Genomic DNA, 72,089 nt, shown 5'->3' with positions numbered 1-72,089 from the left:
TCAGTATCTAACATCCAGAGCATAAAAGGTGTGATAAAAAATACGAATTGTGAACGTTTGAAATTTGAATTGCGCAGAATATCACACAGCAACCCACAGAAAGCCTTGGGGCAGAAGATGTTAGTTCACATAGCTGTCGCCATCTTTACTAACAATATATAAAATACATATCTCTCTCAGTAAATATTTCATAACTTTCAGATTCACCTCTGAAACACAATGTTTTAAAAGCTATAATCATGGTCTTCGAATACATAAACAGAGAAAACATTCCTTAAGTCCTGCTTTTTGCTTATGCAGTGTAGCTAGTTAAAAATAATCTTTGTAAAATAGCTGAAAAAAGTAAACCTAAACCATATGTTAACAAAAATTCATAGTTTCGTTTTATAGGGTATTCATTTTCTGAACTCTCACTACCATGTGATGTATTGAGTTGACAACCTCCAACTGCAATGAATATTAGTATTTGTGATACAACAAAATGACTATAAATGAATGAATTGGTTCTTGACAAAACATTATGGCTAGAAAAATAAAGAGCGATTTAATCATAAGCTTTGAAAAATTATAATTCAGTGAAAATGAAAAGTGTTGTGTGTTTTCTTACAGCAAAACACACATCGGGCTGTCTACTGAGCACACCGAGGGGAATCGAACCCCTGATTTTAGCATTGTAAATCTGTAGACTTCCTGCTGTACTTGCAGGGGGTATAATAAAAGGAAAGAGATGGTAAGAGAAAAGAAAATCTAGTTTTTTTAACTACTCGCTAAAGACAGAGCTTTCCATGGGAACGATTTACCGAACCAAATTTTCAAATAATAATAATATATATATATATAAAACACTTCCGCAAACAAGTTTTTTTTAAAACATGCAAGCTCGCGAAACTTGAATGATTTAAGGAAAAATAAGTAACCTAAACTATCACCAAACAATCTAATTAATGACGACAGAATCACGAAACATGTATATGTATGATACTGGCCGAGCCTTACCTAATGGTCGATTTGCCGGATAACGAATTGCAGGATTGAAGGTTCGAGACGTGATGCTCTACACTTTTATATGCAAACGTATCAGATTCGTCACACTTCTTTTGGATCGATCCCGCCATTCGCACGTTCCTGGAGCTTCCTTTTTACTTCAAACGTTATACAGATTTCTCATAATATCTAAAAGTAAGCCAGAAATCCTCAGAAAGCTAGAGTCTTCATTTGGGAGATTGAAATGAAGACGAACTGTCACTAAACAAATACTCAACTACAGTTTAGAGGAATGTATATTAGTGCACGTTTGATGACAAGGTAAAGTAGGTTTATTTGTAGTTAAGCACAAAGGTTCACAATGGGCTATGTGTGTTCTCCTACTATGGGTATCGAAACCCGGTTTCTAGCATTGTAAGTCCACAGACTAACCGCTGTGCCACTGGAGGCGGGTAGAGTAGAAAAAAATACTTACATTTTTAATCGGTCTTTTTGGGCTGGTTTGGTTTCTTTGTTTTGAATTTCGATCAAAGCTACACGAGGGCTATCTGCTCTAGCCTTCCCTAATTTAGCAGTGTGAGACTAGAGAGAAAGTAGCTAGTCATCACCACCAACCGCCAACTCTTGGGCAATTCTTTTACCAACAAATAGTGGGATTGACCGTAACATTATAACGCTCCCACGGTTAAAAGAGCGAGCATGTTTGGTGTGACAGGGAGCCTTATTGGGCTGATTAGGTTATTATTGTTTATTTTGTTCTTTTTCTATTCTAGTCGAACTAGGGCCAACTAAACGACGCGAATTTCTTATTCTAATATAAATAAATAGAAGGTTCAGTTTCCAGTCTTCGGACTTGCAACGCTAAAAGCAGAGTACAGATACCCCATTGTGTAGCTTTGTACTTTAAAACAACCAAACAATGGATCAGCATAGCTGCCATTCGGACTAAAGAAACAAAATTACGATATAAATTTACTTTTAGCAAATTAATAAAAATCCACAAAACCAAGGAATATATGTTAAATAAATAAAGAGTTTTTATCTTAACTTTATGATTTTTATAGTTTCCTATTCTGAAATTGTGAAATAAACAATTTAAGATAGAAAATGTGAAGTTAATTTATTTATTTTTATAGAGGGCGTTAATTTTTCATTGTTTTTGTGTTTATAGCAAAGCTACTAAGTTTGTCTCTCGACATCCTTAATTTTGAACTACTCGGCAGAGAGAAAGCAGTCAGTCAACAGAACATTATTATAGACCACACACGTTATGGATTGATTGTCACTCTTATAACGCACTCGTAGCTTAAATATTTTTTTAAATACTTTGTTAAAAACACGTAAGTTCAAGAACTTAAGTTAACACAAAAATACGATTTTCTAAAACCTGAATAATTTCAAAATATGGACCTTCCTTCTTTTGGTTCACCTTTCGAAACCACTCGAACTATATGGTATCATATCTTTGTGCTACAATATTTTGTAATATTACAAGGATTCGAACCGTTCTCCGAAACCACAGAGTCGACCCCTTTTAAGCGTTAATTATAACATGATAATGTTTAAAGTAAAATGTTACTATACGGGTTATTACATCTGTTTGCTAATATATAAGTGTGACATGCTTATACCATAGAGATATCTTTCTGCATCTTTAGACCAGACATATCATTAAACTTGCCTATTTTCGTTTGCTTTAATTTTAAAAGAAATTCCTTTATGAAGCACGTGCCAACCTAACCCTCGACTTAGCTTTTCATTAACTACAGCCAGTCATAAGTGTCTCTTTCTTCCTTCTCGTTAGTCTCTTGGTCTTTAGTGACCATCAGGTTGACCTGCTAGGTTATCGACCCGACAGTCACGTGAGAAGATAGAGTTCTTGGAGTCCAGGTGACTGACTCGACGACCAGCACATGATGCGTTTTAAATCGGTCTAATCGTTTGTCGTCGTGTTTTTTTATCCCCTGTTTAAAATTAACCAACATGACCTGGAATCAGTTTCTGAACCTTTTTACTTTTATCGTTTCCCACTTTCTTATCTCTAACTCGACGTGCGGGCAGACTTAATCATATTGAAACTGTTAATTTGGAAGATGGTTTCAGTTACTCTTAGTTACAATTTATTCTTTTATTAAATATATTTAATTTATTGTCATCCGTTAGCTCAGCACTAAGTCTGTGAGCTTGAAATGCTAAAATGTCGGGTTTAGAACTCACAGAGGCAGCCCATGGTGTAGCTTTGTATTTATTTAATAGACACAAAATTAAGCGTTTTTACTTTTTTTCATGTTTTATTTAGAGTAGTCCCCAAGTTGCTTAGACTTAAGCCAGTAGGTTTACAATGCCAGAAAAAATTAGGTTTTGACACCCTTGGTAGGGACAGCTAAAATGGCCCATTGTACTTAACAAGAAACAAACATATCGCGTAACGAAAAAGCTATCGTTTGTGTTCATTCTTGTTCTGTCTGCGGCTCCCCTTTCTTTACAGGTCATCACATTAATGTCCACGAGTTAAATCTATGTAACCAGTTGTTTTTGATTATCAGTACACCTTAATTAATAACACCTAGTCAGGGACACCACATGAGAGCAATTTCAATTTTGTGTAATTCACATGACTGTATTTAACATCTTAATTTGAATTGTATCTCAGAACGGCTGATACGGGTATTAGTACTTTTATTGATAAGGAGAGAACAACGTTTCGACCTTCCTAGGTCATCTTTAGGTTAAGAATGAGTTTGAAAGTGACCGTTGACGGACACATGTCTTATGGACGAGAGTATAAACAGGTACGAGATTGTATGGAACGTTGCAGATGGATGTTAGATTATTAATTAGTATAAAGGTGATCCTATATATTGATTTAACTTTCGTTTTAGTTGCTGTATAAATGTTAATACCCATACCAGCCGTTCTGAGATACATTTTTATTTCAAGTGGGTTTCTCGTTTTCAAGAATTAATTTGATTTGTATGTAACAAGCTCAGGTACCTGTTCTTTGTCTGGGTTACGAACTTAAAATAATCCGTGGGTGGATGCTGTTATAAATAATAAAAAAAATCCAAACTTCCACACAGTTTATTTATAATATAACCTATTATTACCTCACCAAAAATTTTGTATAACTTTTAAGAACTTAGTACGCATATACATGTTTGTTTGTTTGCAATTAAGTATAAAGCTATACAATGGGCTATCTGTGCTCTGCCCACCACCAATATCAAAACCCTGTTTCTAGCGTTGCAAGTCTGCAGACATACTACAGTGTTACTGATGAGACGTGGTATACACGGTGTGTGGTGGTCCGAGTGACTCTGTAGGAAAATGTAACGAACAAAGGTACGGAGATAAGAGTGTTTTCTCTTAATGTCTCACCACAATGTTTCACGTGATTAATTAATTGACGGTTACTGACCGTAGGAGTGTCTTACGGACTGAAGTTAAAAGTTTATGGGTCAAAGCAACAAGTACTCATCGTATCAACCTTATGGTCGCTAATGGAGTTGAAAGTTGACCCGAGTTTATATATTATTGCAATACTGACGGCCATGTTTTCGTTGCATTTCTCTGTAGAGAGTGCTAGTACACTCTCTGAGATATATTTTAAAGGTTGCTCTCTCTACATTCTTTGCGTCCGTCGCGTTATAGAAAATTTATTTTTTTTGTGTTTGTAAGTACGTGGCGCCATCTATAAATTCAAATAACGTTAACTTACGTCAAAGATAATAGATGTTCAACAACATCAATAATGGGTATAGAAGGGGTGTGAATTCCAGTAACACGTCTCTTGTTTCAAACTATCATTCCATAACATTTGACTGACATTGGCGCAATGACGTAGACGTAGTTAGATATTAGACAGACAGACACACGTATTTTTTTTGTGTGCTTCATATACATGTACATTACGTTAATATTTCAGTTTATATTTTGTATGTTCTAAAGTTTATAATTATTAATATGTGTTAATTATGATTAGGAATATAAAACTTTACAGACTGATAACACTAACGTTTAGTGTTCAATCTCTGTGGTCAAAACAAGGGTGATAGGCCATTGTCCAGCTTTGCGCTTTAGAACAATCAATTAATGTTTATATTACAATGACCTACTGAGAATACCAGATCAAAAATCACCAGAAATAAACAGAATGAAGTGATTGTGACAAAATGAACTGTGTATTAAAGTAACTGAAATGTGGTAACACCAAAATAATGTGTATTATACCGATGAGAAGATATAACAAAATTGTCTGAAATAGACTGATTGAAAGAACTGTGTCAAAAGTATTTGTCATGTACTAACTGAGAGGATTGTAACAAAATCACCTGAAGACAAAAGAGGTAAAAATGTAAACAAAATTCATATTATACAATAAAGTTACATAATATATTAATATAAAACCTCATAGTGAACATTAAATAAAATCGTTTTTCACCCTGGTGCCATTATTAATAATCGTTTAAGTTTCCAACACAGTAAGATTTTGTTTGTTTGGAAATTTCGCACAAAGCTACTCGAGGGCTATCTGTGCTAGCCGTCCCTAATTTAGCAGTGTAAGACTAGAGGGAAGGCAGACTAGTCATCACCACCCACCGCTAACTCTTGGGCTACTCTTTTACCAACGCATAGTGGGATTGACCGTCACATTATACACCCCCACGGCTGGAAGGGCGAGCATGTTTAGCGCGACGCGAGCGCGAACCCGCGACCCTCGGATTACGAGTCGCACGCCTTACGCGCTAGGCCATGCCGGGCCCCACAGTAAGACAGTTAATGAATTGGAGAATGTGTGAATATTTCTTTGAATGAACCTACTTTACTGCAGTATAAATAGTACACATACACACAAACACTCACATCTTCGACAAATATGTAAAATAACCACTTGAATCATTCTTACATCAACTCTGTCATTTTTGGAAAATGAAGTAAAGCTTGTTTTGTTTGATTTTTATCATTACTTAAACTTGTTACAGTTGCAAGCATAGAGTAAATAGACATTGACCGTTGTCTCATTTTGAGACAAAGATATAAGTTTAGTTGGACTCAACTTTAAGAACAACAGTGAAGTTAATGTCTTCCGAGATATTTTGTGATGCGTTATCTAACTTCTAAAGTTACAAAGAAAGTATGGCCTGAAACATTGGTAACTGATTTTTCACTGTCATAAAGACGAGAAAAAACATCCTTAATGACACACTACGAAAGGAATCCAGAAAAAAAATCGTAGATAAAAATGGTACTTAATTCTGCGTCTTCTTCCCAATCTCATCTACTACATAGGACTTAAGCTTATCTAAGTAGTGGCTAAAACTAATCTAATCTGGCAATTATCCAGAGCTGCAAGCGATCCATTATTTATTCGCTGCATTTCTTCCTTGAATTTTAAGAAGTTAATGCATCAGTTTCAGTGAAATTGAACGTTACGTTGTTATTTGTGAAATTAAACATGTAAATGTCGCACAGAAAACAAGACGAATTTTCCAACAACAATGCCAAAATAAAATCTGGATTCCTTATGTAACGAGGAATACAAATTAAGTTTGTATTATTTATGTTCATAAGAAATCAGGCTATTAATAACCTCAAGCCACGTGCCCAATTTAATAAAACCCACGTATCACAAAAATAATCATTGTGGTGAAAAACCACAACAAATGGAAAAGAAAAACAGTCGTCAGTCTTGATAGTACACAAACTAATTTCGAAACGTTCGTGAGTTCTTGTCAGACTCACTTAACCTTCTGGCAGGAAAACTGCTCAACAACACTTACGTGCACTTTGAACTTTTACTTTCCTTAACGACACAGAAGGTCAAGAAGTTGTTTAGTTTAAAGTGACCTTGAAAGGTGTTGAAACAATACAGGCTTTTGATGCAAGTTTTTACTACAACAGTTCGTTTTGTGTAGTTATCCATTTTGTGTAAAACGTTTTGATTATTTCCAATGTATTTAATGACAAGAATCCCTAATAAAAAGAAAAAACATTCTACGTGTTTCTATGTTTATTGTTTTCGTGTGTTATTATTAGTAGTAATCATTTCCCTAGCTATGATGAATGTCATTATTTAATTAACATAATATGTTGATCAGTCATAAACAATGACTCTTTGTAAACAATAAAATAGCCAAAGTTATCAGTAGTTCACTTCTTCCTGAATATGTGTTTTCAAGTAGATTCATACTAAAAGCAAGATCTATTTTCAAATTTAAATACTTTTATTATTCTTAAAACAAAAATTCATCACAAAAAAATGATTACAACAACTTCTTCAGTATATTAAGTTATAATTTTTCAAACTATATAAATTTTTCTCAGTATTACGCTACAATAATGTTTAATTTTGATTTCGTAACTCATCTTTGGACTTTTCCTTTATTTGCCAAAACGTGTCATTTCAGTAGTGAAAAGAAAGGATCCTTGAACGATGTAGAGGCCTAATTCATATCTTTGTTATTGGCCCTCCTATATATTATAGTTTCACCGAAAGTGTTCTGTTTCAAGAGTAAATAAAACCAAAATTAAGAGTAACTTTTGTTTCTTGATTTTGAAATTCATTTGTCGTGCTGTATTGTAGTCTAGAGAGTACATAAATCTTCTTGTGAATCATGGCATACGCGAATCTTACTGACGTCAACCGTACAACTTGCAACTTTAAGCGTCCCTTGTGTGATGTAATTTTACTGTGTGCTGACCGACTAACAGAATACACACTACTGTAGAGAGGTTCGAGTGATTAAAACAGGTTATTCCTCCAGGCGGCCTTCGGCTTCCTTTGGGGGAAATTAGTGGTGAGTAAAACTTTACATCAAATCGTTTACATTCCACCACTATATGAAGCCTATTGTATTTGTTTGTTTGTGTGTGTTTTTTCTCAATAAAGCGTTACTAGGGAGATGCAATTTGACAAAATTATAGTCTAGCGCAGAGGAAGTAGCTAAACAAAGAATAGAATAGTGCTGTGCATCATTGACGAATTATTTCTTTGTATTAATTGTGTTGTAAGGTTGTTATTTCGTTGGTGGGTTCTTTTAATTTATCTGGTGAAAGTAATTCATCGTCCAGTCCACATAACGATAACAAATTAGCTTTACTTCCTCCTTATTATTGCGTCATGGGTTTATACACTTTGTAAGTCGTTGGAGACTTTTGGTTACAGTCATGTTTCCCGTACATAAGTACTAATGTAAAAATCAACTTATATTTCCAAAATAACTCATTTGCGATAGTTAACGTTAATGCACTGAATAGTTTGCTCTACCAACTAGAAAGCTCTTTATATTCTTGATGCTTAACAGTTTAACTGCAAATTAACTAAGCCAGTTGACTAGCTTACCAATATTTATCTCTAACTCTAGTTCTAAATATATATCGTAACGCTTATATAAATTTCCTTGGCGTTAATTTAAAACATTCTAGGCTTACTTTTACAAATTTGTTTGATCTTAACGTCATGCATTCTCTAGCTAATATCTAAGTTACAACATTAAAAATGATAGCTTATAAAAAGTGAAAAGAAATGGAAAATTCGTAAGCAAATTACAGTTTTGTACCTTGAATAATAATGAACAGTTGAATGTGATTCAAACAGCTAAAGTACCTAACGTTATTAATGATTGATTAAAGGCTAAATCTAATCCCACAAGTTTACTTTGCTACTACGTTTACATTTTGATAATGCACTAGATTAATTTAATACCAATAAAGTTTTGTTTTAATTTGCACCTTTCCAAAGGATTGGATTATTGTGCGACCATAAGATAATTTGACATCATGTGATGAGCACGTAATCTAACAAATTTAATATTTCTCCAAAGGTTAAAAATAATTTGAGCATTATACAATCTAACTAAAGTACGTTATTATTTATTTTTGACTCTACTAGTAAGTTCACTGAGTCTGAAGTACTTAGTTATTATTTGAATAGATTAGTTTGGAATATGAAGCGAAAAGTAACATGGCGTACGTTTTGTAATGTGCAAAAAAATAGCAAGTAAGTAAAGTTGTATTGACGTCAACTGTGAACTTAAAACCATCAGTAAACATTAATTAATTTTAGAACCAAAAGAGGAATACACAAAACTCTTTCATTCGTTACAATTAATATTTTACAATAAGGAACTTGATATAAATAAACTTATAGTAAAACTCAAATGTTTCTTTTTGCAATTATATCTGCACCAGTTTGTTCATTGTAGTTTTTCACTTTCAAAGATACATTTAAATTTCCTAGTGTCAACTTCTTCTATCCAAAACAGCAACAGGCCCGGCATGACCAAGTGGTTAAGGCACTCGATTTGTAATCTGAGGGTCACGGGTTCGAATACTCGTCCCATCAAACATGCTCGCCCTTTCAGCCATGGGGGCGTTATAATGTGACGGTCAATCCCACTATTTGTTCGTAAAATAGTAACCCAAGAGTTGGCGGTGGGTGGCGATGACTAGCTGCCTTCCCTCTAGTCCTACACTGCTAAATTAGAGACGGCTGGCGCAGGTAGATCTCGAATAGCTTTGCGCAAAATTCAAACAAACAAACAAAACAATAACAAAAATTAAATTAAAATGTATTTGTTTGTTATTAAGCACAAAAATGTGCAATGTTCTCACTATAGGAATCAAACTCCAAATATTATCGTGATAAGTTCCTGTGCTTAACGCTGAACCAAGGGTGTGAGAAGGGGGGAAAAAGTGAAAAAGTGAAAAATACTTAAGTGCCTTGTGTTCTATGTAAATTCAATACAAGTACCTTTATTAACCAGGTTCAGTTTAGTTACTGTTTTATCAAGACAATACAAGCAAACAAAAACCATGATCATGATGGATTATAACTCACATATTTATCAAATAATAGATTCATATTTTATAAACTATTAATCGTTTAAGATGAAAGAAGAAATAAACTTCCTGCCTCACAAGATTCACGTAAGGTACACTAGCCGATAAACAGTATTTACTGAGTAATGTATTATTGATTGAAAAGTTATATACTTTTAAATTTCATTTTGGTGTTCCAGATGGGTTATAAATGTATTTTACTGGAGGCTTCTATGTTTCGTGCTTCTTTCGCGTTGCTTCAGGCTACATAAAAAATAAAGTTGTTCTTTTCGTTGGTTTTACGATGAGCACCGTGTGCTTTATATTATTCCTCTTAACCCTTGTCTCAACAAATGATTTTGATATCATTTGTACGTTGTTTTTTTTTAAATTTCGAGCAAAGTTACACAAAGGCTATCTGCGCTAGCCTTCTCTAATTTAGTAGTGTAAGTCTAGAGGGAAGGCAGCTAGTCATCACCACCCACCGCCAACACTTGGGCTGCTCTCTTACCAATGAATAGTGGTATTGTCCGTCACATTATAACATCCTCATGGTTGAAAGAGCGAACATGTTGGGTGTGACCGGGCTTCGAACCCGCGACACTCAGATTACGAGTCGAGTGCCTTAGCCATCTGACCATGCCGGGCCTGAAAGAAGAGATACCCCAGTCTAAGAGAGTTTAACACCAGATACGTTTCTATAGCATTATCTTCCTTACTGTGTATGCACTGTGCACAAAAAAATTATATTTCACTGAGAAAATGAAGGAGGTTATATCCTCAAGGAATCATCTTCCCCCCCCCCAATGGAACTGTCCATCTTTGCATAGTCTATGTCACTATACAACTATTTTTCCTGCGTAAAAAGCTCGCATGACACAATAAAGCGATGACACAGAACATTAATTAGAGTGAAAAGCACTTGGCCACATTTCTTGACCATTGTATTGTTTAAAATATTTAAAACATCAAAACAAAATAGGAAATCGCTGACTTCTGGATTCAATGAAGCGCCCTTTGTACCAGATACGCAGTAGTAGAGAGATGGCTTCTTCTTGGTTACTGTGATGTTTCAACGGGTCAACGTGGCAACAAAAATTATAAAGTTCTTCAATCCTACAAGACGTTGAAGTTTAATTCTATTTTATGATAGGGCGTATTGTTTCCGAAAATCACGCGTAAAAACAGGCTATATTTCTATATAGTACAAAAATTATTCACAAGAAACATTTATTTATTGTAACTGGTTCTTTATTGGATAATCAATAGAGAGTTAATGAGTTCGTTCAAAGATCGATAAACCTATTTTAGAGTATATTTTGAAAGAAAGCTCTAATATAAGTGGAATACTCTTTTTGTTTTAAATTATTTTGGCACCACAAACTGTGTCATATTTTCAAAATGTCCCTAGAATATTACTTCAATGTATTCACATTTTAATAAGACAAGAAAAAATACGCTACATATATAGAATACTGGAATTATATAGAGTTGATATCACAGATAAAATGTGGTAAGCTAACAAGGGAAAAAAAGTAAATTGATTTGAGAGAAAAGAATAGAAAGCGTAAAAAGTGTAAAAATAGAAAAAACCCAACAATAATACATGTTTAAAGTTTTAAAGTGATGAGAAAAAATGGATAAAAAACATGGAAATACTTAGATTTGGACAATATTAAAGTGATAAATTAAAAATGAAAATGTAAGTAAACATGTGTGAAAATTTTGAGAGAAAATTGTCAACTTTTAAAATTTATTTTAGTAAATATGAAGAATTATATGGAATTACTAATATAAACGCTGTATATGTAAATTTTGATAAACCTTCTTCGAAAAACTGTGCTGTTATTATTAACAGTGATGTCTATATCTGTCTGTCGGTTTTTCAAAATTCTTTCAAAATCTGATCATAAGCATATCACAGACAAAAATTTTCATACAGCGAAAAGTAAAATAACTAGTTAATTAATATTATATTTATTTAAATGTAAAACTTTAAGTGATTAATACAAATAACAACAAGTATGATATATATATATACTCTTCAAAACAAGAAACGCAAAAGGGATATTTTTTTATTTTAAAGAGCAATATATGTAATAACGTTACAAGCTCAGAGTATGTGATGTTACACGTGTTAAGGCACTGATTATCAGACCAAAGTGACAATAAAAGTTGTGCACTTTGAAAACGGAGGAAAACATCGGATTTTTCGCCAAAACGCATTCGTGTCCAATAAATTTGTTTGAGAGATCTGCATGTTCTGCAAGTGCAACATTTGCAAAATCTCTATAAAAGTGACGGGTTCTCGGTTTCCATAGCTCAGTGTTAAGCCACCGACACGCAATACAGTTACGCCAAACACAACTGGAACACAACACAACAACGCCATTGGTCGCTTGGAAGCAGGCAAATCTCGATCAGATGTTGCCAGAGCTGTGAATGTCCACCCAAGCACCATCACGAGGCTATGGAATCGTCACCAACATGGATCAACTCGTGACCGTCCACGATCTGGCAGACCTCGTGTGACCACGCCCGCACAAGATCGGTTACGTCACCTTCGGGATAGGACCACCACTGCGACATGTACTGCCTCAACCATACCAGGGCTGCGTAGAATTTCCGATCAGACCGTACGCAACCGTCTACGAGATGCAGGAATCCGACCTCGACGTCCAGTCAGAGGCGTCATCCTCACCAAGCAACATCGTCAAGCACGGCTGCAGTGGACTCGGGCACATCGGGTATGGCCTCATCGACGATGGATGAAGGCATGTTTGGATGAATCACGTTTTATGCTTCGTAGGCAGAATGGAAGGACCCGTGTTTACCGTCGCCGAGGTTAACGTTTTGCAGCAAACTATGTGCAGGAAGTTGACAGATTTGGTGATGGCAGCGTCATGATGTGGGCTGCCATCGCCTACAATGCCAGAACAGACCTTTTGCACATTCGAGGAAATCTTACGGCTCAACGATACGTCGACGAGATTCTTAGGCTCCATGTGCAACCCATCATGGTGAACGTCAACGACGTTTTTCAACATGACAACGCCCGTCTTCACACAGCCCGACTCACCACTGTCTTCTTGAGACACCACAACATCAACGTTCTTCCCTGACCCTCCAGATCACCAGATTTAAACCCCATCGAACATCTTTGGGACGAGTTGGACCGAACAACCTCAACCACAGTCTCTACCTCAGCTTGCAGCAGCTTTGCAGGCTGAGTGGACAGCCATTCCACAGTATGTGATTCGTCATCTCATCGCTTCCATGGGCAGGAGATGCCAAGCAGTTATTGATGCTCACGGGGGCATACTCGTTATTGACGTTGAGTGACGTTAAACTTCAATTAGTGAGCGTGGACTTCGCCTTTGCATACTTTGGATGTTCAGCAGTGAATGTGCAAAGTTTCACACATGTCATACAGAACTACCCGGAATAAACTTGTTAACAATTTGTCTCAAATTTTGCCTTTTGCGTTTCTTTTTTGAAGAGTATATATATATACATGTACACAAATATTAGAAAAAATATCGTTAAATAAAAAAGATATGTAAGGATTTTGTTCTCCATGTAAAGTCGAGACAGATTGATCTATTATGTGATCATTAGTCAGACTAAGGAAGGATATGTCCGCTTTAATCCCCATCTTGTTTGGTTCCTTTTTCTTACTTTCAATAGCCGGTTCTACACAGATTTCATTTAGCAATATTTTTTCCAGTATTTTTGTTTACGTTTTTATAAAATGGCGTATGACGGTCAATCCTACTGAAGGTTGGTAAAAGAGTAGCCCAAGAATTGGCAGTGGGTGGTGATGACTAGTTGCCCTCCCTCTAGTCTTACACTGCTAAATTAGGGACGGCTAGCGCAGATCGTACTCGTGTAACTTTACGCGAAATTGTAAACAAACAATCCAAACCACGTAACGGTTCTTTAGGCTTAGTTATAATTCAACTTGTTGAGAGATTTTAAGCCAAAGTAAATACATTGTTTTAGTTAATTAATACAGTTTATAAACTAGATAATTGTCAAATTTAGGCTTAACAATGTTAACAAGAGGTTTCTGGTATTTAATCACGGTGTTGAGTGTTAATTTTAATTTTACAAATAATATAAGGGTTAAAACTAATTCGGGTTTAAGCGTTCCCAGTTTGTTAGGTGCAATATGTGTAATGAATGGATTTTACTTAGAACTCTAAACAATTATGCACTTTTAAGGAAGCTAGTGATAAGGATGTCCAAATTATATGTAGAGTTTACAGATTGGAGGAAAAGTTGGGAGCTATCCTAACTAAAGTTGAGGAAATATATCATTAGAAGTATAAACTGTGAAAAATAACAGCAGGACTTTAAGAATAGCTTAAGCTTTTACATGCAAGGAAGGCATCAGGTAAGATTAACAGTTACATTCAGGAAGTTAGAAAGGGTAAAGTTAGGGTTAAAAGTAATAAAGTTAATTGTAAAGATCCTATTCTACTGAGCAACAAGTTTCAGTCTTTGGCTTATGTGGACGAGGAACTATTGGATAGTGGAAAAAGGAACAGAGAAGTATGTGGATTATGATCTTAAATAGGTTATAGTTATAGGTGATTCCTTGACACAGCATGTGGATAGAATAATCTGTGGGATAAATAAGGAGAAAAGAGTTGGATTATGCTACCCTGTGACACAGGAGGAAGACATAACTGACAGAACAAGAGATATAATAAAGGGGACTGACAACAATGCAGTTTTTCTTATTCAGGTAGAAGCTAACGATATATGAAAGAGTAAGCCAGAGGAGCTGGTTAATAAGTACAAGGGGATCGTGAAAGCTAAATACTAGGCTGAAATTAATTTGTAAGGATGAGCAGATTAACTGTTTGGACTTGTGGGATCACGTAAGAGTGAGGAAGAAGCATTTCAGAATGGATGGTTTACACTTAAGTTCAAGGGCGGAAAATACTGGTACTGATGACAATCTGGGCGTTTAATCACTTGCTCTATCTCCCAGTCTAACATTCACCTATAATCTTAACAAGTATGAGCTTTTTATTTTCCTATCATTGTTTTAAAATGCATGTAGAAACAGAAAGGAAAAACCAAATTCTAACTTTTAGATGACTGAAATATATCTTACGATACCCATACATGCTAAACGTTTCTTAAGTGAATACTGTTTTGTTTTATTTTCCTCCATTGATTAATTACATTTTTCCATTTTCTTTGGCGTCCTTCTTTTATCTTTGTATTCTAGGGACCTATTTTTGGTTACTAATGGTTGGAAAGTATAATTCTTGTTATTTACTTTTCGTATATTGTATGTTACGTCTGTGTTATTTGTATTTTTCTGAAATCTTCACGTCTGAATGTAGTTTAAATATTTATTCTTTCTTAAATTTTATTACTGAGCAACTACCTTCCATAACTAGCAGCAAACAGTGAATGTGTTATGAGGTTAAAAAAATTATAGGTTCAAGCACCTGAACCTAGCTTTTAACAATCTCGTATTTGTTCATCTATTGTTACACAGCAGATTCTTAATTATGTCGATGTGCAATTGAAAAGGCGGACTATCTCCAATGCCTTTTGAATTAGTACACAGTTGTACACCACACATGACTTTATATAAGTTTTTAAAGTTTTATTTTATTTCTATATGTTTTATCATTGCAGATATTTGGATTAAATTTTAGAATATGATATCTATACATAAATATAGCTACTGTAATGCACTTCAGCAAAACATTATAGTAAAACTGTATTAAAGTAAATAACGATAACAGTAAGCACTGTGATATAACTTACAATTAAAATTGTTTATGGAAAGGGAAATTTTCTTTCTCTTCCTTAGTAGATATATTATTAAACTTGTATACATTTCTTTTTAAATGTACCACAAAAAGTCTATTTTCGAAAATTTTAAGAATTAAGAAATTGTTAATAAGTAGGTTAGCCCGGTGTTGCCTATTTTTATATTTCCTGCTATCACGTCGTTATTTAATAACATAGCATCATTATATCTTGAAAACATCTTATTTTACCCCAAAACAACCAATGCGTTTTCATTAAGGTAATACTGTCATAGCTGGACCATCTATTACTCTCGCCTTAAAATAACCAGCATAGAATTCTAAGAACATATGTCTTATTGTTTCTGACGCAAGTTAAGCAACTAACCGTTAACAAGAGAAGATCACATTAGTCGGTTTTAGAATAAGTGAGTGAAATATATATATTACAATATGATAATCATAGTATAACTGCCATATCTAATACCGACGAGACCATTCAACGAATACCTGCCCCCCTCCACGCACACACACACACATACACACAGTGACATAACAGCATGTCTGCAGACTGGCAACACAAGAAATTGGCGGGGAAGAGCAAAGATGGCCTATTGTGAACTAGATCAAAGTTGATGACGTATAATTTTTATCAATTTTATACAAGCCATTTACAAATCAAAATTGGGGCAAGGGTTAGTAATAAAATATAATTTACTTGTTGGCATTAATTGTTCATTATTACATGATCTAATTTTACTCATTATTCCGGAAAACTGGCGAGTCAGGAAGCTAGTTTGAATGTTCTTGATCTGGTTGAGTAATCACAGCGTTAACTGGAGAAGACTGCATTAGTGATTTTAAAATATCACGAGTAAAAATAAAGTAGAATATATAAAAATATATCAACTACACTATATATGATACTTTCAATTCCGATGAGACCTTTCGCCTATTGCAGGGTCATCAAGCTGATTAGGATACGACAGAAATAGTATTGGTTGAGACTCTGTTTATATTATGAAATTGCATGAACAACTTTTATAGTTTAGTTAGTTATATTCAGGCAATTTTCATACATTTTCGTATAGATTTTCCTCAGGTAATTATGGTGTTCTTATTAACTAGATGCTAAACACATGTTAATTATTTTTAATATAGGTTTGTTTGTTTGTTTTTGAATTTCGCACAAAGCTACTCGAGGGCTATCTGTGCTAGCCGTCCCTAATTTAGCAATGTAAGACTAGAGGGAAGGCAGCTAGTCATCACCACCCACCACAAACTCTTGGGCTACTCTTTTACCAACTAGTAGTGGGATTGACCGTGACATTATAACGCCCTCACGGCTGAAAGGGCGAGCATGTTTGGCGCCACCGGGATGCGAACTCGCGACCCTCGGATTATGAGTCGAACGCCTTAACACGCTTGGCCATGCCAGGCCCTTTAATATAGGTAAACGTTGCATGTGTACTGGTATTTATAGAAAATGTCATCACTTTGATGGTGGTGATATTTACCTCCTCAGGACCCGGCATGGCCAGGTGGTGAAGACGCTCTGCTCGTAACCTGAGGGTTCGCAGGTTTGAATCCCCGTCACACCAAACATGCTCGCCCTTTCAACCGTGGGAGCGTTATAATGTTACGATCAATCCCACTATTCGTTGGTAAAAGAGTAGCCCAAGAGTTGGCGATGGGTGTTGATGACTAGCTGCCTTTCCTCTAGTCTTACACTGCTAAACTAGGGACGGCTAGCGCAGATAGCCCTCATGTAGTTTTGCGCGAAATTCCAAAACAAACAATTATCTTCTCAGGGGTTTAATTCCCCTCGGTGGACTCAGCAGATAGCCCGATGTGGCTTTGTTATAAGAAAACACACACATACTTATCTCGTAAAATAAGTAAAAAGTTAATTCCTTACTTTTATTTCTGTACTTGGTGTTTGAAGAAGTTTTGGTTTGTTTTGAATTTGGCGCAAAGATACACCAGAGCTATCTACGCTAGCTGTCTCTAATTTTGCAGTGTAAGACTAGAGGGAGGACAGCTAGTCATCATCACCCACCGCCAACTCTTGGGCTACTCTTTTACCAATGAATAATGGGATTGGTTGTACCATCATAACGCCCCCACGGTTGAAAGGGCGAGCATGTTTTATGTGACGAGGATTCGAACCCGTGACCCTCAGATTACGAGTCGAACGTCTTAACCCACCTGGCTATGCAGGGCCCTGGGACTTGATGTCTAAAGAAGTTTTTTTTTATATTATTATTCCTTGCTTCGCCAATATATCTTTGTTTCAGGCACCCCTGTAAGAATATGACACTATTTCTAGTAGTTGTATTGAAAAATAATCATTCTACGCAAATTATTCAAGCCAAATAACTGCAAGTTATTTTGATATGTTTGTGTGTATGTATTCTTATAGCAAAGCCACATTGGACTCTCTGCTGAATCCACAGAGGGGTATCGAAACCATGATTTTGCCGTTGTAAATCCGTAGACAATTATTTTGATTCACAGTTAGTATCAGTGTTCTAGAAACTTTATGCAGCGAAATAAATTTGTATGTTTTCTTTTAGAAACACTTTACCATTTCTTCTGAAATGTAAAGTAATATTTTTCTACATTTTACTGTGTTAGTTAATAGTACTTTAATATTTACAGACTATACAAAAAAAAAGCGAAATTGAGTAAAGTATTCAAAACGAATACAAACAGAGAAAATGAAGAGGGCAGTGTTGTAGAGGGAGAACAGTTGAAGGAAATGATTATTACTGAGAATATTACGAAAAAGTTGGTAATGTTTTTTGATTTTATGGTGTGGAAATCTTATGCAATCTGCGTTTAGGAGGTTTTAGTATTGTGGATAATATTTTCATACTATACATTTGAAGTGTTGATGTTATATAAGGTAGGTGTTTGTTATCTTTAAGATAATCAGTGTAACTTCTATTTTTAAGTCTAGACATTTTTTAGAACAATAAATTACATTTTAATTCGTAAATTTGCTCTGCCATCAATGTTCTAACAGTAACAGTAGCATTACAAAACTAGTAGTACTAAAGGGTCCAATTATAATATTAACATTTAACATATTTTATCCTAAAACGTAGGCCACGATGAGTTTAGCTACAAATAGATTTTTAACAAATGTAATTAGTTGTTTGATCACACATTTTATGCAGTTTTAACTTATTTTAATTTTATCTTACGTACGCCCTGTCGTACAAGATACAAGTTCGTATAGTTACTATTAAATTTAAGCGCTTGGTGAAAACGTGAAAAATAAAATGTCCACAGCAGAATTGCTAGCGAGTTGTATTGTAATACTAAAATTAAAAATAAATCATAAGTTGTATTTCATCTTTGTAAAACACTGTTGGTAAGGATTTTGATTCAGGTGAAAAGCTGATTATGGGTTTAAGAGTGATAATATTTAAAAGTATTTGGTAGCTTCTGAGTCATTTTGATTATTTGATTTAGATTTATAAATTGTTACCATTGTATAAATTCACTAAAGTAAAATTAGGGATATACTGTGGCCTAAGGTTTATTTCTTGCAGAAAAAGGTTGCAAGTTAATGTGTTGAAAAATACTTCAATGACCTTTGTCCAACAGAATTTTTGAACTAACATAGTTTCATCAGATATTTATTATTTTGACTTTTGTAACCCTTGATTTGAATAGTTATGATCTAAAATTATTGTAAATTCACAAAAAAATATCAACAACATGCCAATTATGTTAATCTTGACTTTATCCTTCCTTAATCTGGATGGAAAAATCATAAAAGTAGTAAATCCTATATATAGCATCAACATTAAGTCTTGATATTAGAAACAAATGTTACTCTCAGTTTTTGTGAACAAAGAAAACTTGTCCTTTATCTATATTTCCAGTAACATGTATCAGAACAAAATGTTTTGAGTACTCAGTCATTTTGTAGTTTTTTTATTGAATACTCATAAAATATATTTTTTATACTTGTATTAATGTTTGTTTTAAAATGTAAGATAACTTAATGAGTTTTTTTCATATGATAGAGTAATGGTAGTATTATTGTGGTAAGAAAAATCCATTTTATGTATATATACAGATATTGAATTAACCTTTGGTATCAACCACATTCATCACTTGCTAGATATTCAATTCGGCCGAATGTTTGTACTTATTCAGCAACTGAATGGTTGAAATCTTCATATTTTCCAGAAACACAAAATCTATTATATGTATTAGGAATGTATAAATAGCAAAGGTTAGTCAGTTAATAACTATTAATTTAGCAAAAATAAGAAATTAAAAGTTTAGAGATGGTTTGACGAGGTACTGAAGAAAAACTGCTATAAATGTATGATAATCTTGTCAAAACATGGAACATGTATAATAGTTTTCTTCATTACCTGTTCAACTGTCTTCAGTTCTTTTATACTCTAAAAAGTGGATACTTTATCTCCAAGTTTAAAAACAACATTGAGTTAATTTCTTTTAGTAAACATTACAAGAAAAAAAGATTAAACATTTATTAGTGGCATATTTTGTGTTTGTGTATAAATCCATTACATTTTGATATTTTTCAAAGTGTGAACCCACTTTATGTCAAATAAACAAGTCATAATACATTCAAAATAAATTGAAATTTGTATTTTACTGAATATTATGATTTTTTAATTTTATTAGTAGCTCTATTTTACTTGTTCTTTTACTAAATAATCATTTGTTAGCAACCATAGTTTTTAATATAACTTAATATTTACCAAGAGTGTTTACTTAATACACTATTTTCTTATTATATATGAATATTAATAATCAGAGCACTGTTTTGCTGGAATAGTTTGTTTTTTTGTAAATCTAACCATATAAAAGGCATATTGCATGTTCACTTTTTCCCTAGTGTTTCCCAATCATATATAGGTTTTACTAGTTAAAGAGTCGAAGGTTGTTACATAAGGAAAATAATAGCTTTATTTTATAGGAACAGCTGGTTTTCCTTTGCTTCATAAATTTAAAAAACAGTCGTGATGCACATTGAGTTTTGAAGCTGATGACAATCTTTGCAATTACTGTAATAGAATTAATAAATTTTAGTTCAATTTCCACTTTAATAATATATTGTTGCTTTGAAAGTGGTAGATATAATTTCATCGGTGACAACATCTTTGTCATGACCTGTTTTGCCAATATCATAAATTCCTACTGATGTTTCACTGTACCAGTCTAAATCATGATTCTTCTGCCACTAAACTTTAATAAATGACAGTATGAAGGATGAAGAGTCATCTGTGTCTTCTGTTATCTATGTTCAGTTCTCTACGGATTCACAATGTTAAAATCAGAGGTTCAATTCCCCTCTGTGAACTCAGCAGATAGCCCAATGTGGCTTTGCTATACGAAAACTCGCACACACTTTCCTTTGTGATAAACATCTACAATAAATTAACGACTAAATTTATTAACTAAAAATAAAATCTGTGTTCAACTAGAATAACTAAAGTGAATATAGGTTGCTTTGTATTTTAGCACATCTAGTTTCAAGCTCTTTTTCTCAAGAATGGTGTTATTCTGTTGCTAAAGGGGCTTGTATTACCATTTGACTGATAGTAATTAAGAGTAGCTACAACTGAGATAACTTCTAAAATTGGGCCTGTGGAACAAATGTTTCTAATAATTCCTTCAAAGGGTTGCAGCAAGTTCAAACATGTCTTCAGTAGGGACCATTAATTATTATTGAGATGTTATTGTCAGGGGGCATAAAGGCTTATTACAATTTAGATGTTCTGAAAGTTTTTCTTAAGATAGGATGCTGAATTTTATCCTGTCCAAGTTTCTTTCAAGGCCTATTTATATATTTTTGTTTTTGTAGCTATTAATTTTGAATTTGCTAGATAATAGCTGTTGAAATGTGTAACATTCTTTCAACAGTAATGAGAGCAACCACAAGCTTGCTGGAATCTTAACACAATCAAAACTAGTACAATATGGAGGAAATATGATGTACATGACAGTTCAGCATTGGTAGTCATTTATGTAATTAGAAGATTAATATTTTCCTTTTCAGTGTCCCTTATATATTAGATATTTCCATATTCTCTCTACTGTGTCATCAGTAGGACTTCACTTCCAGGAAAGTATGTAATTTCCATTAAAAGCAGCCAGAATGTGTTAAGTCCATATCTTTGGTGATCTGTTTTCGTGTTAAACTAATAAAACTGTTAACTTCAGCAGTATGGTGTTGATCATATACACATATGATGTTCAAAACATAATGAACCATTCTCAAAACTAAAGCTATTAAGTAAACAAATTCATTTTCAAGAAAATCTTAAAGCCAACCATTATCATTTGTAGTTTTGGAGCTGTCTTTTAAACTTGCTAAAATTTACTGGTACATCATTCCTGAGGCCAGTCACAATGTTATATTTATGTCCTTTGATCATAGTATTATAGTTGCTAAATATGAAAACAGATGATGCATTGATATATAAAATCTATCAGCAGTTTTCAGTCTTGCATTCTTTATATATTATTTGTTAGGATAATTTACTTGGGAATTTCTATTGAGATTGTGCTTTCATTATCAAACAAATGCCTTCTCAGTAAAATTTGTATGTGGTTGGTTACAGAGTGTAACTCTAGAACTATGAACATTAATGTCCAATAGTTTCTTTTGTTTGAAAACACCCCTGCCTTTATTGTTATATTCAATAGGTGTTAAATGTTTGTTGCAGTTTCATGAATATACTTTATAGTAGAAGCTACTTCCCTTTTGACATCACTGAAGTTGATAAGCTTGGGAAGTTGTGCCTCACTTTTAAAAAATGCTGCATTAATCACGAAAAAAATGGATCATGGGTTATCATCGAGTCACTCTTAGCATTTATAAATGTCTCAACGATCAGTGTATGCACATACACTAAATGACAGGTGTAGGCTCATCTTGTGTACTGGCCTTTGTTAGGATAACACATGTTGACTTGTTACAACTTGCAACTTACTGTAGGCATACTATGGTTGAAATATAAATAAATATTTAATAAGACTAGTCAGTTTTTTAAGAAAATATTTCTGTGGAAACAAATATCAGTATTTGTACAGAGTGAACAACTACAATATGAGTATCTGTATCTTGTATTGAACTATTGTTGTTGCATTGTACTCACTCTCTAATCTTTTTTACCTTTTCACAAGATTTATCTACAATTATATTTATACAGGTTCTCTTGTTTCCAGTACCCTATGAAAGTAATGAAAATGTTTCATTTAATTATTAAGTATTTCAATTTTTCTGCAGCAAAATATTTGTTTATTTGGTCAAAGAAGTTGGTTGAATATTAAGTTTGCTACCTTTCATTCAATTATCAAAATTGATTTTTTCTTATTCCATGTAATAAAGTGTGGAATGCTTTTTTATGTTCTCAAGGATTCCATGTTTGGCTTTGTCATCCACTGCTAATGTAATGATTGATATTTTTTAGTATTTTTTCATTTGTTAGCTAGACATGACTCAAAGATCAATATAATAAAAAATAACACTGCGTGACAATTTTTTTGAAAAGTTTTGCTTCCTGTAAAGTTTTTGCTGATTGTGACAGGTACCTGGTGGGTATGCACAAATATAGTTTTGGTTTTGCTTCATCATGTAGGAATTCTGAGAAATAGACAGTTAACTGTTTACCAGCAATAACCTATATTTAATTGCGTTTATGTTTCTAATACGCTATTAAGTTCAACATAATTAAAAGTGGTTTGTTCCTGATTTTCGTTTGTATTCAATATCTGGTGCATCACACTGCAGTGTCCAACAGTAGTCAGCAAGCATTGACAGATTCCAGTTGCCCTGATATCGTTTTTCCATTATAGCAATGTCCTGGTGAAACTGAAGATTTGATGAAACAGTACGTGATTTTCGTGATCAGCAGCCAAAAATCTATAAGGAACACCCAACAGTGTTCAAGAAGCAAAAAGTTTATTGTGCAATGTAATAAATGTATATGTAAATACATAGTGTTATGAGACTTAAACTACTTAGACTAAATATTTGAATTTTAGTATTATAACATGTTGGCATTCTAGCATGAGAAAAAACATGATTTATATTTATTTTCCAAATTTTATGATGATTGCAAGATTTGTCAAGTGACAGATCACACATAGAGTATAGGAAATATAAAATATAAAGTGTTACTGAAAACACGTTTGAAATGCATTTAGGAGGTTCTGAAGGTTAGCAAATAATATTCAAGATTTTTGTGACAAAGAATAGTTTTTAATCATAACATAAAATCACTTTACACTGAGACTACTAACAAAAAAATTTATTTTCACAAACAAATAAGTAAAAATATTTTATTAAAAAATCTGATTTTTTATATACAAAGTACTTGTAATCTTTATTAAAAGTCTACCAAATTTCTCGGAGATGCATCTACTATTTCAAAAGTTCTAGTGCAAATACTTAATGTGCAGGTGTGTAGATGAACTCTTGTATATTATACCAAACCCATAGCAAAAGGGTTAACTAGCTTGAAATTACTTCTTATTTGAATAGCTGAATAAATAGTCAATAGTGTGTTCACACAGTAGACTGTAGCTGTAATTATTGTTGTCAAAAGAAACTGTTAACTAATTAATCCAATAATTGTACATCAGTTAAAGGAACTAACAGCAGTAAAACTAAAGCATGAGGTGAAACTTGCAGCAGTTTAATGGCACTTGTCATTACACAGTGGCCTATTTTATTGATCATAAGACCACTGACAATAAAACACCATATTCATAATTTTAAGCTATATTTGATTTTTTTTTTCAAAAATGAATCCATCTCGATTTTTTTATCATCAGTTTTTAAACATTATCACCAAAAGTTATAATTCCAAATGTCAACTGGCAGCATACACATGGAAACCCTGTCAACAGCATGACTATTCTTTTCATAGTGGTAGATAAGTTATTTGAGCCATTGAGACAGTGTAAATTGTTAGTTGGAAGTCTAATAGAATTTCAGGGTATACTTCTAAATATATTGATTACAAGTCAAAAGAGATAATTACCACTATACAAATCATTGTTTAAGTCTCCCTTTAAATACAATATACAGTTTTGGTTTCCTTCTTTAAGATGTTATTTTAAAGGGTCCATAGAAGACCTACTAGGATGGTTCTGTGAACAGAAGGATTATCTGTAGTGATTGGGATAAAATACCTCTTATATTCTATTGAAAAAGAAAGCTAAAAAGTGATGTTATTGAGTTCTGCAAAATTATCTTGAGGGGGGATCAGTAAGACAAAAGTCTTTGGTTTTTTTGTGTTTTATTCTGAATACAATTAAGATGATATGCTTATTTTAGGTTAAAATAAGGCTAAACTCCAATTATGAAATGTGATTAGCTTATAGAATGAGTCATTGTTGGCAGTAGTGAGGTTAAAAACTTTGTTTGTTGTGCTGTTTGAATATATCTATTTTCATATAGTTGAAAATCCCTACATGTAAGATTTTTTTACAAACTGAGTCAAGTGTAGAAAGTTTTCTGCCATGAACAGCTAAGAGGAAATCTTTTAACATTAACAATAAATATTTTAAGCAGGTAGTTAATGTCCCAATCAAGGAAGCCTGTTATGTCTTTGTAATACATGTATCAGATAGGTAGAGTGATGGAGTAGGCATCTAAGGCCTTAACATTTGCAATAAAAATAACCTAAATTACAACTTTTTTCCCATATTCCCTGCAATTTTTATTGTACATTTTAGTCTCCAATACTTTACCAACTTTCAGTGTTTAAATCATAAATTTGTGAATAGTCATTTTTATCTATAACCATTGGTTAGGTAATTTTTAAATATTCAGTGGAATTGAAGTATTTCAACAGATTGCATGTTGCATTAAAAAGTAATATTTTATAAATATATCTAACTATGGCATCTTGATTTTAGTTATTGCATGAATATAATCAATTTAATATAATAAACAAGAAAGATTGTCTGAAAAAAAATTAAGATGAAGGTAAAAAATATGGAAACACTAATGAAAGGATTGAACAAATTGGCAAACTAAATTGCAGCCTGATGTCCTGTTTATGAAACCTTCCTTGTGAGCCTAGGGGACAAGTTACATCATTGATAATGTTATGGTCTGTGGATAATAATTTGTGTTGCAACAGATATTGCAGCAACTACTAAACCAACTTGATGAATATTGAACAATTATTTACATAGCCAGGGGCTTAAATATGTAGATCATCAGTACAACAATCTATATCTGACAAATATTGTTTAACAAAGAAAAAAAAAGTGTCATTAGTTTATGTGGTTAACATTGTAAATGTGTCAGATAATACATATCTGGATACTTTCTAAAAACACTTAAGATTAGGCCTGCTTAGCAAAGTAACTGAGCATGTAAGAAAAAGTCCATTTGATTATCAAACTAGTAGATGTTATTCTTGCTGTAGATTCAAGCAATCCTTTTTTAATCTTGGTGGAAAAGTCTGTGTTGTGCTTGTATTTTAAGCTGTGTAGTTAATATTTTTTTCTCTACCTTGCATCATTCTATGTAGTAAGTAGAACTGATACTAATAAACTAAATACTGTAAAGTAGGAAATTTACTGAAAGTGTTCCTGATTGATAAATTGTTCAGTATCTATCATAATTTTCAGTTGATTGAGAAAAATTGTGAAGGAAGCTGCAGTATTTCTCTGATAAATGTGGGGTTAATGAAACTTGTGAAAAGGGGGACTTGACAATGTGATAACAGAGGATGAAATATATAAGGAAGAAAAGATTCCGTAAGGATCCCATTTGACTGGCCTAAAACTTTTCAGTGTTGTTTCATGTAAATAACTTGTACTTTGTTAGTGAATGACAGTGTTCAATTGGAAGTTTGCTACAAGTGAAAATAACATATCCAGAACAATTAAAAGGTAGAAATGGAGAGAAACACAGTTTTCCTTTGTTTGTAGTGTGTAAAGTGTCAAAATAAAACAGCATGATTTAAGAATAGTCTTAGCAATTCCTGATGTTTTACAAAGAAGTGAATAACTATTTCTTATTTTAGTGAAATACACATATCTCAAATAAAAGGATAAAATATTACATACTGCACCTTGTAATGTGCTTGTGTAAGATGTTAGTAGTTGCATATTTACTTCACTGTGGATCTTTCTGTACATGTCAGTGTGATAGAATTATTTTATGTAAAAACTATTTCAGCTTTGCCTAATTTACTGTTTAACTTTCAATATCCTCTACATTTGGAGACATGAGAGCAAGGGCTGGGCAATTAATGAAATTTGATTAATTATTGGACTCATTAGTTGATTACATTCAACTAATTATTATCAAATCAGAATAAGTTAGAATTATTAGAATTTATAATACAGTAAAACCTCTCTAAGCCAGAAACTGTACAGGGTGGAAACCTGTACAAGCCAGAAATATCAAAATTTTGTAGTATTATCTTGAGATTTCTCCTATAAAAGGCCCTCTATATGGCAGAACCTGCATAACACGGATGGAAAACTATCTTTCACCCATTTCATCTATCAACAAGTAGGATTAGAACCTGAGTAAGGCAGAAAAAATGTTTTTGATTAAATATTAATTTTTTTATTTAATTAATAATTTCTTTGAGTATTAATAAATTCTTGTTTAATAATTTGTTTAAATATTAATAAATTTTCAGACATTTTGTTATTGTAAGTATTGGTTAAATATATTCTGTTATTTTTTTACTGCCATTATTCTGGAGGTTGCTATTCAGAAGAACAATTGACTGTACTTTTGGTCACATTTGCTGATGGAAAAGTAGAGAAACCATGGATAATAGGAAAAAGGGAAAATTTGCACTGTTTCAAAAAATTTAAGGAAGAATAAACTTCCTGTGGAATGGGAAGTGGATAACAAAGCATGGATGACAAGTACTATATTTGAGGAATTTTTGAAAAAATTAAATGAAAGAATGGAACAATAAAATAGGAATATTCTATTTTTCCTAGATAATGCAACTTGTCACCCAAAAGTTCAACTTTCATGTTTGTTTAGTCTTTCTATCTCCATGTACAACATTAGTTCTACAGCCACTAGATAATTGAAATACAGAAAATTGTTGTTTCAGCATATTATTGCAAACCAGGACTGCTGTAAGAGAGCATCCGAAATGACCATGAAAATTAACGTGTTAGATGCAATTGCATTTTTAAGTCATTCAATCAAATGTGTAATAAAGTGCTTTTGAAACTGTGGATTTATTCTTGATAATGGTGGAGATTGTGGAGAAGTTGTTTGTTATGAGGATTCTAGTGTAATCCAAATTGTGATTGAGAAGATTGCAGATAATTCTGTGAATGCATAAAGTTTTGTGAACATTAACAAGAATGTTTTAACAGAAACTGATGAAATTGATTTAAAATCTATAATAGAATCACAGGATTGTACCAGTGTGAGAGAGTCAGAGGATGAGCAAAATGGAAAAGATAGTGAGGAAATAGAAATTCCTACTTCATCACAAGTGTTAAGTTATATTAACATTATCAAACTGTATGCAAAAATGAAGGGAGAAAATGAACTTCCTGAAAAGGCCATAGAATTGGCGTTCTCTTTTGATTGCATGAAAAAGCTTATTAAAAAATGAAAGTTGAAATTGGACATTTCCTTCAAATAAATTTGATTAAGATTTTGTGTACTTATGTATATTTTGAATGTCTATTTTGATTTTATTCTAATAAATATAGCATTAACAGTATAATAACTTTATTCACAAACATCTTACTTCCCTTAAGTCAAGTAAGTATAACATTCCACTCAAAAATTATGTATAATTAAAGAAATGCATGTTCCTTGTCTAAGCTGGAAATTTTACTCGATCCTGTGTGATTCCGCCTTATACAGGTTTTACTGTAATTAAAAACACTCATTTTGATTAGTTGACTATTTTTATGAGATTTATAACTTACAGAATAAGCTGAACAAACTTGAATTAATCAAAAATAATAGTGCAACTATAATGGCAAATTAGTAGTACTGTTTTTGTTAAGCTGATTATTGTTGTGACATTAATCAGTGACATTAGATAATTAATCAAATTAACCATCCATCTGTAACAGGAACTTGTATGGATAACTTTCATGACTTGCTGCCAGTGAATCTGGAGTTTTGTATTATAGTTGTTAATAAGAGAATTTGATAATCAGTAGATATTGAATGTATTAAAATTCCAAGTAATGTCATGTTCTTATGTGTGATAAATTGTATATAGAAATAATTTTTTTTTACTCATCAGTAGATGTTACAGAATCATTGAACTGTGTGAACTTAGTAGAAAATTGTAACTTAACAAAATATTCTCTGAAACATGTTTATATTAACATCAGTATGTTATCACTTCTGTTATCTAACTTTGTGATAACAATGGTGTTTTTTTTTAGGAATTCGTACTAAAGAAACTGTGAAGTAAATGGTATTGGTTGATAGCCCATAGTATTCAAGCAACTGCCTTCACAGTTTGAGATAATTGGACCATAAATCAGCATATTTGTAAAGCAGTTTAGAAATTAAAATTAATTTTTATGAACTGGTTTGTAATATGATCAAACACTATATGTAAGCAGTGTAATAACTTCAGTTGAAGTCATGTTTTTAATACTTTTTTTTTTCCTCCATTGAAATTTTATATTTAACTTTTGAGTCAGTTTTGCTTCATTTGAAATCATTTATTTTTTACCATTATAACATTCAAAGCAAATTCACTTGAAGCAAGAATGTTTTGTAGTTATTGTTTTGTGTAATAACAATATTTTGCTTTTTTAATTGTGATACTTATTAAAAAAATGTTTAAGAATAAGTTTTATTAGTTTTATACCTTATCAAGAATAGGCTACAATCTTTCCACAGAACAGAGAGCTCATGTTCCATGCTAAGTACTTCCCAAAAATGTTTTGGACATGCACCAAGCCTTTCAACAAAATTTCCACCCCTTCAAGAAACAATATGCACTGTATCAGTATATGTTGGAATGAGTATTAGAATATATCCCTGCACCAGTGGGAGGGTAGCACATCCTTCATACACAATACTCCCCATAAGCACTTGATGCATACTTAATGTTTTTTCTGTTTGTTTTTTTTTACATTGGCACTACATTATTTAGTTATACTATTTTTATTCTAAATTACAGAACTATTTTTGCATTTTCATTATTACTTTATCTTTCATCTACCAGTTTGACTTTATTTCTTGACCCTTCACTGTTGTGATGAGTCAAATATCCCTGTCCCTCCTCCTCCTACGCACACACGCACAAAGAGAGAGAACATCATTTTTTTCCCACATTGCCCACACTCACATCTCTTTACATCTGTATACAGGTGGATTGCAGACTTGAATACCTATATCATTTCCAGTGTCTGATCTCCAGAAAAGCAGTTTCTCTATAACATTTTTAAGATGTTGGTAGTTCAATGAGCATGCCTTTATCTTCAAGCTCATCTGTTTGGACATCTTGGCATGATCCATTTAGTAAGTTTTTTTTGCATTGATCATCTCTCAGGACCTCTGTTATCTTTTCTAGACTTTCTCTTTGACAGCCTGCCATGTTCTGGGAGTTTTAAACATGGTGGTTAATTGACTTTTTCATCCTTTTCTTTATCTTAAGGTGTGTTTTATCTCATTTTCTCATGCAAGAAATGTCACTTTATTTTTGCATTCAGTGCCTTTCACACTTGTATGACAAGGATAGGGTGATTTTATTCCCAGACTGCTCCTTCCTCTCCAAGGCTTGTAGTACCCTGTATATTAATTGGATGTCTTCTCCAATCATTCTTTTTTTCTTTTTTCTTCTCCCTTATCTGTTTTATTATTTCTTTGCTTTGTTTGAACAGTTTGCTGTTACCTTGGTTGCATTTCTTCATTTAGAGGTAGCCAACATTGTCTCTTTCCACTTTGACCATTTGGATTAAACAACTGGTTATTTCTCTATGGAAGATGACACCTTTGGTTTTGTCATATCACCTTACATCACATTCTTTATATCATGGTGTCTTTTGCCTCTGTCCATGAACATCCAATGGATGAAGTCTTGCATGTTTGGAGGTAGGTAATTCCCAGCACCTATGTATCATAGAATTTACTTCACATTTTGATATTATCTAATAAAATAAAAAAAAAATAGTTCAAAAGCCAGCATTGTGTGATACCAGTCAGCTGTTCAAGATTAGAGATAGCTTTAATAGCTTTGTCATAACACAGACAGTGAAAAAATTTGATGACAATGAGAGTTGAGCCCAAGATAATCAAGTCACAAAATGCTCACCTCCCTTAACAGCAAATAATGTCAATATTTCATTTACTTGGATTGTTGGAATAATTGGAAACCATACTCACTAGCTGTTTATCTGACTGTCAGCTTATTCATAATTTCAACTAGTTGATCATTGATTATTCTTGTGACAGTCAATTTAACTGTAATTTTAACAAATCATTTGTTAAGAATAGTTAAAGACTAATAACTTGGGAACATTAATTATTTGATTGGTTTACATAATGGTAATCAATGAAATTGCTCTCATGGGTAAGTAAGTGTAGTTATTAATTAAATTGTCCAATTCTCTCTGCACTATGGAGAAATATCTGAAAAAGATTTTCAGGTGAGGAAAATGTTAAATTTACCAGAGGTGGTAGTAACAAAGATGTCAACTTGTTAAAGTGACAAAACCTTTGCTTCTCATTTAGTAAGGCCACCTTCTTTCTAAAACATTAATATTTGTGTAAAACTATAGTTGTACAAAAATTTGCTGTACAATAAAAAAGTTAAAACTTTTATATGTTGAAAAATTGGAAACTAACTTAATGATTATAAGGGTCTTGTAAATGCAATTTTATTAGCATGGCTATCAAGTATCAAAGTTCAGAATGCATTGATCATGTGAACTTAGCTCCATGTAGATGTTAAGACTCCTGTATATGTGATTATCATTATTTAAAATAGTTTCATGTGCAGATTTTTATATGTGATGACTAATTCATGATAGGTGTAAGTATTAAATAGTTAAAAACAACTACACTGAAGTGATATTAACATGTTTTTAGTGATAATTGTTATTGCTTATTATTTTCAGACATTTAACCTGTTCATTTTTTTTTTTTTTGTTTTAGGACAATGTGTGATTCATTTTTTGGATCGAAGCAAAAGAAGCCAAGACCTCCTTCTTCTAACCAGAAATACTGTGAAAACCTCAGAAATGGATGCTTTTTTCCAGGGCCATTTACTTGTGGATCTAGAGATGTCCAAAATACTACATGCTGTAATTGTTCTGTACAATTTAGTCTTTTGAAACGCAAGGTGAGAAGCCTTCAGCTTAGATAATATTGATTGAGGAAATAGTGTAGATTTTCAAAAGTGCATATTCTATTGGGAATTATTTTAAGAGATGTATCTCAACACTAAAAACCAAAAAGGTTTATGTGAGTGCTGGAACAGAACAGATAGGAATTGTATGTAAATTTTTAAAAAGTACTATTTTGTGTAATGACTTATATTAACAGGTAATTGTATGAAATTATTGTATTTGCATCATTGTGTGACTATATGTGTATACATACATATACACAACACACAAAAGTCAAAATACCTGTCAACTGACAGGGAGTGTTTAAACTTAATTAATTAGTGTTTGTTTAACAGCAATCATGTTTTAAAGTAATAACTTGAACATAAACTTTATTTCAAAATTTTAAATCATAAACCTTTTTGTATAGGTATCAACCCACTAAGACTGTTTGAAATTGACTTAATAGACTGGGAGTAATTGATCAACAGGCTTTACAAAATAGAAATAGGGTTAAATTTGATTTTGATCCCTTGGGACACTTCCCATAGTTCATAATAGTTACATGCAAATTTTGATTGATATTGGCCCAACAGGCCAAGAATGGTTCGGGAGCAAGCAAACACACATTTTGTCTTCATGTATTTATAGATTGATATAGATGTATAAAATGTAGATTTATTCAATAATCACTTAATTTATTACTTTCAACTGATCAAATATTCTCACATTATACTTGAATAATATAAAAATGTAATAACTAGAAACTACTTGATTAGGTTGAAAAATCATGAGTTAATCAATAACAGCATGAAAAGATAAAATGAAAATATTGTATTTGTCTAATTATAGGGCAATCTCAAATATGGAAAGACCCCATTTTCAGAAACAATGGGAAAGAAAAAAGTGTCATAAGGTCCTTTTCAGATCCACAAAATTAGTATTATAACTGAACTGTGAGGTGAATTAGTTACAAGAACTAATGAGTTAAAGAAGTTGATTTGTAAATGTTGTACATAAAATATCATAGCAACTAAATACCATTGTATGGACTATGTTTTCCTAGGACTTATGCCATTTGCCTTGGTTGTGAGGGAAAGGTAGTCAGTAGAAAACTCAGTTGACATATTAAACACACTGTCTAAATATATTTTAGAATGTCATTGTGTAGCTATACCCAAGTTGGATGTAGTATTTCGATGTACAACTTTGCTGTCATATTTGGTCGGGTCGCACAACAATTTGAATAAAGTTTTATAATTTATCATAATTTAATATTTTTCTGATTATAAATTTTGTCCATGCAGCTAGATGAAATGTGCATAGTTGTACTTCTGAAAAAAATTTATTTCAGTACCATAAAATCTGAAATTCTATCAGAATTTTTTCAAGAATTTTTGTTTTAATTGAGAAATAGTGTGTAATTAGGTATAGTACATAGTTATGTACATTGTATACTAATGTCAAATACTTGAGCACTTATTTACTTCTTGTTAGGTTGCTTTGATCACCTACTTGTATTTTGGGTTAGTTTAGATTTATAAATTTGGTGTAACATCTGTGATCTGTTGAGGTTTAAAAAGAGTTATAATTAAATCAAAGTACTTTATTTTAGCTCTTGCCACCACTTCATGTGATGTTTTCAATACATTCTTTAAAATGTTATAATTAATTTGTTTTAGCATATGTATTGTTAACAAGTATTCAACACTGCTTAATTTTTTCAACTGAGGCCAACTCTCAGTATTTATTCAAATTAGAAATATAAGTAAAAATAGATTTTAGAGAAAGAAAATAGATGTACATAGTGGTTTTTACAATTAGTGATATTAATCTAAAAATTCTTCTGCATTTTCATTTCTTTTATAAACGAAAAGGTTTTTCAGGTAAAGCACATGTGGTTGGAAGAATAATTTAACTTTTTTATATATATTTATGTAACATTTAACTGAAGAAAATTAACACATCAAATAGTGAATTGTATGCTTAAATTATCACAATTTTCTGTGCATGCATTTTGATGGATTGAGAATTCTTTATCATGTGTTACAAAAGTAATTCCTTTTCTTATAGTGTAAGAGTTATCCTTAATTTTGTTTTACTAGAATTATGTATAAAAAAGATTAGATGTAAACATAACTTTTGTAATTTTCTTTGCAGAGAACTTGCTCATTTTGTAATTATAACTTTTGCTCTGCATGCCTTAGTAAAGATCAAAGTGTTGGAAAGCAGCCCAGATGTTTTCGTTGTAGTGTACTATTTGCAGTACCACTTGATCGTGCTGCTTTAATGAGACTGCGGGTAAGAGATTTACAGTGGTTTCTAAAGCACAAATCTATATCGACCATTGGCTGTAAAGAAAAAATAGAATTAGTGGAGCTTATTTTTCAAGATTCTAACCCACCAACTTCTTGTGATAGAACTGCGACATCTACTAATATTGGTAGCCAAAACCACATTGTATTTTCAAATCTAACATCTAGTGGAAGTTCAAGCTCAGCTGAAATTCATACAACACCTCAAGATGAGACCTCTGAAGAAACACACATGCATGTAAGTACCCATGCTATTGTATTTTGTAAGTGAGATGTCTATTACGAATACCATGTGCAATTCTTGAAATCTGCATGGCATGAGAAGCTTGTTAGTTATGGACTTTACTGGACCTTACTGAGGTGGTTTTAAACTTTCAAATATACATATAACCTTGTTCACTGAACCTTACCTAGGTGATTAAATCTTCAACCATACTTACAGCTTAGTTTACTGGACCTTACTAGGGTGATTAATTCTTCAACAGTGAATATAATTTAGTAAACTGGCCTTCAACCATATATATAATAAACTGGGCTTTAAGGTTGTACATGTGAATACAAGATTTAAAGCTAAATCAAAAACTTCTCTGAAATAATAAATTTGTATTAGGTAACAAAAAAGCAGTTGCAACTTTCCTAGTAAAGTCTAATTCTGCAAATTTTGATAACACAATTCCAAAACACTTACCTCCTCTCACTCTGTAGCTTTATCTCAACAAAAATTTCTCTTCTTTACCCATCTAAGCATAGATATGTATCTTACCTCACTAGTTCCAGCCTTCATACCTCACTATATTGCCCATAGCAATTTAAATCTTGTGATTTTCTGTACCTTCATCAGTGTGCCTCATATACCAGATCTGTGTATAAGCTCATACACTATTCCTTCCTATTCACTTTTCTCAATAGCAGAGTATTACAACAACAGTTTTTACATGATTGCTGTGGATTTCTCTTATGGTATAGTAATACCAATGCCTTGGACATTTTCTTTTCAACTGTGTTGAAAACTGTGTTTTATTGGGTTTTGAGTTTATTGTTTATTTTATTTAATTCACATAACAAAAATCAGAGGTGGTTTGGATATGAATTCTTACATTCACAGCTTTGATACAGAATCTTCTAATGCTCTTAACCTACCATCACTGGAGTTTAAGGTTGCTCCAACTTTGGTGAAGACCCCCTTTTTGTGGAGGATGTTCAATCCCTCATACACTTTCAGTTTTTCAGATGTTTCTTCTCCTGTACTCAGAGGCCTAGCTTACAGGGAATCAGGGTGGATTGGTGAGAACTTGGTCTCTATTTTTCTGGATCAGATAGCTAATCAAGGTCTCGGACAGATATTTTGTCTCCTGCACCATTTTTGCAACTAGTACATGAAGTTTCTAATGTCTTGAGTATTTCTCCTCTTGCTTATGAGTCTTCTTTATTGAGTGAAAGTCATTCAGTGGATCATGTAGTCTTTCCACTTATGCCAAACATTGCTGTGCATACTTGGAGATGTGCAGATCAATTGGAAGAGAATGCTGCCATGTCTTGTCTTTCCCATTTATTGGATCAGCATACTTTTGGCTTTATATTATTTTGGAGGGCTTATATTTAGATTCTCAGAGGTTTCATTCTCTTCTTCCTGTTTAAAGTTCTAGGTTTGATGCCTCTATTTGTTTTAACCTGACTCAGTTTTCATAAATTTGACTATCCTTTACAAAAGTTTTGCTTTGTGTCCCATCTTTTTTGCAACTGTTGTCTGAGGTCTTTCATTGATTTTCTGCTCAATTTTTAGAGGATTTTATTCACTTATTGAGTTATGCTTTGGTTAGATTATTAGCTTGTGCTCTCTCCTTGGTCTCTTGGCTGGTTTATTGCTAGGATCTTTTGGAAAGAGATGCCTTGCTTGAATGTCTTCAACTCTTAAGTGATGTCAAAGAAGCTCCTTTTCCCTAACAATTAATTTTTGCAGATATTCCAGTTTTCATGGAATCTCAGATGGATGTAATCTGTTGCTACTCTTCTTTTCAACACTGGCCTCCCACTTTTTTCAGTCTTCTACCAGATAGTTTACTGCAACTCCTATTTGGGTTCTTACACCTCTTGCATAAGCCTCATGTTCTATCAAAACACAAGGGAAATTCTGCACTTATGGGCAGACTCCATTACGTATGGAGTACATTTCTGTGGGGGGTCAACTCCAACAATATGTCAATGATCAGTGGGTTGTTCAGGTTCTTACCAGAGGATTGGTCCTTCTTTTCACATCCATCATACCAGTTGTCTCCCCCTTCCCAAGGATTGTCTTACATTCTGTTTTCAAGCACAAACCACCCATAATTTTCTGCTTATAGAGGCCCCAGACTATGTCAGCTCCTTGCTCAAGGGTTTTTATTCCCATTTGTTTGTAGTCCTAAAGAAGACAGGCTGTTGGTAACCTGTCATTGATTTTTCTCATTTGCTTCCTCCAGCCTCCTTATTGATTTACCATGTAGTTGTTTCTTTTCATGGCTTATAGTTGGTAAAGCTCAATGTCACACATGCTTACTTTCATATTCCAGTCATTAAGTCTTCACATCAGCACCTTCATTTTGTGCATGAGACAGGCTTTCAGTTTTCTGCTTTACCATGTGGCTTTGCATAATTTTTATCACTTTTGCATCATCTTCATTCATTGTTCATTCAAACTTACTATTATGTGGATGACTGGGTTCTTTTCACTCCTTCCCATCACTAAGCAGAGCTTTTCCCTTGAACTCTGTTATTTGAAGCTATCAAGGCTAGGTTTCTCATCAGGCACAAGAAGTCTATTCTTACTCCCACACAGTACTTCATCCATTTGTGGATATTTTTTACTTCATGTCTGTTGGGCCAAATCTTCTCCTCCATGTCTTCAGGTCATTCTTGTAATTGTCATCTCTTTCATCACCATCACAGGTGCTTTTTCTCTCTTTTGAGGATGTGTACATCCTTGGAATTTCTCATTCCTTTTGGTCAGGTGCATGGGACCTTTAATGGTCATTATGGATCCACAGGTATGCTGGATTGTCCAGTGACCCTATCAGCTTGATTTTGGCTTGTGGTCCAACAGAGACAACAAAACAATAGGTGTTCCTCTTATGCCCTATGTCTAGACATGCCTCTTTTCATAGATGCTTCTCTCCATGGATGAGGAACTTGTGTAGTGTAAATGGAATTCCAAGGCCTTTGGACAGAAGAGGAATCTTCTCTACACATCAGTTATTTAAGGTTTCTATGAGTTCAGTGAGCTATGTCTCTAATTCTCGAATTGTTGTGAGTGAATGTGTTAATACTTCACTCAGACAATTCTACAGTAGTCTGTATTTACTAACAAGGTGACACTCACTCCAGGTATCTCTGTTTTCAGTCTTTTGATCTTCTCTTTTGGACCCACAATCAAAAGATTGTACTTCTTGCATGTCATGTTCCAGGTGTTATGAATTTAGTGGCTGCTCAGTTTTCTCATCCACCAGAATTCTTTGTACAGAATGGATGCTTCAGTTAAATTTTCATTGTATCTGCTCTCATCATGGGATGCCTCTGATTGATGCTTTTGCTACTCATTGGGATGTCCAACTCTCATCTTTCTGGTTTCCTGTATCTCATCCTCTGGCTTTGGGCATAGAAATTGTCAGCCAAGATTGAACAGGTCTTCGTCTGGACATGTTCCCTGTGGTTCATCTGTTGTCTAAGGTTCTTGAACTGATTTGTATCTTGTCCTATCAAGTTCTTCTGGTGGCACCATATTGTCTGGGTCAGCATTAATTTTCACTCCTTCAGTATCTTTAGGAGTGCCAACCTCTTCTGCCACCACTCTGACTGTCCTTTTTTGTCAGCCTAAGTTGACCATTTTTCATCTCACAATCACCATTCTCTGGCTTTTATGCAGTCCATTGCATAACATCAAGGTTTGATCTGTTAGGTAACATCTTTATTAACATGGTCTATTCAACTTTCTTTGTTGGGCATTTATTAAAAGAAATGGTTTACTTATAAGTGGTCTCTTGGAAACAATTTTAGTACTTGTAATCCCACTGCTCAGAATCTTTCTCAAATTCTGACATGATTATTTGATAAAGGCATGGCACTTGCATGTGTTTCTCTGTATAAGGCAGTTTTATCAACCATTTATTGTTTTCAGGAAAGATATGAAGTTTGTGAGTTTGCATTTTTGACATTGTTTCTAAAATCTTTGCAACTCATCTGTTCTTTCCAGGTTCCTAATTGAAATATCTCTGGTTATTCTGACTAATCTCATCCATCTTTTGAACCTTTGATGTCATGTTTTATGTATTACCTTTTGAATAAGACCAATTTTCTTCTATTGTTGGCTAGTGGACATCAATGTTTAGATATGTTTACAATTCATGTTCACAGGACTCTTTACCATTTCATTTATTTTCTGTTGTATTTTGATCAGACTTTTCTTCCCAAAACTTCAGTGGCTATGGAAGGGGATAACGTTTTCTCTCCTCTTCATTTTCCCTTCATACTTTATATTTTTGAATGCTTTGATCCATATTTTTTATGCTTGGATAGAACTCTTCAGTGTTATATTGTACTCACTGAAGGAGTTACAGCACCATTTGTTTTGCCCATTTTAATCTTAAATTACCACATGACATATCTCTGTGCCACTTAGACTGGTTAGGTTTGTCAGTTTGCAGTTTGTGTGTATTGCTTACTCTGGGTTTTCATTGGAGACACCGAAACCTCTTTGGGTCTCATCTCTTCTAGCTCACCATATCTTGGTGTCCTGGCAGCTCTGCTAGAGGAGAATGTACAAACTCAATTCACTAATATCATTATTTACATGATTTAGCATTTACATCCTCAAGCTATTCTCTGTGCCCTGCCTCATTTGTTAAATGGATGAGTAATTCAGTTATTTTATGTCTGACTGTATTCATTTGTCCCTTAATGGGACAGTGGTAAGTCTTTGGATTTATAGTCCTAAAATCAGGGGTTCAATATCCCTCAGTGGACACAGCAGACAGTCCAATGTGGCTTTGCTATTAAAAAAAAACAAACAACATTTCTATTCTTTTTTAGGGACCCTCTTGTCATTTTCTTGGAGATCTCAGACTGTGGCAGGTGTTGACTGAACAGATTTACTTATTTCAAAATTCACACAAGCTACCAGTTAACCAATCAATAATTCTTCTGATAGCACAGCCTTATGCACATTGTGGGTAGTATACAATTATAATAGAAAACTAAATACAGGATCACTACTCATGGACTATCATGACTAAGAGTATTTTGTCTATTCCTTCTGACCCTTAGATTGAATAAATTGGAGTTAGTTTGCTTTTTGAAATCAGGAATGTGATTTACCTAATGTGCTGTCTCCAGATCATCATTTTTAAGGGCTCCCCAATGTAAGTATCCCCCTATTTCTTCTAGTTGAGTATAGGAGTTCCAACAACTCTCAGTTTGTAGTTGCTGGAGTAGTTGACAGAGGTTTATTACTCCCATTTGATGTCTACTCATTATTCCACACAGGGAAATGCCCTTTTACCAATAATCTTGGATTGCTCTCTTAAATGTATGGTAGAAACAGAATCAGCCTATATGGGAGCCTTCTCACACTTTCAGTTACAATTTGAAAGAAAGTAAATGTGTTTTGGAAGTTAACATTTTCCTATACCAAAAATCTATTCTCAATAAGATTTGCCTCCACTCACACTCTCTTGCCTTTTCCCCCAAGAAATGACCAGTTTTGAGCCTGTTAATTTAGATAATCTTGAAAAGTGAATAAGAAATTATAACAGGGAGCTTGCATGCAAATCTGTTATAGTCAGTACATTGTCATAGGTGGAGAGAATAATAAAACTTAAATCACTATAGGCAGTATATTGGGGTATAAAGGCTGGAGCAAGTGAAGTAAGATTCACATCAATTCTTAGATGAGCAGAGAAGAGAAACTTTTGTCAGGATAAAGACAAGTATTACCAAATATACATTTTTGATATAACAAAATGTTACTGTTCCCATCTCAGTTAGACATTATTAGTATTTTATTTTATTGTAAAATTAGAACAGACAAAAATAACATTCTGTCACAACCACAGTTCCACAAAAGAACAATTTATTAAAGTGTAACAACACTTGTAATAAAATTTTGTACTAATCAAAAACACAGTTAATAAATACATGCCAAGTCAGTACTAGATGCTAATATTAATGAACAATAAAATATAAATATCAATCTTAACTATTTCAGATAATGGAATCTGGAAGAGATCCAGAACAACAACAAAAATCTAATTCTAAGAAAGGAAAAAAAAGAACACAATTTTCCAAAATTACTTTTCAGTATTAATCCTGCTGACCTGGGTCTTTCTCTGGTCGCAGATCAAAGACCATGTCATTGCATTTGTACTCACATTCAAAATTTTATTCTACCACTATTTTTTGAATGTATCTCAATAAGTTTGATGTTAAATTGTATGTTTCAATCAAAAATGTTATTATTATATGTTAGTTTATTTCTTAATTTAAAAGTAAATATTTCAAAAAGATCCTAAATATTGATATTTGTTGAATGCATCATGAGTCCAAATTAGATTATACTCAAATTAACAATATTGACAAGCTAGAATATAAGATAAGAACCTTCTGTGATAAATTATATTGGAATTCTGTGATATTGACGTTGTAATTTATAATTTTTTGTTATTCCAAAATGCATATTTTTATATTTAACACACTATGCAAATGAGTAAAAAGCTCACAACTGGAAAAAGGCTAGTTTTATATTCTTGGATATGGTAACATTAATACATGTGCACTGCAACATGGCAACTTCTCTGTTAGTCAGAGACAGCTGAAAGTTCTATAAAATAAAAATATGTATAGATGTATGGCATTATGAGATTTAAGCTATTTGGAATAAATATTTGTTTTCATGCTGTAATTTGTAATCATTCTAAAACAAAAAAAAAGCTTTATCTATATCTATTTCCTAATTTTTATGGTGGTTATGAGGTTGATTAAATTGATTAAACCCATACAGAGATATAAAAGTTTTTCTAAGAAAAACATCTAATAATTATCTGTAGGGTATAAAGATTTTGCATGTGAAGTTTGAAAATTTGATGTTTAAAAGTATTTTAATTGTAAAATCAAAATTACTTTGCCTGTTTGGATAGTCAATATTCAAAAAGGAAAAATACATCAGCAACTCATTATTTAAAAGTTCTTAGAATTTGACACGTTTGATATTTCTATGTGAAAGCTTTGTAATGTTTTTGATAATCTGTGAAGTTTAATAAAGATATGCTTATCATATTAAAAGTTCTAGTATGAAAGCTGCAACAAGCATAGAATGGGACCAAGCCTGTATTGAGAGAGAGTTAATAGCAATATTAAGTGACAAACTGCAATAACTCTGTTTGATTCAGTTTATGAAGCTTATGGTAGTGTATGTATTTACTGTGTTAGGTTGCATGAATACATCTCTCATGTGATCCTAAGTTTACATAATTTTTTGCTACATTAATGCCCCTACCAGGGAAGTGGGTGTCAGTTTCATAATGCATCCACATATACTCAAAATAAATTTGATTGGCTGGAAAGTGAGTTAACATTTGAATGTAACTAAGAATTTATAGATAAGCAAAATGATAGGAAAAATAAAAAATGGACAATAAACAAAACCATAACCAAAAAAAAAATAGAATTTGCTATCTCACAATATTGGCAGGGACATATTTTGAAATTGTAAACATTTTGAAACAAACTTAAAATGAAATGTACAAGTTTGTATACACTTTTGCACACATTAAATAGTTATACTGTAACTTCTGATGTAGCATGTGTAGCTTCACAAAATTTGATAGACTTTTAGCAAAGATTACAAGTCTTTTTACTCAGTAAATCAGAATTTGTTCATGGAATATTTTTTTGTTTTTAAATATATCGAGTCTGTTTTTTAACTGGTCCAAGTGTGAAGTGATTATCATGCTATCGTTTTTAAAAAATTCTCTGTATAAAAAATCTGAAATCATTTATGTAATATTTTTTCAACCTCCTAAATGCATTTTAAATGTTTAAGTAAAATTTTATATTTTGTTATTTTCTCTACCCTAACTATATAGGTCTGGTCAATTTGACCTATCATGTAACCACCATAAAAAATTAGGAAATGTTAAGTTATGAATTTTTTTCATTCTAGAATGACTACATATTAAGATGTGAAAACACAAATGTTTATTCTGTATAGCTTAATCTCATAACGTGTATGTGTGTGTTATTTTTATCATACTGACCTTTTTTTATCATGCCTAGCTAGCATTACAGAAGTTGCAATGATCCAGAGCATGTACATGTTACCAATTCAAGAATTTTAAACTGGCCTTTACAAAGTAGCCTGTCTTGGCTTTATTTTAGTGAACTAGTATTTTGTAAAATAGTCACATTTCAGTTATAATATATAATACACATATGCATTATTACTATTTACAAATGTGTTCATAAACGTTTTTTTAAACATAAAGAGTAAATAAATAAGTATAGTAAATAATTATACCTTCAGGTCTTGATATATGTACTCATTTGCTGCTTGCCATAGATTGCTGTTTTATCAAATTTTGTATGTGAGGATGTTAAATTAAATATTTTTTTAGGTTTTATGTATTGATTCTGAAATAACAAAAAATCATAAATTATTTATATCAATAACAGAATTCCACCATGATTTATCAAGCTTAGTAAATAAGTTGCATTTCAGTGTAAAACAAAATGAAATTTTAAGAAGACAAAAAGATTCAACTTGCATCCTTCAATTCTTGTTTCAAAAGCACAATGGCTGAGAAAGCCACTTGTGGTACATTCAGAGCTTTCAGTTGGTTATTCACATGTCATAGACAGGAGTAAGTGTACACAAGGGAGCATTTACAAAAACAGAGCAAAGTGAGTAGACCCACTGTATTTGATTCAGTACACGAGCAATATCTCAATAAACAGAAAAGGTAGGAAGTTCTTATTTTACATGCCAGCTTGTCAGTATAGGTATTTTGAGTTCCTAATTTGAAAAGTATAAACCTCATATTTGGACCTCACAAGCATCTAATTTGAACCAGTGCTGCATTCAGCATACTATGCAACACACAAAAATTGATATCTAGATGTAAAGTTTCTATATTCACCATTAAAATAAGAAATTAAAGAATATATAATACAAAGATTTGAATTTTATCTTCAATTTGATACCAAACTTATTGACATAGATTCATGAAATAATAGTTAAATAAAAGTTTGAATGCAAGACAACAAATGCGATTACATGACCTTTGATCAATGATCTGTGTTGATAAGGTTGAGGAGAAACTTTTAGAGGTACAAAAAATTACTTACAACTTGTAAAAATAAAATATTAGAAAAGAAGTTTTGAAAAAAGAAAAATAGTCCTGAGTAACTGATGGGATTGGAATGATTTATGACATCCTGATTGAAAAATAACATTTTAGGATGTAATATTTCATCATAATCAGGTCTGATGATAATTTGTACTGTACAAGAATATTGTATCAGAAGTTAAAGAATCATGGAAAATACTTTGAAACAAGAAAGTGAAAATAAAATGTATGGAGATATGTACATTTTAGAATTAAATTTATTTGAAACACTGGATAGAAAGAATATTCACTATTGATGAAATAATCAAACTTGGAATACCATGTTATCTGCCTGTTTCTAAAGATTTGAATTTCTGTTTTCTTTGGTTACAAAACTACTTGCCAGCTAAGTACAAAACTTGTGTTCTTAAACAGATTTGAATTACGTTTGTTCAGATCATAAAACATTCTCACTTTGTGTATACAACTTCTAATTAATCCTTGTATCAAATGTGAACATGCCATGGATATTTTGCAATGTTAATTAATTCTACTCCTAGATGTCTTTTGATGTATAGAAGAATATATAGTATACATGTACCTTAAAGTTATATAAATACACAGCTACAGTTTGATCTTTTTATTTTATTTCTCTTATTTTAAATTAGTTTGTTTTTGAAGAGAATTATGTCTTTATTTTATCTGACTCAAGCTGGATTAAATTCTGTTAAGCAGTTACAGGTACTGAACAGAAATATTTAAAACAAGAATGAGAACATGTCTTTAGGTCGAAGATTGATTATCTTTTGCCATATTCAAACAACTCCCACCTAAGTCTAAAATAACTAGTAACTTCTGGGAATATTTGTGTGTGTGTGGGAAACATTCTGCTGGAATAACAAATGAAAAGGATCTGATTTTTTGTTACTCATCTGCAAGCCACAATAATACACCACATCAATTATCCAAGTTTTGTTAATTAAAGTAAATGTAAAACTAACAAACTACTAGTTTTAATTTTAGTTTTGTTTCAAACTGCCAATTGATTAGTCTTTTGGAACTTGTGCTTTGAAAAACTTAATTTCATGGGTACAGAATTAACTTTTAAGGTGCTGTTCTGTTAATACTATGGTTACTAAATCATATGTTTTAAACCACCAATTCATTTCTGAAAAAAGTTCTACCTTACAGAAGCAGTCAATTTATTGAGCTTCCTAATTTTTGGTTTAATAGTTTTTGTTTTTTTTATAGTTCTTGAGTTTTTTTTTTAGTATTGTGTATTAGATATATTACAATTTTTGTTTCTTTGATTTTAGCAGTCTGTTGTAAGGGACCAACCTCAACTAGGCAATACTTCTGCTTCAGGTATCATTAATGATTCAGAAGAAGTTAATAAAGATGAACAAGTCTACTTACAACATTCACAGAGTGATAAGGTTAGGAACTGGTTGGTTATTTGTATCATCACACTGAAAACTTCTCATAAAGAAAATATACATATACATATGTTTTAATCATATAAATATTTAATTTACCTTGCTCTTTTCCAATGTTTTTTAACTAAAGTCATGCTTTGATGAAAAATAACTTGTGTTTTCATTGTATTACATTAAGAGAAACTTGTTTTGCAGAGCTATTCATATAAAAGATTCAAGTCAAATAGGACATTGTAGTATATTTTGTCATGTAGTGAGCCTTGTTACTCGAGGCAGAGTATCTGTAGGATTACTTGAGAGAGTAAAAACAAATGACATTTTTGTTGGAAAAAATATAGAATACAGTGTGTGATCAATAGCATAAATTTTTAATTTACAGACATTTTTTTTTCTTTGTGTATTTACATGTGTCAAAGAGTGTGGAAAATAGTTTTTATACCTAAACAATGAACTAAATGTTTCAGAAGGAAAAGACCGAATCTTACCAGGGACTGTACATAGCAGTAGATGACATTCACAGTCCTAATCAAATTGACAATCTTAGTGCAAGACAGCTGAAGCTTATTCTTACTAGAAATTTTATAGATTATCATGGAATCTATGAGAAAAAAGACTTGCAAGCAAAAGTACATTGGTTGTGGGCACAAAAACAGAAGGTTAAAGGTAAGAATATACACATTATTTCAGTACTTCCTGTATGTATGTATGAATGTTATATAAATGTTACTTAGGATCAATTAGTTGTTCTGATTGCCTGCAAAGTTTGAGAAGATAAATTACATGTGAGAATATTGTTTGTGTGTTCCTTTAACTACAAAAAGCACCTGATGAAGAAAAATACAAGTAGGATAAAACATAAAATACTGTACTATGATTAACTTTGATGTATGTTTGTGTGTGTATCCATTAGTTTTCACCTACTAACGTCCTCCTGTGGGACAGCAGAGGGAGTTACAATGCTAAAATCAGGGTTTTGATTCCGCTTGGACACAACAGATAACCAGACATGGCTTTGATATATGTATATATAAAAAGAATATTAATACTAATAGAGTTTGGTAAATTAAAACAAAATCAGAAAGAAAGACTGCAAACCTAAACCTCTGACTAATTATATAAGTTTACTATGACCAAAAACAATCCAAAAGAAAAAAATGCTGCACTACTTGAAAGGATCCCAGAGTACAATCTTTAATGTGGGATATAAAATGTACCCTAGGTTTTGAAGGTGACTGCAGAAGTAGGACCCACAGTAAGGGTATGTTTTATATCACACATTAAAGCTTGTACTCTGGGATCCTTTCAGTTAGTGCAGCATGTTTTTTTTATTTTTGTTTTGGATTGTTTTTGGCTATAACAGACTAATATGTCATCTATTGGCATTTTATATGCACCCTTACACAACGTGTCAATCATATTTACATTTTGAAAATTGACCTGATTAGAGGCATCTTATTAAAAAACATCATGGAATTGGGTAATTTTGTCAACATTTATCAACTCTGAGAGCTTCTTCTGTTAATTTTTATTGGTGGTATTTTTAACTTACCGGCAAGAAATATTAATAAAGTCCTGCAATATAAATTAATTAGTTTGAAGATATTTGAATAAAATAAATTTTAAAGTTGACAAATTGAGATTATAAAATAAACTGCTTTTTATATTAAATTCAAAAATAGTTTTTAAAAACTATAAGTGTCTGAAATCTGATTTTGTTTAGATTAAAACACATTAGAAAAAGTTGAGTAATGGTCATTTTTCACTTAAATTCAGTTGTTTGTAATTCCCAAAACTTTATATTTTAATGCATTAAACATGTTTTTAGGCATAAAATTAGCCTATTAGGCTTAACCCAAAAAACAGTTTTCTATCTTATTCATTACAATTTACCTACAGGACATCAATAATCTTGTATTTTTGTGTATTTTGAGAGCAATGTAACAAGAAATGCAATATTGTTTAACAAATTGCATATATTTCAGAAAGGCGTCATCAATTAAGAAAAGTTTAATTTGCTTTCTTAATTTGAGAATTTTGTAACAGTGTTTTAATGTATGTGTTTCTTGTGGGGAATAGTAATTCTGCCCTACCCAGCAGCTTTTATACACAACATGGGACCTATTGGTCCATCTCAGTTGTTTCATCCTCTGAACTAAAACTGTCAATAAAGAAATCTTAATGCCAGCCCTTATTGTTCATATACTTGTCAAGCTTTCTTTTAAACTCAAATTTACTGCCTCCATAACATCTGAAGGTAACCCATTCTAAAGGCCAACCACCATGTTAGGAAAATGAAATTGTCTTAGCTGAAGGTAATCCCTACCCTGCTAAAATTTGTACTTATGTACCCTAGTCCTACTATTCTCACAGTATAGCTTGTTTGGTTAGTTTTTATTGTGTCTTGTAAAATGTTAGTGGTAGATCTTTGATTAACTGCCACATGTCTAAGTACAAAACAAATGTGTTTTTTTATGTAAATTTAGTCATGTATCAATGAACTACTAAAGTACAGTCACAGCCCTGTTTTTAAAAAGGTTAAAAGCTAGATGATTTGTTATGATGATGTTCCAGTCACAAAATATAAAGGTTTTTAAATTAAAATTTACATTTATATTATTTTTTGTATAATAATGTATCTATTCTGTTGAAAGAAATATCCACTTTTGTATAAAAAAAAAAACTACCCTGCACCTACACAGCTGCATTGTTCTGTCTTTCTTGTGGTCAGAATGATTTATGTTAATACCTTTTTTTAGCAGATTAATAGTTCTTACATATTTTTTCATGAAATTCAGTGGCATAAAAATGCCAAGAAACCAAATGATATTCAGTGAACACTAGTTGAATGAAAGGGGAAAAAAATGAACATCAGTTATGGTATATGAAGGATAATGTACCACATGTAAGACTCAAATAAAATATGATAACAGTGGACTTAAAAAGGTTCATTACATAAGAAACTGTCTATATCCATCCTTTCATCAAATTAAGCAAAGCTATCACTTACAACTTCCAAACAGGATAGTTGTGGAAAAGCAATATTTTCAAAATTAACTGTACACCTTTGTAGGTAAAGTAATATGAGTAGTAAAATGTCCAACATCAAAATTAAATTTCAGAGCTAGTGATAAGTTAGGAGATGCATTCAAAGTTGTGTCTAAAGATATTTCGGCCAGTGTAGAATAAAAATGTCCAACATCTTTTGTGTGATGATTTAGAACCAGATTTTGCTGCTATCATATTTATCAGCTTCCATTAATTGTTTCCACTGTAGTACGGTGAGACCACTAGCACAAGTAAAGGATCAGATATATTTGTAAATTGAAGATCTCCAACTAGTAACATAGTTTGGTGTCGTTTCTACAATACCTTGATTTTGTACTGATGTGAATGAAAAGACAGTTGCTTTTTCTTTTCTAAGCAATAGGATATTTGCTGAACAAAGATTCTGTGTCAATAAAATTAATAACAGCATGAAGAAGCAATGACTCCAAAGTGAATAAGACCATTTTTAGAGAATTATTTATCATCCTTTAAATAGATACTTGCAATCTTCACACAGTGCAAACTGTTTTCAGTGTACATGAGTATAGAGAGGACAACCAAACAATTAGCACCAGACTTGTTCATTTTATTTAAACTATCAGCAGAAAGGATGCAGGATTATAGGGTGTACAGTTAGATTTTGGCGTTCCAGAGTAAATGTTTACCGTGCACACATAAGTGAGATGGCTTAAGGATTGGACAAGAGCTACAAATAATTATTAATCATAAGTTTGTATGACCAGTTTAGAGATATTCAAAGTCCATACCAAGAAGTATCAACTTTAAAAGCATATCATTGTCATTATAAGTTTTGCCAGGAGAATCAAACTGCTGCCTTTTTATTTCTGTCACATCACTAATTCTAGAGTTCTCAAGTGAATTTCAAATGCATACACCCATGATCTGTAGTAGTGTGATTAGCTTGTACATACACTTTAAGAAACATTGTAAAAGATGACTTGCTCAGTGTGACCACAATAGATTATTTTGTAAGGATATAAACATTGCTATCAAAAACCACATGAGTGATACAGATGTTTTACTTGGAGAAATAAGATGAGTTCCACATTTATAAAACATAGGTTGTTGATGACTTCTCTCTTTAGTCAGTTGTTTAAAGTCATGGACAAGTACCTAAATTCTGGTCACATAGAACACGTGTGTGTAAAGGGTGTTTTTCAGTTAGAAAATATACAACTTTCCAGAAGGTGACATTATTTTGCCTGTAGAATAATGTTAGATGTGAACTGGTTTTGTCTTTGTGCTGTCATATCTAACCAACTTTTTTTTTTTTTTTTTTGTGAGAGTTCTTGTTGGGAGGTTGTATTTCTTTTCTTCATAAAATCTAAAATTACACTTGGATAGTTGAAGTAAATGCTTGGAAAAGGTGTTGTATTTATCCAGTATTTTAGAATTGCTTTGAAAAAAATTACTTCATAATTAGTCATTAACAATGGCCAGCATTACAAGGAACATATTTTCATGTTTTACACTTGTTTGTTAACTTTCAACTGAAAATCATGTAAATTTGGACAAACTAGAATATCAGTGATGTCGAGAATATCACTAGAATAATTACCATCTACAAACTAAGTAATATATGAATGTAAAATGAAGTCAATCAATACTCATGATTCAATAAATTCTTATTACTATGATATGATACATATGTATTTCCACAAATATTGTTAAATAATTTTTCAAAATATACAGATTTAGAGGGAGTTCCTGATGAAGATCTTTGCAAGATATGTATGGAACAACCAATAGACAGTGTTCTTCTGGAGTGTGGTCACATGGCTACTTGTACAGTTTGTGGCAAACAACTGAGCGAATGTCCTCTGTGTCGACAGTATGTTGTACGAGTTGTACATGTTTTCAGGGCTTGAAGTGAAGCATTCTTTTAAGAATGCTTGTTTTACTTGTGTGGCAGCAACTCCCCTGCCACTCTCATGAATCAGTGATGTCCTTCAGAAATTGGCAGTAATATCTGATTTTTTTTTCAAAAAATAATTCACTGAACTTGTGTACCAAACATGCAAAAATTAAAAAATTGTGAACCTTTTCTTTATATTATTTTTCTTTCTACCTTATTCATTTTGTTAAGAAAGTATTTAAATATATAAAAAAACAATTTACCCAAGAAATTCAACATTCATATTACATCCCATTTTTCTATTCCAGTAGCTCAAAATTGAGATATATTATTATAGAACATGATCATATCGATAAAAGATATTAAAAAATTAGGTATAGATTCCTGTGTTTTGAAAACATAACTTTGTTCATGGAAGTTTTTATTTGTTATTTTAAATTTTTTTATGCTATAACAAGCATAATACTTTCTATAAAAATTGCATTATTTTTACATTTTCTGTATAAATTTGTTAAAAAATATTCATTAATGACGTATGTATATAATCTTTGCTTTTGAAATGTACATTAAATGTCTTCCTGTGGTTAAACATCTAAAATCCTCCTGAACTAAATAGATTTTAAATTTCTAAAACAATTATATCATTGTTCAATAGAATTCTAAATGGGAAGTTCTCCATTTTTGTTCTACTTTTCAAACATATACAATGAATACTTCTTAAATCTGTAGTTTTTCAGGATTTAAAAATAATCATTTATAGGCTAAACAATAAGCCAAATAGATGTACATTTTTTCATATTATTGAAAGTGTGCATTTTGTTTTTGGTTGTTTTTATCAAATGTGTATACTGGGCATTACTTATAAATGTGCTCAACATATCAGTATGATATCACTTCTAGTTGGTTTATACTTTCATAACTTTTGGAAATACCTTAATATCTAGTCTGTGTGTATCATTGTATTTCTGATAAGCTGAATTTGTTATTGTGTTATTTGCAAACTGTTATATACTCTTTATACTGCAATGTTTTTCAGAATTTGTTATTTATAAACACAGTTATTGGTCAGAGGCTCACATGAGCTATCCATATCTTTATTAATATTTTATTTTAATAGTATATTCAAACGAAACACCTGAAATTAGATACTATTAAATGTATTCAGTTTGTGAAAACAGTTGAGTTAGCTTTGTATTTTGTAACTTCATTAGTTCTATTCATATTTGCTGAAGTAGTTGTGGTAGCAGTTTTACTTACACTAAGCGTGTTAAATATTCATCCACATTGTCCACTTTATACGGAAATAAATTATTGTTAAAAATATACTGTTTTCATATGAACATATTTTTTGGAACAAATGTACCTCCCAGGTATGCTTTCTTGGTGGATTGTTATGTTTTTGGAATATGATTAACAACCTGGTATTTATAGTGCCACTTGTAAAAGCTTGTACGTTCAAACAGTAGATCTTTTAATTTAGATATAAATCATATTAATTGCCTATCTAGAGAAGTCATTTGTCATTCTAGTTGAGGTTATATAATTTTGTTACAAAAACCTTTTCAACATAAAGTTTTAGCAGTGAGGAAACTAAATCTTTTCTCATTGGTACTGTAACAGTGTTTATTCTCTACCCAGCTATCCACCCAACTACACGTTTTATACAAATCACAATTAATAATTTATGTGGCATGAAGGTTTAGCATTTTAATACTAACAGTTACTAGAGTTACTAAAAGAAAAAAATTGTCTAAGTTTGATTTGAAGAGACTTTTTAGGGTGGTTGGAACTGACTCAAAAATAGTATCTTTATCATATGTGTATCCCACGTGACTGGAAGTAGAGCCTCAAACATAATATAACAACGACACCCAATGTTACTAAAAGTCAAAACATTGACCAGATGATCTGTCTTTACAGTGTATTATTAATACATACATATTAATTATGTAAAGTTGTCTACTTTGTTTAATGTTTATGGTACTTCATATGTTTAACTGCTGCTACCATTCATGCTGAATAAAATAATATTTACATAAACCAAATATATTAAATACATTTTTATATAAATCATTACCAAAAAACGTCTTCATTCTGTTACACACTATGGCTCCAAATTTGAATATTTTTCCTTTTCTTCTATAACACAGTAGTAATGAAGACAATATTAGTGTTTGAGGGAAAAAAAATTCATTGAATGTTTTTCATCATAACAAAATTCATGATGCAACAGTGAAACAATAAATTTCATTAACTAATTGGATGTGTTAAACTCTTACTTAATTCTGTGGTTCTTGTAACATGTGCCTTTCTATCTTGGTATAAAACTGAGTGTGGTGTGTGTTATCCAGTACAAGATGTGAATGATGCTATTCAACTGTTTCTCGAAGTATCGATTTTAAATATGTTCATATTTTGCATTATACACACGTATATATTTGTGTGTGTGTGTATATATATATCATTTATTAAACCACTATAAAGGTAGTTGGTAGTACAGTATTTGATAATAGATTTCTTCAGTTTGACATAACTTTATCCTGGGGACCTTAATTTTCATGAACTTTGTTGATGTTTTCTATTATATATTTTGTTTATCCTATGTATCATGTGGTGACCTAGAAAATAAGATAAAACCAAATTACATTTCTGAATGTTTTAACTTGGAAGTAGACAAGTTATATTGATATTAATATGTAGTTATATTTGTGCACGTAAGTAAATAACATAAGTATATTTTATTACATAATGACAATACTTGAAATATTTAAAATTAACATTTGGGTACTTGGTCACTAATTTCATGTGAAATATTAATATCCCTAAATCTAGTTGAAATCTTGTTTTATGTATGTACTGTACAGTAGACATTAGCTAGAAACATGTTAGTGTATCATTAGGTTATTTTATATGTGAGAAAACCAAAGACAACTGGAATTTTCAGTCATTCTAAAAAAAAACAACAATGAAATGTAAAATTAATATCCATAATTCATCATTAATTTAAATAGTCATTAAATGCAGTTACAAATATGTTATATAACAGTGTGTTTAAACATGCAGTTGTCCTGGGACTAATATCTTTTAGAATTGTAACAGAATTAATAGTTTAATTTTTAGTGTGATTTCAAAAGATCAATGTTTTGTATATATACTTATAATAAACTCCTCTACTTGACAAGTTTTACAATATTTTCGACAATGATTAGATATTTTAAAATTTTGTTACTTTAGACATCAAATATATTTGAAAAACTTAAATGGCTTTTGATATTAAGATATATTTCTACGTAGTTTCTAAATGATGCTTTTTGGTAGCATTGTATAAAACAAACTCTTGTTTTAAATGATTTTGTAAATGAGAATATGTTGAAATTTGGACAAGGTTTTATGAAATTTTGAGATGATAAATATGTATATCAGATACCAAACAGCTGTATAATATACGTGTGAAAAATTACAAAGATAGATGAATTATAAGAGCCTTGTTTCACTTGTATAATGCTATAGTAACAGTCCTGTGATTGAGAGGGTTCATGTTAGGTTACCAAAACAAATTTGAAAATACATTTTAGTGATGGTGTTGGTAATGATAATAATAATTTGATTCATTTCAGATTAAATAAAAACTTGTAAACAAATTGCCTCATTTTTGTGTATTCTAGGACATATTTAACAAACGTTCAATTGCATAAATCAAGTAGGAAGATAGTTTTATATTGAAGATAAAACAGAAAAGAGAAAAAAAAAAGTATTGTGGTGTTTTCTGTTTGTGTAATTTGCTTGCTTACTACTATTTCCAGAATTAAATAGGGCATATTTTGCCAAATCCTGAACATTATAATCATTTAGAACATGTCTGCAAAATGCATTATCAACTTTCATTCTACAGTTATGTGAAGTTTTCTATGGAATTCTAACATCTCCAGTATCCTCCCAATCTTTGTCCAGCAATTAAATAAAAAATGATGCAAGTACACTTTCCACCCAAGAAAAGAAAAGTTCAATATGCATGCACACTGTTGCAACATTTTATTACAAAGAAAATATCTGCTTTAAAATGGCTTTCAAAATAGCCTGTCTTTTGTCACTGAAAACAAACATGAAGTGCACAAAGAAAACCAAGAAATATGGTCAGTGAATCCATATTTTCTCTTTCCCTTACATTTTATTATATATACTAATGCTAGTGGGTTGAAACAATAAGTTCAATCTGTGTATACTGAGTTAAGTCAGTTGTAATATTTATTCTTGATGTCTCATTGGTATTGAATTACAAAAAAAATTCCTAACTCTCAGACATTGTCATCCTTATGTATAAATACACTTTCCATTCCAATGTAACCTTCTGAGTAATGCGAGTAGTATTAGCAACTACAACTACAAAAAGCACCCAGCTTTACTTAGGTTAAACCCTCAGTGGTACAGCAGTATGTCTGCAGACTTGCACTGGTAGAAACTGGATTTTAGCTCATTGTGTAGATTTGTGCTTAATTCCAAACAAACAAATCACTTGTAGTTTTTCCCTCATAACTTAAAAGTATTATTAGGATTGATACTAGCATATACATAAATTGAACGACAATTCAACTGTTTATAAACAAATAATCAAGCATAGGAGGGGCAGAAAGTGTTCGTGCATCCACTTTAATGGTCAGTTGTGTAGCCTATCAGGTTCTTTGGAAGATTTCGTTCCCCTTCTTACAGAAAATATTGCGAACATCATTGTGGCCAAAAAGCTCGATTTTAGTCTCGTCTGACCAAAGAATACTCTTCGAATAGGTAAAGGGTTTATCTACATGCTTTCTTGCATACCTCAATCGTGCCTTTAAATGAACAGGCTTTAAATATGGAGTACTACAAAGGCGGCATGCTTTGAACCCAGAAGTAACATGTTAGTAACTGTAGGGTGCTTACTTCAACCCCAGTTTCCCTTACCAGTTTCTGTATGTCATTATATGTTAAACGAGGGTTCCTACTAACTTGTCTGAGAACCATCCTCTTGGTTCTCTCTAGAATTTTGGTGGGGCATCTGGAATGAGGGAGGTTAGCAGTTGATCCTGTAAGCTTAAACTTGGCAATTATGCTTTGAACAGTAGATTTCGGCACATTACGTTCTGCAGCAATACCTGAAAGAGACACACAAGATTTGTATTTTACAATAATTCAGTTTTTTAAACCACTGTACAGTTGTTTCCTGTTCGACACGATGACCAAGCAGATAATGCCAAACTAAAACTTTTTAACGGAATACCAGTTTTTTAACACGGTCTGAAGTGTACGAACACTTTCTGCTCCTCCTATTTTTGGTCATTTGTTTATAAACAGTTTATTCGTCGTTTAATGTACATAAAAATTTATGTAGATGTGTGTTAGTATAATATTTATAATATACTACACTTCTATTATCCTACTCGTGATACTTTTTAAGTTATGAGCAAAAATCCACTCGGGGCACAGGGGTACAAACACTTTGTCCTAACTGTATATTCCAGATGACTGTATTAGTGTGTGTGTATTCTTAACTTACTTTAGCATCTTGCAGATGGACATAGTCTTCAACGTAATGCTTCCTTTGATTTAAGCAGATATATTGCAGTCTTTGTTTCAATGTTGCCATAAATTACAATCTGCCCATTATGAATTTAGTGACTGTAATGCAAGAGGGCCATAAATCCTTGTAAGTGAAGTGAATGTTGGCATAATTTAAAGAAATTAAAAAAGCTTAAAGAATGTGAAATAATCTAGCTTAAAGCAAAGTGCATAAAATTTATTATTAAAATAAAAATGTTAAATTTTATTCTTAAATCATTTCTGACTTGAGGTATTTTGTTATACCACATAAAAAACAAACCTCTTTAGTCAAATAGACTTAAAATCAATGAACATTTTTTTCCAGTTGTTATTTATACTTTCAGTACATAGGCTAACAAAGTATTAGGTTACACTTTTGTTGCTGAGCAACATGACATTAAAAGCCACTGTTGTCAAAACACTTGGCTTTTCCATAGATTAGAAGTTGTTAATCTAACTGATATTCTACAGCACATACTATGATGTGGTAGAACTAGCATCATGAATTTTGACAGGCTATATACATCTTTAATAAAAAGTCTGAATTGTATTTGTAATATAAGGAACCACTTTGAGGTGGTTTATTATCATTAAAAAGATGCATGTGTACATCCTCATGATTCACATAGTGTGGGTATAAAATTTAATGTTTTTTCCTCTTGGTGCCATGAGAGTTGCACACACAGACATGACCTTTTATTATTGTAGATATCTGTATCTTACTTCCATGTATTAGTTGTTTCCCTTTAAAGCTCTTGTTAAACATTAATTATTATAGCATTGTGGGTTCATGTAAAAATAAAACTGTACAAAATCCATTACTTGACACACGGTTTATGAAAATCATTAGTTGCAGAAGACACAACATGGTAAATTAGAAGCTAAAATTAATGCAAGTTCAGCTTTAGAGCACATAAATAAAATTATGCAATATGAGTAGTATGAAGTTGCTTTGGTTTGCTGTATTTATGAAATAGAGTATTTATTCAATACTATACTCTATACTATATGAGTACTTTTAAAGCAGATTTAGCATATAACGTTTCCTGTTACTTTTCTCTATGATGAAGTAATATTTCTGGCTCAATTCCAAATATTCATGTAGTCTTTATTCAATGAATAAACAAACTAGATTAGAAGGCACTAACATCCTGATTGGTCACTGAGAAAGTTATCAAGTTTCTGTAAGATTCTGCTAGCTTATTTTCCTACACCTTCATCACAGTTTGTTCTTGGTTTAATTGTCTTTATTCTGAGTGCTTCTTTAGTTTTTGAAAGTTCCAGTTCTTGTTGAGTGGTACCTAAAGTCACATGTCCTGTGTTGTGTTCAGCTATTGCATATTTTTCTGAATATAAGAGCCTTGTATGTAGCAATGTATTCTTCATTTCCTCAATGTACATTTCTTCACTGCAAATTACACTGTTTCTTAAGAGATGCTATATTGTTTTGTCTTCAAATAATTTCAGACTTTTTGTGGATTTGAAAAAGTTTTAAATTTCTAAAAACCTTTTCCTTGTAGTTTAAATGGGATTTAAATGATAGGGAGACGTTGTGTTAAGGTTCTGAAGTTGTCCAACAGTTTCAGTAAAGAACTTGAAAATAACCACAAACCTGAAAAATTATTGATGAGACAGATTTAGTTCTTGTACAAAAGTTTTCAAAGCAAATGCCTTACATAGATGATTAAGGAATTAACTTTTTTTTCACTGTCATAAATTAAAACATTTTGGTTATGATTTGGCTAAAAATTACAGACAAATCTTGTGAGAAAACTTAATTACACTATGTAACAAAATTTTTACTTTTTCTTGTTCCTGAGTAAAAGTGTTATTTCCCAAGTTCTTATGCCTGAAGTGAATGGAAAAGACCTATTTTTCTCTTCAAACTTTGCTTGTGTGGCCTGGGAGCGTATAATGAAAACGTGATGGGAGACTATATTTGGGGGCTGATATGTGAAAGTTATTTACATTACAGTCGCAAATCTCAAGAACCTACTCACTTCTAAACATTTTTGCTCATTTTTGTATAACTTTAGTATAAATAAATACATGTAAATCTTGATCTATAGGTTATTTTATTCAAATCTTATGTAAATGAAAATGTGCAAATTTGCCCGTTTTCATACAGAAAATAGGTTAATTTCTAAATTTCATTATCCAGGTCACAAAAGCAAAGTTTGAAGGGAATAATGGCCATTTTCTGTACTTTTACAACATAAGCAATTGAGAAATAACACATACTATCCAGGAACAATTTCTGTGTGATGTAGTGTTATTATTTCTGCAGATTTTATGATGAAACATTAAAATATAAAATATGTTATTCACATCAGTTGTTGATTAAAGTTTACGGGTACTCTAATAAACATGTTTCAAATCTGGGAAAACAAAATTTCTTTCAAACTTTTCCAGTTCATATTACAAGAATAAATGATGAATGTCACCTGTAAGAAATATGTACAAGTGTTTATAAGTTATTTGGTCAAGTTGCATGTACTATTTAACTTTCTCTACAATACCTATTCACTAGATGGATTAAGTTCTATAATATTACACATGAAGATGTTTCTGAAGCTCCAATTCTTTCCTTTTGTTTTAGCTTCAGATAGGAGTTGTGTTCTTTCTGCAACCAGTCAGGTAATGGTTTATTCCAGTCTTCTGGAGGTTCATCTCTAAGTTCCCAACTATCATTTGCTTGAGCAGCAGCTTGCCGCTGAAAGATTCTATTTCGTTCACTTTCTAACACATTTTTCTGTAAAATAGTAGAGTACCACAATAATTTCAGGGGAAGAAACTACTAATATAAATATCTTATTTTTCATACACCAATTTTGGAAGTTTTATCAACTGTCAAGAAACAAAATGGAATTACTAATACAATGCTTTTTAAATTCCTTCTTTCTTCTAATTTTTTTATGCACGTCTGACTGTTGATTACAGGGTTCCTAATAACATAAATCACACAAATACTGTCAAAATTGCACTTTATCCTATTAATTACTGCTAAGGATTCCTTTAATTTTTTATATGAAAAATGAATGATTTTAATCAATTTATTTTAGTCAATCTTTTACACTAAGGGTTATAAACAGACAAAAAAAACATTAAATTGTTCAATATCATGCAAGATGTAGATTCCAACTGTAATTCATGGCATAAAAAAACTCAGAATTTAAAGCTTAAACCAGTACTCGAAAAGGGTTTGTTTAAAAAGCAATACACAATTGCATAATACAAAAATGATGTATTCTATATTTTAAGATTTATTGATAACAATTCCTTTGGATGATGGAGCAGCCATCTTTAAAAATCAGAATAAACTGAAAACTTTTTTTTTCTTTGGGAGCTTTTTATTAAGCTTCATGAAGGTCGACTAACCTTTATTAAAACTAGCCTGGTACACACAGGAGGAAATATGTGCACATTATGATGGTTAGATTCCAGGACTAACTGAAATTTATTTCAAGCTACTTTATATTCAATGTCTCTAACACAAACAATGAAAACTATAATAATATAAATAAATAAATTTCAGACAAATTTGAAAATGATATAGAAATACAAGTAATATTTTGCATGTATGTATTTAGATATTTTATATCATTACTATTGAAAGTATCTGGCTTCACTCAGGTTACTTGGTTGATAGTGTGTGTATTCTGAACCTATTTTAACAAAAATGTATAACCTATATACTTTTGTGCTAAGAAACATAAAAACCATTATTTCCAAAATGCACTGGCTTTTTCTACATATTAGAAGTTATATAAGGAACAACTTCTTTTCTACACATGGATAAGTAAGTAATAGGCAGTTGGACACCCTCAGGGTCCACTTAGTATGGATGCAACATTTCAGGTTTATACATTGTTTACTCTTGAGTTATAGTGGTCACATATAGACTAACAGACATGCTAAGCTACTAAAGCAAATGAGAAGTTTTGAATTAACACTTCAGATATTATATGATGAAATGTTAACATCTCTTTATACAGAATAACTTACTTTCCTTTTAAGATTGTGCAGTCTGCCAAAGAGGTTTCCAAGCCCCTGCTTATTGCATGTGAAACTACATGAATTTCAATCAATGCATGATGACATAATCATGCAGCAAAACTTTCGACCAATAGAAGTGTCACACACATCATGCATAATGACACTTTCCACATTCACACTCATGAATCCTCATTCTTTAATGAGACAATAAAGAAATAAACATCAGGAAAGTGTGGAAAATGACTGGAAATGTGTGTATAACTGTATAAAATCCATTTTCAGATAAGGAAGATGTTAACTTCTGAAACAAATACCTCTTCACACAGAATGGCTAGAATCCCTCAGCAAAATTGGTTAGGACTATTACAAATTGTTTGAAGGAAGCCTAAAGGTTGTTAAACCCAATAGCAGGGGTTCCTTTGAAGCACACACATGGGAGGCTGCATTTTGTCTCCTCAAAGTACAAAAAGAGCCAAAAAATATGTCACATGAGATTGGGTAGGGGTTTTCACAAAACTTGTGAATTGTAAGTCTCATTGGCAGATCATGCAAACTCAAGTGAAAAGTAAATTATTTTGTGTTTGGAAATGAGTATTCATTTTGGAAATTACAAGTCTACTTACATCATCTAAAACTTTTGTAAAAGGTAAATAATTATTTGATGAAATCCTCAAATGACTTAAGCCAATGTACAAAAATACAGTAAAGATAATTTTACACTTATTTCTTTGTAAAAATCATACTTACAAATGCATCAATGTCTCTATATCTTCTCCAGTCCATGCAATTTTTAAAATCATTTTGCCACTGAGTACAGTCTATCATTTGACCATGAACAAAATACTGGTGAAATCTGGCCTTAATACCTGCATGAAAAACAGTTTTCATCTGCCAGTAATTTGTAAAGTTGTACATGAAACGTATAGGTTAAATCAAGCAAATTTTTATAGCATTTTGTTTGTAAGCATACATACAGTCATGAAGCAAATGTATTTTATAACTATGTTGTACACATACACTAAAGATATGCATGTATAATACACACACTAATGAACCTCAAAGTATTGTAATAAACTGTGTTTTTACTCTATTTATGCAATATATTACTGTATTTTATATCCTCACACAAAAAACAAAAATAAACTTATTTATAAAGCTGTTAGTGCTGCAAAACCATAACAAATACTCAATAAATCATTAAGTGATGTGTAAAAACTTTATTATTTGTTCTATAATGTGTATTACAATTTATGCTGTGCAAAAATAAATTGCAGTGTACTCACTTTTACAATCTTTATATTCTTCTTTATACCATTCACAAGGATGTACCTATAAAACCAGCATAAGTTACTAAACTTATGACATACACTACAATATCCAAACATGCAACCACTAATGTGTACTATGAAACAGTAAAATATTAAGCTTGTGTTTTACAAATAAACTAAAAGAATTGTGGAAATTCCAAAAGTATGTATTTTAATTCTTTTTAGTTTACCATACTCATAAAATATCAAAACTTGTAAGGCCAGATGAACCACTACTTCACTAAAACATATTTCAAGGGCCAGTTATAAGATATTTCTACTTTTACTGGTAGAATCAAAAAGAACGAAATATCAGAGCTGGGAAGTTTTTATGAATTAAATGAGACTTGATAAAATTATTAACGAATGTATCTGTTTGTGTCCTAATTCACGAAATTATAGAACTTCTGCTTTCTTTTATATAAAACAATGATGGAGTGATATATTGTGTATGTTAAAAGTATTTTACTTTTTACACATAGATTGTCATGACAAATATAGGTACACCTAACAGAATCAACATTACATTTTTGTAGCAGTTAGTGATCGGTTTAAAAACATTCTACTAATTTTTATATTTAAACTCTGCTTATGCACAGATAATTATGAATACTAATGAGTTTATGGTGTGTAATAAACAATAATGATAATATTCAGACAATTAACAATAAAAAGGCTGACTGCAGCAGATTAAAGTAGCACAAGGACTGTACAGTATTTTTCACAAAAAAAAGGTAATTTCTATTTCTACTTTACTTTATGGCTTCTCATCTCTTTCCAGTGTTGTTTTTTAGAAATTTTTCCATAAAAGCAAAGTATTAAAATCTTAAGCAATACTTCAACATGCTCAGTTTACAGAAATACATCTTAATTGTTTTTTTAAATAAGTTTTAAACAGTATATTTAAGTAGAAGTGCAATATGAATTAATTATTCATAATACAATTCAAAGGTTCAATCTTGCAAACTCAGATGATATTTTGTTTCTAGACGTTCACTGAGATAAAACAGTTGTACATGGCTTGCTAATTGCAATACTAATCAAGTAATAATTACACTCAAATACTATTTAGAAATGCATGAACATGAATCTTGAATGTTACATTTACACACAGAGTTGTGAAAAAAGTAGTACAATTATAATCAAAATAAACTCCAGCACAGTGTAGCTAAAAATATCAATGCAACAAGTAACCATTTCATACTACAAAGCTGTCTTTGAACCACTTTAATAGAAAGAAAAGTGAAAAAAATCTGAAACCCACCTTTTACTTTTCAGTAGTTCAATCGATTCTTTTCTTAAACTCATAACATCCCAGTATCCACTACTCCCAATGGCAACTCATCCCACTAACCACCCTGTTAGAAAAATAAAACTGTCTAATCTGAAGCCTATCTCTTCTTTTCCCACTCTTAAAATTGACATGTATTTTTACTTTTATTCTTCAGAATAGAGCACAAAGTTATCAGTCCTGTACTTTGATCTTTCAATTATATCACTTCTTAACATTAATCTCTCAAGAACAAATTAGTTAAAAGATTTTAACCTACTTTCATAAGACAAACTTTCCATCTTCTAAGTTATCCTAGTAGCCATCTCCTATATTCTTTCCAATAAGTCAATATAATTTTATTAAAAAGACACACAAAACTGTATACAAGTAAAATCTAACAAATTATTTTTTTACAATAGTATATATTACCTCTTTTGTCCTGTAATCATCAATAAACCTGGACAATTAACCCAATATAATCAATTACCAAAAAGAATCGATTGCTGTAACGTAAAGTAACTGAATAATTAAAACTGTATTTAAATCAATTAATGTTACAAAAATTTTCATCTTATTGAAATTAGTTTCTAATTTTTCCAACTATTCAAGTAAATAAAATACTGCTTATATTATCTTTCATTATTTTAAATTAATTCAAGATTATTGAGCCTAATCAATTAGTGTCACAACTCACAAAAATAATTAACTAATAAAACTCAGTGCTTCTAATTATTACTATTTTTAATTATTCCAACTCAAAGTATTATGTAAAAGTAATCAATTAGCTTAACTAATTTGATGACAAGGAACCCACTTTTTAGAAAATAAAAGTTTGGAAACAGCTTGAATGGGTAATTAAAAAACTTATGAATGTATAACATTGTACATTTATAATACGAATTTTTCATTACACCATTCAAGCTATCTTCAAACTTTAATTAGCAAAATGAAACTCAATAATAAGCCTGATAAATAATCTATTAACAAATTTTACTAATCAATCAGATATAATAAATACATCCTAAAATTTTATTAGCTTTCTACTACTAGCAACAATACTACATTGATAGTTTGAATGACTTATCCATCACTATGCAAAGATCCTAAAATATAGCCTGCAAGTTATGTACATAAAAATATAGTACATATTTAGCAATGCTTCCTTTGTTAGAACTTCTATAATTTATCACACTGTATATATAAGCTTTAGTAAATGGCTTATAATTTCCAGAGCATCTCTAAGCTCTTCTTCTGAAAGTAGAAGTAACATTAACAACTCTCCAATCAGGAACTTGCTCACTGTCTACCACCAAATCAATGAAAAATTAATGATTGGTTTGTAAATTTGATCCATGACCTTCTTTAAAAACCTGGAAATATTGTATAGTGTTTCTGTTTGTCTTGTTTATTTCTGTTGCCCTTATTCATGGTTATTAATGACCCGTGGAATTCTTCAAAACCAGAAAAACTGATTGGGCTTAACATGAATTTAGTTTTAAATTTCTAACTTTGTGACAGAACTATGCTCACATCTTCCAAAACTTCTTAGTGACAACTTGGTTTTGACTTTATTTATTGTTTATAAACAACAGATAACTTCATCATCTATCAATACTTTATTTTTTTTTATTTAAAATAATTTACACATCATTTATTACTTTGATCAGCAAGTTATTTTTAAGAAATACCAGTAGTCTTTTCAGCTACTGGCAGTAAAAAAAACTGTGCAAACAAGTAAATTACTAAAGCTAGAAGAAGGGGAAAAAGAAAGAAAGAAGTGAATCACTCACCATGTTAAAATATGTTTAATGGTAAATACGTAAATGACATTTCAACCAATAGTATTTTATCAGGCTCTTGGTTAGAAGAAATAGCTTTTAGAAGTGACAGGATATAAGAAAAATAATACATACCTCAAGAACATATTCTAAGCTAAAACAGAAATTGCAAGACATTTGTTTCATAAAATTACAAGAAATACAAATTCATGAAAATGTCAATATATTAAAATAATTATATAATACACTAAATAACTAAAACAATTTTTAAAAGAATGCATAGAATAAACCTATTTTAATTTGATGAGTGCTTCACTGTCAATTATATTCTTTTTGGTTAATGCCACTTAAAAGTCAGATACATGATGCTTAGAAGACCTTTGAGAAAAACCTAAACATCCCGTTAAGTTTAACATCTTTTAAAGTTGTCTTCTTTCTAAAATACAGTTTTAAACCTTCAGTTTGAAGCATTGTTACTAGTAAGAAGTGAACTTCTCAACCACTCGTAATGGAAGCAACAGGTTAGGAATCCTATCTCACAAATTAGAATGAAACAAACCATTTGGTGCACAATGGCAATAATGTCACTGACCTGCAATTTCTCCAGTTGTCAAGACAATATTAGAAAACTTCCATTAAAGAGTATCAGAAACCTCAGAAGATGTTAGAAATAGGTGAACATGAATGCATAATCCAGTTAATCCACAAAATCGTTGTACTATCAATTATTTTTGAAAAATACATAAAAGACATTAATTTTCTTATTAGTTAGAAAATGATCCAGATACAATGATAGTGCAAAAACCTAATGATTACCTGAGGAATACTGAACAAAACCTACATACTTGGGTTATACAATGTGAACAGACAATGGGAAAAATTACTCCAAAAAGTAGAAAATTGATACTCAATCAAAATAAAAACAAACTGAATAAAATTTGAATGAAAGTTTTAAATGGAAAGTTTAAAATTTAGTATCACTCTTTCATATAACAAAAACAAGAAATAAAGACCATATCACAAAAAGTAATGAAAAGTTAAAGCAATAACTGCAAAAACCCTGGTAAATCATATACAGTGAGCCTATATTCATGTGCTAGTGCTACTGGGGATACCGAGTTTGAAAAATGTGTTACTCTTCTACTGACAGAGGGCTATGATCTGTTGATGATTACATCATAAGCTGGTACAACACCCAGCGACTCATGTAGGGGTGCACAGAAACTTACTTGGCAGTACATGGGAGGTTGATACAAAGTGATGAGTAGTGTTTCTTAATATTATTTTATTCATTATCTATAACCTCAATATTCCAATTCATTTATAACCAATCTTGTCTTAAGTTCTGAAAATAAACATTCTGAAAATTGAGAAATAAAATGATTACCAGAAGAGCAGCAGACAACTGTGGTAACTCACCCCACAAATGTAAGTGAATTATATATGGAATACTAGTGTGACAAAAATAGGGAAAAATAATTTGGCTCATCAAATGAAATTCTAAAGTAACTGAGTAGGCCTAAGTGAACATTTGACAAAGAAAAGAACCATATAATGTTCATGATATCACTATAATCTCTACAGTGTAAAACACTTGTTGTACATATACTAAACTTGTTTCAAATATATATAGTATTTTTTAAACAAGTGAAGTGCATGTTGTTCCATTATTATTGCATTTATCACTAAGTCACAGATACCTGATGTAAATGAATTCAAAGCTCAACAACAAAAAACAATATATATATTTACACTATAAAACCTTTGATTGACAATTGACAACCTTAATATTTGACATCACTTATCCAATACTCTTGTTAAAATTAAAATAACAACAACTAAGGTTGTTCTTGAATATCTTTAAAACTGACAAAGTCATACACCTATAGAAATATTACTAAATTTTAGTAATTAGAACCATTTGATAAAATTGGCCATTTGACCTATCTTAAAAAAAAAATTTATTCTAAATTTCCCAAATCTCTTACTACTATATAAATTTAACCTATTTTCTGTTTCTATTTTTCGATAATACTAAGTAACTAGCCATTGAATAATATGACAGAAAATAAAAACCAATAATTATTCTCAAATATTACTTTGACTTATAATATTAATATACTATTTAATATTAACAGCAAAATTGAAGTTTTTATGAATATAACAAAACAATACATATTAAAAGTATAATAAAAGTAGGGACTGTCTGGGGTTAACAAAATTAGGAAGTCAAATATGATTAAGAAATCTCTCTTAATGTGTCAACCAATATCAAGATTTTTTTTTTTTTTAAGTGTGTTAGAAGTAAGTAAAATACTGAAATTGAAAATGAGCCATTAAAGGATACTGATGGCAAGATAAAAAGTTCTCATATAGGAAACATTACAATTTCTAAATTCATTCTCTCTTGAGAAAAAAACGGTAGAAGATAAACTTATGGGATTTTGCAAAATTATATGGGAGATCAATAGAATAAAGGCCTTTGACTTTGTGCTCTATTCTGAATACAAAAGAGAAGGAACTTATCAAACATTAAAAAAAGGCAAATCAAGCCTCAGTTTAAACAGTTTTCCTTTCCCAACAGAGATTAACATTAGCAATAGCAGAGGTTGGCATGTTTTGCAAATATAAAAAATAAAAAAAATAGATACATGAATATTAACTGATCATACTATCTTATATTAGCACTACAATGTTTGCCTCCAGATTATATGTCTGAAATAAGAAAGAAAATTGACTACACATGAAAAAAAATGTGTTTACAGTTTTAATGCCATATACTTTGTAAAGGTAATCATTAACATTATTTCAAAACCAAATAAAACTGGTCATCATAGTCATTTTCCCCCAAGAAGGTATTTTCCTTATGCCTACAGATAAGTCCTATATATAAAACAAGAAACCAAGTAGTTTCAGCTTTGAAACCACTTCCTATTTTACATTCATTGTAAAGATAACCAAGAAAATTACTTTATGAAATTTTGTCTTCCAGGTGGTGTTTCACATATATATCACAAATGATGGTTTACTAAAGAGATTTTACTCAAAAGAATCTCCCTCATTATATTAATGTAAGCCCAGGTTATATGCTGAAGATCAGATTAACATCTGTAAACCTCTTGTTATAAGTATCGTATTTCAATGCCACAGGCTTCTTGCTTAAGAGCTTTAATAAGGTTAAGCATGTGCCTTATTATGCCATTGTTCATAAACATCTGAAAAGTAAGAGAGAAATCCTCAATAGTTACAGCATTTGAAATTCTTTTAAGCAGGATTACAGTAATTTAATGTATGAGACCTTGGGCATGGTCAAATACATCAAGCAAAAGGGTTTGACCTCCTGAGCCCAAAACTGTAATTAGATCTCAAAATTGGTCAAGAGATGACAGAGTTGTAGGTTAAAAGTTTGTACCAGAAAAAAACTCAGGACTATTCTATGATCCACTATGCCATGGCTATAAAGGTAAAACACCATGTCCTCTATAAAAGTTTGTTTGCTCTTATATATTCAAGAAATATTTATTTGACAACCATCTGTGCTAGCTGTCCCTAACTTGGAAGTGACAGATTAGAGAAAAGGCAGCTAGTCAACATTACTCTCCACCAACTGTGGAGTCACTCTTTTATCAGTGAAAAGTGTGATAAACAGTCACATTATAATGCCTCAACAGCTGAAATATTAAGCATATTTTGTCACAAGATTTGAATTTGTAGCACAAAAATTACAATTCAAGCACCCTAACCACCAGGCTATGCCAAGGCTACCTCTAGCAGAGTTAATTAATAACCATGATTCCTGTTTTAACATTTTTCCACAGTTATTTTTATAGAGATTATTAAGGAATAATGAAGAACCTTTACAACATTTGTGTTTTCACAGATTTTTTGTCAGGACTTACTACTTTCTACACTATTGGCAATAATAAATTATGAATTAATGTTAAACTATCTAAACAACATATATGTTGGAAAATGCAAAAACACACTTTACTTTGATGCAAATTTTATTATTCTTTAACAGATTGAAAGATCCTCTTAAGATACCATGTTACATGGTTGAAAGACCACTGGAACGTCTAAATACACAAACCACTCAAGATCCAAGAGTTGGTAAGCAACAGAAAAGGAGTCAGTGTTCGTATAAGTGAGACTTTAATGACAGATAACAGAAACACAAAACAGAAAGTTGCCTATTAGCAAGCATTTAGAAGAAATTTAAAAGGCATGTAAAAGTTAGTAAAAAAACCTTAACAAAACCATAAATACTAAAAATGAGATTTTCTGTGAAGAAATAAGTAAGTAAGTAATGAATTACTACATGAGTATTTGTCCACTGAGGAACTGGCTTAGCTATGAAAACTAACAAGCAATCAAAGAAACCAACCATCACTTGACAAAAGCAAAAGTGATAACGCATGATAGTAACTTCCTTACGAAACCTAATTTAATATGGCTGAAAGAAATTCTGTTTCAATTAGTAAAAAATTATTGTTACAGAACTGTTAAGAGCTTTAGCATGTTAAAGAGTACACAGAATGAAAAGGAAAAACTTAGAATTAACCTTAGAAATAAAAAAAACCAATGAAATGAAAATGCAGGTTAGGTGAAAACAGTGAATTATCCAAAGTCTGTTATAAATGAAGTATGAAAAACTGTATCAAATGTTTTTCTTAGAATATGTTAACATATTCAACCATTTGATTAAACAGAAATATGCCTCAAAGAATACTGGTTTTTTGAAGTATTATTAAACTGAAATCATTCAAAGCATGAAAAACTAGAGAAAAGAGAAATAAGCCATTCTCTGCAGATACTTGGTTAATGTCAAAATATATTAGCACTGAAAGAGCACTACACTCATTAAGGTTGAATCATCGTTATAACAATTTATTAGTTTTTATTTAACATCATCAGGTGATAAGTGAACATGGTATTAAAATTAAGTCTCATATGTACTTAATTATTTATCTGCAACTAAAAAAAAAAAGAAATTTAACAAGTGTTTCCTAAATATAACTTATATGACTATGCCACTTATGTCTGTCTATTTATAACAAGATCATTTTAACTTTTCAAATAAATACATGCCTAGTATAGGAATGGATTACCACATATACACATTGTTTTTCGATAGATTGATTCTGAAAAGGTGTCAGTCAACATAACAGACAAGAACAAGACAAAAAGCACACCAAAAATATTAAATACTTGAAGATTCACCTTACAAAGATCTTATTAATATGGGAATCTGCTCAAAAATATTGAAAACTATTTGTGGTAAAATCTAGTTAACATGTTCGCTGCTACCGTCTGTTACAGGTGCTGAAAAAGTTGGGTACAGTATTGTGTTTTCAAGTTAAAGATTAGTAATAACAACAATAAATCAAAAATGTGATTTTTATATATTTTTTTCTATTTAAGATACATGCATTCTCAGCATTATATAAATATTTATGGAGGTAAAGTGCTGCAGATGTAAATGTGCATCTAGAAATTCATTTAGATAAAATTTGTAGAAAAATATTTTTATTAAACAAATATAAAATTGATTGAAATATGTATTTATCATGAAATATACATCACATGATGAACACATCAACATTTTTTTATGAAACAATTTCAAGCACTGATCCAAAGTCTGAATGATTCTGGATATGTTTCACAGTAACAAACTGAATATTTGCATTTCTCCTTTTCACTACATAATCTGCATCCTCTCCTCCCATTTATCATTACTTTACCACTTGAACCAATTTTGCATTTTCTTGGCAAATGTTCAATATTTTCAGCTTTTGGTAAGTCACTTTATTACTGCCAGACAAAAATTCCATTTTTTTTTCCCAGAATACTAATCATACAAATAAAACAAATTTAGTAGTCATTTGTAATATATGAATATATATGTGTTATACTATATCACAGTTTTTTTTTCTAAAGCAAGAGTAATAAGATAACATCTAATCTTGCCTGTCAATCCCACTTATATTCATTGAAATATGAAGTGAAACATCTATATTTAATGTTTACAGTCACAATACTCTACAATCAATGTCCATTTCGAATGATGGTCAGGAATATCAACTAGTTGGGGAAGCACTTGTGCATCATGAGCATGTGAAAATGAATACTAAAAGCTCACATGTACATGTTACTGCTCACTGTAGATCAAGAATGCTAAAAACCCACTAATAAAACCAAGGTTTCATATAAGTAACATTGTAAATTGTACCATATCATGTACAGAAGTTCCAAAATGAATATTATTCCTTCACTTATCTAATTGTAAATCATGAACATTGGTCACTCTTAACCAAACTGATGTATTTTCATGTATTTTCAAAAATATTATACAAAATGTAAATGTACTTTTAACATGATGGATTCTATGTTTAGTGTTAAAATGATGTGCCTTTTAACATATATAAATAAACAGCATAATATAGTGACCTATATAATAAATAAGTAACTGTATACTATCTGATATTGCTCTTTCTGTAAGGCTACTTTATTATTAATATGTGAGAAAGAAATGAACACTGTAGTACTCCAACTTGTGATTAGCCAGATTTAAAGAGAATGTTCAGCTTCATAATAATTTTAGTTATTTACAAGAAAATAACTATTAACTATTACTCTCAACAATAGTTTTCATTATTGTTAAACAATATTTTACTAGAAACTTGTCTTCAAAAAATAATAACTTTATAATCTATATATTAAAACACTATTTTCAACCTATTAATTTCTAATTTACTTTCAATACTCTAAAAATCATTATTCACTCTTGAACAAATTATCACAACAAAAATAGTTTTCTGTAGTTTCCTTTTCACATCTAAGCACAGTAACTATTATTCCATATATGAAGCAAAATCTAAAAACCTTTTCTTGGCATGTTTGATGTGATTCACATCATAAACCTCAAAATATGTTGTGAAATGTATAAAAATAAAAAAATTAAGCAATTCAAAAACCTTGAGGAGATAGAACTTCTGTTGGTATAGCTATAACTTGCATTTTAAGTGGACATTAAGTTTCTCTATTAAACCAGATATAAAGTATTTCACACTATAAGCAAAACATGTAAAACCATTACGTTATTAGACCTAGTAACACAAAGTCTTCTGTAAAGAATTGGTACTTGTACAGTATTTCCCCAGTAACATATCAAGTATTACAGACACATCTATTTGTAGCAGCTTAGTTGATAACTCTAGGATATTACAATTCTTGATCATAATGTCAATTAGAATACCTTCAATATCATTATAGTTACACTTCTTTATGGATCAAATAAGTAAAAAAAATTAAATATAAAATACTGAGTTATCAACTAAACTACTACAAATGGATGCATGTCTAACATTCAACACTTTACTGGGAAAATTCTGTACAAGTACCAAGAATTAAATAATATTCAATATCTTTCAATTCATAATCACTACTAACACTAGTAATATCATGATTTTAACTTATGATAAAATATTCAAAGGAAGTAACAACACAATTTGATTCAAACAAAGTTTTTGAAGTTTTTAAAAAAACTGTCAGAAAAATTCAGTATCAAGATTTTTTTTTCTTCCACTGTTTTGAATATTTCTGGAAAATACCCTCTACAGTTTTATTTTGGAGTCTATAGTATAACTTCTAAGTACTGCTGCAAATTAATATAACACCATTATTAACTTCAATAAGTAACATTCACCAACATTAGTAATGGCCAATCTTCAGATACGTTTCACTCGTTGTTACAGTTTCCATGTCTTTAACTTTAAAATGAATCCACTTGTAATGTTAAAAACGGTCTTATCCAGCCACTATATATAAATGTAGATAAATGGCAATGAATAATAGTTACTTACCAACCACGCATCATTAGGTAGACCATCAGAAGCAACACCTATTGTTTCGAAATCAAGAGTGCTAGAAGCCGCCGCCATCTTGAGATGGTTTTATATAATTTCTCAATATTACGTAGAGCACAGTAAGTGCATCTGTCGGGTAGTCAAAAGGGTGCGAGTTTTCTTGTACCAAAGCCACATTGGTTTATCTGCTGAGTCCACCGAGGGGAGTCGAACCCGTGATTTTAACATTGTAAATCCATAAACTTATCGCTGTACTAGCGGTAGTCAAAACGAAAAAATATGTATATATATATTATATATTTAGAGGGCATTTGTTCGTTTTCTTACATCTTTAAAACGGTCTTAAAAATTAAGTAGATGGCTTGGAATAAAATGGGTTGGT

The 72,089-nt window shown here is 31.5% G+C and overlaps 2 protein-coding genes across 12 annotated transcripts; one reads left to right on the top strand and one right to left on the bottom strand.

The window, feature by feature from the left end:
- Window positions 1-23,476: 23,476 nt before the first annotated feature.
- Window positions 23,477-53,555, top strand: LOC143240410 (E3 ubiquitin-protein ligase rififylin-like). The gene is made up of 6 exons (XM_076482803.1): window positions 23,477-23,553; window positions 31,720-31,906; window positions 34,053-34,445; window positions 44,877-44,993; window positions 45,458-45,656; window positions 49,752-53,555. Coding segments are annotated over exons 1-6 (1,074 nt in total). The 5' UTR covers window positions 23,477-23,551; the 3' UTR covers window positions 49,928-53,555.
- LOC143240411 (synaptic plasticity regulator PANTS) lies at window positions 50,158-71,855 on the bottom strand. 11 transcript variants are annotated; one of them, XM_076482805.1, is made up of 6 exons: window positions 71,705-71,848; window positions 62,056-62,149; window positions 60,768-60,813; window positions 60,232-60,372; window positions 58,043-58,240; window positions 56,307-57,100 (listed from the first exon to the last, which is right to left on the bottom strand). In XM_076482805.1, the coding sequence occupies exons 2-6, from the start codon at window positions 62,097-62,099 to the stop codon at window positions 57,071-57,073; spliced, it is 459 nt and encodes a 152-aa protein (XP_076338920.1). In that variant the 5' UTR covers window positions 62,100-62,149; window positions 71,705-71,848; the 3' UTR covers window positions 56,307-57,070. The 11 variants fall into 11 exon arrangements, with proteins under 11 accessions (XP_076338924.1, XP_076338925.1, XP_076338920.1 ...); XM_076482813.1 differs by lacking the exon at window positions 62,056-62,149 and adding an exon at window positions 62,342-62,397 and having other exon boundaries at window positions 60,232-60,350; window positions 71,705-71,785; XM_076482814.1 differs by lacking the exon at window positions 62,056-62,149 and adding an exon at window positions 62,342-62,390 and having other exon boundaries at window positions 60,232-60,350; window positions 71,705-71,770.
- Window positions 71,856-72,089: the final 234 nt, after the last annotated feature.

Source organism: Tachypleus tridentatus, chromosome 13 (genome assembly GCF_004210375.1).
Source record: "Tachypleus tridentatus isolate NWPU-2018 chromosome 13, ASM421037v1, whole genome shotgun sequence".
In the NCBI taxonomy this organism is placed as follows: domain Eukaryota; kingdom Metazoa; phylum Arthropoda; class Merostomata; order Xiphosura; family Limulidae; genus Tachypleus; species Tachypleus tridentatus.
The sequence above is the reverse complement of the archived record's forward strand: the minus strand, read 5'-3'. Positions and strand labels throughout refer to the sequence as shown.

Bases quoted from the DNA above. Each gene is read 5' to 3' on its own strand.
- LOC143240410 (XM_076482803.1), top strand. The intron at 31,907-34,052 runs GTGAGAAGCCTT...TTTTCTTTGCAG, and splicing joins TTAGTCTTTTGAAACGCAAG to AGAACTTGCTCATTTTGTAA. The intron at 34,446-44,876 runs GTAAGTACCCAT...TGATTTTAGCAG, and splicing joins CTGAAGAAACACACATGCAT to TCTGTTGTAAGGGACCAACC.
- LOC143240411 (XM_076482804.1), bottom strand. From the start codon at position 71,782: ATGGCGGCGGCTTCTAGCACTCTTGATTTCGAAACAATAGGTGTTGCT. The intron at 60,351-60,767 runs GTGAGTACACTG...TTTTTCATGCAG, and splicing joins AGAATATAAAGATTGTAAAA to GTATTAAGGCCAGATTTCAC. The intron at 58,241-60,231 runs GTAAGTATGATT...ACTATTTTACAG, and splicing joins ATAGAGACATTGATGCATTT to AAAAATGTGTTAGAAAGTGA.